Genomic DNA, 72,089 nt, shown 5'->3' on the forward strand with positions numbered 1-72,089 from the left:
CTTTGCAATAAAAATAAGTAAATAATAAATAGTGTCCATGGAGTTATGCTTTTGTCTAGCATTACAATTGTGATTTTTGAAAAAAAAATATTTTGAAAGAACTTACAGAATTGTAAATCATATTCTAAACTCATTTGACTTTTGAAAATGCTGTAGTAGTTTTGCATATGAGTGTTACATTAAAAAAAATTATGCTTTCCTCATCAATGTAAACCTTAAGTGTCTAGGGAAGACATTCAGCCAAGAACATAAAGCACAGCACGGAAAACATTACATTCCAAGACTTATCTGGATCGTTGCCTAGATTGCAAAAGATTTAAACTAGTTGTTAGTTATAATAATCCAGCAGTTTGTGGTGTTCTAGTAAGACTTTACAGAACTTTGCACCTTAGGGCAGAGGTAAGTAATTAACTTGTTGTATAGTGCTAACAAGGCATGTATTGACAATTGGTGTACAGAAGAAACTTGAGTAAATGAGTAGAGAAATCCCTAATGATTTAGTAAATGGGGAGGACGTGAACACTGCCTCAGAGCAATGAGGCCTGAAGAGGGAGAATGAAAAACTGAAGAGGGAGATGGAAAGCATGCCCTGTTGAGAGCCTGGGCAGTGGGACAGGCTGAGCCGGTACAGGCTAACTAACTTTCACCTAGATGTACAAAGCTTCTGGATTCATCTGTTTCTGTCAGCTGATTTGGGATTCCTGACAGGCCCTTATGGTGACTGTAAGAGAGGGAAGGTGTCCAAAACTAGAACTAAGGACAGAGAAATCTGCTTTCCTTTGCGCAGAGGGAAACTTAGTCTTCCACTATGAGAACCACCCAGGGCTTGGTGCTGATCTGAGGTGTCACCAAAGCCTGTGGAGGGCCTTGAACCTGCACAGGTTCCTGAGCTGCATCTGGTCCATATGGGAGATGCAATAGGAAATGGCTGACCCCGAAGTTCTTGGCCTTTGAGGACAGTCAAATCTCCAATGACCTCCTTAGCAAGTGGGACGTGGTGCTGGGAATACATTCTGACATCTTCATTTTTTGCATTTTTATCTAAATCAGTTAAAACAGACCACATAGCTAACATTTTTACCTACTAGTCAATTAAATAGATCACCCACATAGACATATACATGCAGGTAAAATACACGTTACAAAACAATACAGTTTTTGTAACACCTTTTTAAGAATCTCTTAAGTGTTTTAAACATACCAGTCATTTACAATTACATCTTGCTCTTAGTAACCTGACTTAACGAAACTTTCCGTTGGAATCTGTAGCTTACTGTTTAGGTTTCAACTTTATCAGCAATAAATGCAATAGGTCTGTTGGAACCTACAAGTTGAAGCACCCATGATTAGAACTGTACATCAAACACACATCTACACGTCACACAGCACTGTGCAACTCATGATAGGACTTTACACACACTTGTATTCTTTAGGCCTCTGGGCCATTCTCATTAAGATAACAATTGTGACTAATAAAGCAACAAGATCATTAGACCTGTGTGAGGTTTGGACATTTGTACTACTAGCAGTTTGCTACATTAACATTTCTCTTTTTTTATTATTAAAATTTATTTTATTTCCATTACAATGTCAGATATACAGAGAGGAGGATAGACACAGAGGAAGATCTTCCCTCCGATGATTCACTCCCCAAGTGAACTCAATGGCTGGTACTGTGCCGATCCACAGCCAAGAGCCAGGAAATTCTTCTAGGTCTCCCACATGGGTTCAGGGTCCCAAGGCTTTGACTGGTTTCCCAGGCTACAAGCAGAGAGCTAGATGGCAAGTGAAGCAGCTGCCAGCATTACAACCATTGTCCATATGGGATTCTGGTGACTTCAAAGTGAAGACTTTAGCTGACTGGCCAAGGCACCTGGCCCACATTAACCTTTCATTATTATAACCTAAGGTTGTACCACTTAACATTTTGACAGTATCTTTTAATATGATCCAAATAGCCTAATCAGTGGTCAGACCCAAAAAATTAGGGATAAATCCTTTAACATTCCCAGCAGGACTCCTTGGGAATACCAAAGTCCACAAATTTGAAGCTTCTGAGCTTTTAAATGACTTTCATGGATGCCAAGAAGCCTTAAAATATCTGGCTGGAATAGGCACAATATGGGTGGACTGATTATTGACACAGTGCTTTCTCAAATAATTCCAACTCAATGGAAGACTGGGAAAACAAAAAGATTATCTTAGTAGAACAAAAACGACACATGTGGCTTGTCACCAAGCCGAACAAACAAAAACACATGGAAGAGAGCTATCACATTGGTTCATCCCATACCTTGAAGCAACTCAAGAGTCAGAAATAAAACTTACTGGATCCAGCTAGCTAGAATATTTTAGTCACCAATACAAAGAAAATCACTTAAAAACAGATGTTTAGGGCCTGGCCTGGTTAAGGTCCTCGCCTTGCACGTCCGGGATCCCATATGGGCACCGGTTCTAATCCCAGCAGCCCTGCTTCCCATCCAGCTCCCTGCCTGTGGCCCGGGAAAGCAGTGAAGGATGGCCCAAAGCTTTGGGACCCTGCACCCGCGTAGAAGACCTGGAAGAGGCTCCAGGCTTTGGATTGGCTCAGCTCCAGACATTGCGGCCGCCTGGGGAGTGAATCATCGGATGGAAGATCTTCCTCTCTGTCTCTCCTCTCTGTATATCTGCCTTTCCAATTAAAAATAAAATAAAATCTTAAAAAAAAAAAGAAACACACTTTAAAAAAAAGAGAGAGATGCTTAAAAACTTGGCTTTGACAAAGGATCGGTTTCTAATTCCAGGTACCAAAGACATATATTTAGAAAATGCTTTATGTAATATGATCAATTATACCACACATCCTTTAAGAATTTGTTATTTCCTAGGCCTGCAGTGTTATCCTAGTGTTTAAATTCCTTGCCTCATACCTACTGGGATCCCACATAGGTAGGTGTTGGTTCTAATCTCAGCAGCCCCACTTTTCAGAAGCTCCCTGCTTATGGCTTGGGAAATCAGTTGAGGACAGCCCAAAGCCTTGGGACCCTACATCCTCGTGGGAGATCAGGAAGAGGCTCTGGGCTCCAAATTTCAGATTGGCTCTGATCCAGCCATAGGATCAGTAAATCAATGGACAAAAGATCTTCCTCTCTGTCCCTCCTCTTCTATATATATCTGACTTTGCAATATAAATAAATAAAAAATCCTCAGAAAAATTTTTCAAAAAAACCCAGAATTTGTTGTTTTCCTGAGGGACAAAATATCTTACAAATAATGCTTTTTGCAAATAAGAATATGAATAATTCATAATGCAAGAAGAATACAAGTCATCCCACAGCAAGACATAACTTTACAATTACAAGACATCATAAACATAGGCACTAGTATACATTAGCTATTTTAAAACTTTTGAATCAAAGACCTTTGTACCACGCAAATATCCATTCACTTTAATAGAACACACAAACTCATATGCAGAATTTGCTCCTCTTTATAGCACATCTCTAGGTATACACAGTGACATTAGGGCAACAAATTCAGAATAATTCTATAACCTCACAATGTAATTCGCATGAACTAAATTATCCCAAATGACAATCATACCATCCAAGTTCAGTCTCATTCTTTGAGAGTTTGAGATCATGTCGGAAGTCCCAAAGTCAGGATGCTTGGTTATGGCCTGGTGGTGTGGCCTGGTGGCTAAAGTCCTCATTTGAAAATTGCTAGGATCCCATATGAACACCAGTTCTAATCCCGGCAGCCCCGCTTCCCATCCAGCTCCCAGCTTGTGGCCTGGAAATCAATCGAGGATGGCCCAAAGCTCTGGGACCCTGCACCTTGTAGGAGACAGGAAGAGCTCCTGGCTCCAGATTGGCTCAGCACCATCCAATGTGGTCATTTAGGGACTGGATCATCACACAAAAGATCTTCCTCTCTGTCTCTCCTCCTCTCTGTATATTTGACTATACAATAAAAATAAATAAATCTAAAAAAAAAAAAGATAGTTGGTTCAGAAATTTGAAGAATTCAGAGGTCCACAGAAATTGATCAAAATAATATACACAATCAAGTGCATGTTCACAGTCACTATAGGCCAGATCTGATCAGAGTTAGGATAACATTAGAAACTGGTAGATAGCTAATTTCTAAAACCAAACAACAAAAACTGCAGAAAGCCTTGCAAGATACATGACAGCTCATTACTGAAGTCAGTTACAATAGCATGGGAAAACCTTGGTTCAGCACATGAACCCATCATTTATAACAGTGAGATACATCCTGAGAAAAAAAAGCATAGAATTACATATTCCTATAGCTAAGGCTCAGAGAAACCTGCAGCGCACAGGGAAAAATGTTCCCAGGCTAGGAAGGGTTAAAAAATTCAAGCCTCTACCCAGAGGGTGTACTGCTAATTCTCTCCATTCTTTATTTCACAAGCATGCCAGGCTGTAGAAAATGCAAATCTGGCACTTTCTCTTTAAACTTTGGTGCTCAGAAGAATCCCAGTGTCTTAGGTGGCACCCTGAGTCTTGTTCAGCAGCACCCCATCTTCTTGCCCATGCTAGTTCTGGGGCTCCGGCCTGGTCAAGACTATCCTAGTTTGGCACTGAGACATACTCGTCAGAATAGCATGTGCCAGGAGTGGCCATCAGAGAAGGTGGTGCTTGTTGACTGACTTGGGAAGCACTGGCTGTGGTACAGGGTGGCATGTCTGATTCAATGTTGCTTCCAGAGAGTGACAGCATTGAGGACTCAGAGGCTCCGGAAGAGAAGAGCTGGGGGCTGGACAGAGACAGGGTCAGGCACCTGGCAGTAGCACAGCCCTGATACTGGTTCTGCGCCTTAATCCACCTGTGGTGGACGATCACTTCCGGAGTGACTGCTGATTCTTCCTAAAGTACTTTCTGAATCTCAGTTGTGGTAGAACCTCACGAGTAATGACATGGCATGACTCAACACTATGGAATCACATCTGACAGGTTAGCTGCGATGGCAGAGGTTGAGAAGTCTCCAGGAAGGAGGAGGGGGAGGGCCTCCTCGCCCAGAGTGCACTTTTGCTTCCAGTGACTCCTTGGATGTGCCTTCCTTTCCTGCCTTCCTGATAAGCATCTGCACTCTAGTTGATAGATTAGGCAAGAACAAAACTCTACCCCAGATCGAAACAGCTTTGTTAACTTTCCTGGAACTCCCTGCCCATATGAGTGATATATTTAATTCACTAACCAATTCGGTCTGGTGACAAAGTCCTGAGTTTGAACTATTTCAATTAATCTGAGCGATGTAGCTTAAGTTCAAATTGAATCTGAGAATGATAACTAATGTTTCACAGAAGCTTAACCTGTTTGAACTAAGCTTCAAGTGTTGCTGTGCGAATGTTTAAAAACTGAATCCCTGGAAATAAACTTTTGTCAGAAGCTCATCACAGCACTGTGTTCCTCCGTTAGATCACACCCCTCCCCAGGCACCCACAACATGAATTCCAGCAGTAGGGGTTCCTTAGCTCAGCATGCTGTCTGCACCCATTTGTCCTGGCTTTCATGATCTCTTCTTTGGTGATATAGGCATCTCCTTTTACCCTAATACCAGTTTTCAAGTAACTACAACTTCCCTAGAATTCTCAACAGGAAGTATTGCCAGGTTTTCATCAGCTTCCTGGACATTAACTCGTGAATGCAGCTGGAGAAAGCTAACAGCCATCAGAATGAGGCTATAGCAGCTGATTCTACCTGCCAAAACTCGTTGAGGTCCCTGTGAACAGGAACTGTTTCATTTCTAATTATGTACTCTCAAAAGATTTCCTAAAGTGGGGCCTAACAGCAATGCAATGTTAATTTCATCCTTAGGGAGAAGCCCTCAGTGTCTCCCAGCCCTCCCTTTCTACCACCAGTTATTGAAGTCAATCAGAAGTAATGTATTGTATAAGACATTGTACTGTGCACCTTTCAAACTGATTGGAGGGTGAGAGCTTAAAAACCCCTGACTTCTGCCACGCAGTACAGTGGTTCCTGGATTGTAGCAGGAGCTGCGGTCGCCAAGCTTGGGCAATAGAGACTCCTCCTAACATCCTACACTTGGGTCTGGCATGATCTCTCTCGCACTCTGCAACAATGGAACATATCTGCACTATGTTGTGCTTCCACAAAGACTGCTCCAAAAACCACAAATGAAGATACACTCACGTCCCAAGCACAACCAGACCTGTGTTGATGGTTGGAAGATAAAGACCTATACTAAGGCTGCCAAATATCTGCACATCAGCTGCCAACCAGAGATCCTTCCCCACAGTTACACCATCTCCTTTCTCATGGTTGCATCTTCAGGACAAGGGGATGCGAAGTTGTAACAGTCAACAATTTCCTCATGCAGTCCCTGGGATGTCCAGGCTGGAAGCGTGACTCTTCCACAGCATGTCACATGGGGGCGCTCTGTTCATTCAGCTGGCTGAGCTCCAGGAGGCTGTCCCAAAACAGAGAGCTTGGGCCCTACATGGTCACCTGTTCTCCTGTTTCTGGTGACCCAGGTTGGAACTGGTGCTTTGGCAGGGAGCCAGCACTGAAAAACAATGGTGATAATTAACTTCTCTTAGGGGATCTGTTGCCTAATTAGGATTTGTAAGAATCTTTTCATGATGCACCTTAGAAGGAAACCAAATTATTCACAAATCTCTGTGATGTTGGAAGCATATGAAACAAAAATGTATACATGAATAACGTATATGTTTGAATAAATTCAGACAGCTGAAATAATATACCAAGTCTCCGTTCAGCAGCCCTACATCTTCCTGCCCTAATCGTCCTGCCTTATATTAATTATATAAACATAAAACATGAGTGTATAAATGCACAATGTATAATGTAAATTCACAATGTGAATTTAAAAATGTTGACAAGCACACATTTAGTCAAGTATGATGAATCTCCATATAACATCCAAAAAACAAGCACAACCAAAATTGTGTTGTTCTCAGTGCTGAGTGAATGGCTAGGCTAATTCTCAGCTCTAACTGATAAGTATGCCTGTGGCTCTGACAGAACCCAGTATTAGCTAACAGCACTGCTATAGAATCAGTCAACATCCAGCTGGGTCACCGGACCAGACACTGCCCTGCCCACATCTTACCATTGATGCTGAACAAGCAAGGCAGTGGCCCAATGATGGCCAGTCAAGTGAAAGGCCAGGGGCGGGGAGGGAGGGGGAGGAATCCAGGAGATCCCTGACACTGATGGAAGTAGAAGCTCAGACATCCTGTTCTGGATGTGGACTCCGTGAGAAATGATACAATGTGAGCATAGGGATCATTGTTGAAAAGGTTTCTGTTGCTACCAAATAGGACCCCTGAGACAACATACTGTGATTCTACAAAGGGACACCACTTTGCTTAGAATCAATCCTACAAAATAAGCAAGATTCATTTGAAGAGATCATGTCACAGACAAAAACCTAACTGTTTATTAGGAAGCTTATAATCAGTTACTTTGTAAATATAACTGTAAACAGCAGCTAAATGAATGATTCCTTCACTGTAGCTTCTGCCTCTTTCTGGCCCATGGCTGCCTCTGCCAGTGCCACTGATGCCACAGCTGTCTTATCATAGATGTCGGGAGCGATCCCGACCTACTGGTGGCCATGTCAATCACTCTATGTCCAGGCCCACTCAGCTGCAAGCCCTGTACCTCTAGCCTGCCCATTGCTCCAGGGCCAGATACCCTGACAGAGGTGCCAGTCCCACAGCACGGTCACCCTGTGTGCCACTCCAGACACAGCAATTGTGCCAATGTCCCTCATATCCCAATGTGCCTGCCTTCCAGCTGTTTCAGGGATAGCTGGTGCTGGCACAGCATGAGCCTCTAGCATGCCCCCTCACCCAAGCTCACTGCACTAGGGCCAGGTGTGTGCAAGCAGCTCTGCCCTGCCACACACACACACACACACACACACACACACACACACACACACAACCATTGACTCTCACTCCAGGACCATACTGGCTTGGCTTGGGACCTTTGCACCACTTCTCGGCCCACTCTGCCTTCCAGAAAGTTGATTCAGGGCCAGATCGATAGGACCAGAGCAACCCTTCCCACAGCAGATACACCCCGCTGACCTGCCTGGCTCTCCAGGCCAAGCTACCTTGGCTGCACCCCTCACCACCTTCACCCCTCACCCCCTGCCTTATGCCTTTAGCATGCCCACCCTGTTCACAGCTCTAGGGCCAAGCGTGCTGAGCCACAAACATGCTCACCAGATAGCCATTCACCCACCAGCAGCTCCTTGGTTGGGCAGGCTCAGCTGGTGTCCTTCAGGACCTCTGGCCTGCCGGCCCTACCACTATGCCTGCTACTCCACAGTCAGGCCACACGGGCTAGGCCAGTGTACTTGTGCTCCAGCCCTCACTCTGCCTGTACTTCAGGGCCAGACCTGTTTACCCAGGGCCTACAGTGCCTCTAGCACTCCAGCATGTCAGTTGCTGCAGGGACAGACCTGCTTAGCCTGTGAGCCCCAACTAGCCTGCCTGTCCCAAGCCCAACCGGTGACCCGAGGGCTGGCACAATCAGCCAGAACACTCCACCCATCGTGCACCTGTAGCATCCTTTCCCAATGGCCCCTAAATCCCACTTCAATCCCACCCCACGCACTCCTAGTGCAACTGGCATTAGTTCCAAAGCCTCAACAGCTAGGCCGATGCCCCTGCACCTCTATCCCTTCTGCTACACCCCCTTGCTCCAGGGCCAGGCACCCCGGCACACGCAGCATACCCAGCACATCCATCCCATCAGGTTCAGTCAGCCACCTGGCACTTGCAGTAGGCTGCTCACCCACCTGCCGCTCCAGATCAGGTGGCTTGCCCTGTGCCTGCCAATCATTAGCAAGCCAGGCATGCCTGATGCTGCAAGGATGGGTTTTTTCAGCTGGCACCACCTTGCCTACTGTGTACTACAGGGTGAGGGTGGCTCTCTGACACCCCCATCACACACACACACACACACACACACACACACACACACACACACACACATCCATATCCATTCCTGGCCTGCCTGCAAACCTCTCAAGGGCCAGGCAGGCTCAGCTGATGCTCCATGTGCCATTCCTGGAGACTTTCAGGGAAGTTCTAAAATAACAGATCCTTTTTTTTTTTTTTTAAGAGTATCTAGAGACTCTGATATGTGGGTCAAAGAACCTCTTTTTTTGTTGTTGTTTTTAAGATTTTATTTCTTTCTAGTGCAAAGTCAGATTACAGAGAAGAGAAGAAACAGAGAGGAAGATCTTCCAACCAATTATTCAGTCGTCCCCAAGTGACAACAATGGCCTGTGCTGTGCCAATAAGAAGCCAGGAGCCAGAAAATTCCTCCAGGTCTCCCACGGAGGTGCAGGGTCCCAAGGCTTTGGTCCTTGCTACATTGCTTTCCCAGACCACAAGCAGGGAGCTGGATGGGAAGTGGAGCTGCTAGGATTAGAACCAGCACCCATATGTGATCCCGGCACATTCAAAGCCGAGGACTTCAGCCACAAGGCCATTGCACAGAGCCCAAAACAACAGTTTCTATACAATCCCTCTGAGCCTTTACTAATTCTCCATCAGCGTCACAACCCCAACCTGCTAGTCATGTGGTGGTGAGTTCTAGGGTTTCAGGGCTATGAATTGCTGCCTAGGTACCTCCATGTTCCATCCACTGTGCTTCTGGGTTGTGAATCAATCCTTAACACTCCCAACAACAGAGTAACTTTTCATTTAAAGGTACGTGAGGGTACTGAGACCTGGTAGTTTTGGGAAGAGGGACTAGATCATCTTCATAGGTCAGACTGATATATCTGCCTCCTTTGAGACCTGTGTTATCACTGAACAATGCTGACCAACTTACACCAGTCCATGCAAAAGCTCTGGCTGGGGGCTTGTCTAGCAGAACCAGACCCTAGTACTTGACAGATTCATGGATCAGGAGACACATCACATTAAGGGTCATGACATTAACCAGCACATGAAAGAATCATTTCTGGGGGGTAGATTCTGTGCAGCATACGTGGGCAGAGGAGGCTGGACAGAACAGCAACCACCAGGATATGTGTAGGCTGGACAACGGAGCTTGTTGGGTTGAACTAGGCTTTAATGCCAACTGACACGTAGGAGAGCTGAATGAGATGTGGAACAGACTAAACTAGTCTGCTGTACATACTGGCAAGCATGGGAACTAGGGCAGGGGGCAGGTCAGGTGGGGTTTACTGTGGGTGACTTCAACAAGGCTGCAGTTCCCACTGGTTTATGGGAGGGCTGAGTGGGTGCTGGGCAGAATCACACAATTTTGAGGACCTCCTGCTTCTTCCCAGTGATTCTAAATACAGCAGCTTATTATGTGAAGGAAAATCTCATAGAACAGCAAGGGAAGGCACACACCGACTGGCAGTAATCAGGACAAGTTAATGCTACAGTATCAGTGCCCAGCCAGTGGGAACTGCTACTTAGCAATGTGATCAGATCTCAGTTAACACTACATGAAGAAAATAAAGTCAAACCAAGTCCTAGAGAAACACAAAATGAGAGCACAGAGAGGAAATGTTAGACTCCAATCCTTCTACCCTACCCATACTAAATACACCATTAGAATTTATTCACAATCTTGAACCTAAAAATATTGACTCATGTGGAAAAGACTTGACATAATTGACATAGAAGAAACAAAAAGCAAGAAAAATAGTGTCACTTGTGTCAAAAGCTAAAGCAGGGCCGAGCCCGGTGGCCTATTAGCTAAAGTCCTCACCTTGAACATGCCATGGTCACATAAGGGTGTCAGATCTCATCCTGGCAGCCCTGCTTCTCATCCAACTTCTTTCTTGTGTGCTGTAAAACCAGTCAAGGATGGCCCATAGCCTTGGGAACCTGCATCCTGGGGGACACCTAGAAGAGGCTCCTGGCTCCTGCTTCAAATTGGCATGGCTCAGGCCGCTGTGGTCACTTGGGGAGTGAATCATCAGACGGAAGATGGTCCTCTCTGTCTTTTCTCTATATATCTCTGACTTTACAAAGTAAATAAATCTTAAAAAAAAAAAAAAAAAAGAAAAGAAAAAAGGTGAGCGCTTAAAAAAAAAAAAAAAGAGCTAAAGCAGAGGTCAGTATTTTGGTGTAATATGTAAAGCTGCCAACTGGAACACCAGCATCCCATATGGAATCAGCTGTTCCACTTCCAGCCCAGCTCTCTGTGAATCTCCTGGGAAAAGCAACAGAAGATCAACCAAGTGCCTGGGCCCTGATCACCCACATGCAAGACCTGGAGGAAGCTGCAGGCTCCAGGACTCAGCTTGGTCCACCACTGGTTATTTTAGCCACCTATGTAGTGAGCTAGTGGGTAGAAGACCTCTGCAGCTTATTTTTTTTAAAGATTGATTTATTTTTATTGCAAAGTCAGATATATATAGAGAGAAAGCAGAAGAGACAGAAACATCTGCTGTCCGCTGATTCACTCCACAAGTGGCTGCAACTGCCGGCACTGGGCCGATCCGAAGTTAGGAGCCAGGGCTCTTCTGGGTCTCCCACATGGGTGCAGGGTCCCCAGGCCTTGGGTGGCTTGTGAGTACTTTCCCAGGCCACAAGCACAAGGCAGGATGGGAATCGGGGCTGCCGGGATTAGAAGCGGTGCCCATTTGGGATCCCAGGGCGCTCAAGGGGAGGACTTTAACTACTAGACCAAGGCGCCTGGCCCTTTCTTTTACTTGAACTCTCAATTGAACATAAAAAAAATAAAACATTAAAAAAAAGAAAGAAAATAAAAGAAAGACATTTTTAAGATCCATTTATCGTACCATATCACTTTAAAAAAATTCAATTTAAGAAATCACAAACATCAATTATCAAGCAGTACTAGCATTTAGTCACCTTTGGGAATGGAAGGATCAAAGAGACGAAGACTTAAATTGACAAACGATTTTTTCAAATAGCTTCTCTGCAAAGTCGCTGTGCCACCCCAGGCCTCTGCCAAGCACAACACCAGCACCACATGCTGCCCCTCAACCTTGCAGCAAAACTCTGAGGAAAACAAGGCTGTTTGTTCTAACTGCTGGAGTCTGTGCTGGTCTGGTGTGAGCAACAAGAAAACTGCCCCAAACCCTTAGGAGGAGCTTCACTGAGGACTGAGCTGTGGGCTGGAGACGCTGTTGCTCAACTCAAAAAATGTAGGACAACTAAATAAAAAAAATCATCACCACCAACAGAAAAGTTTAAAGGAAAAAGAAATCAGACCCAGTGTCATGGCCTAGTGGCTAAAGTCCTCTCATTGAACGCACCAGGATCCCATATGGGCGCTGGTTCTAATCCCGGCAGCTCCACTTCCCATCCAGCTCCCTGCTTGTGTCCTGAGACAGCAGTGTAAGACAGCTGAAAGCCTAGGATCTGGAGTAATTTCCTGGCTCCTGGCTTTGGATCGGTGCAGCTCCAGCTCATGTGCTCCCTTGGGGAGTGAATCAAAGGACAGAACATATTCCTCTCTGTCTCTCCTCCACTCTGTTTGCAATGAAACTAAGTGGATTTAAAAAATATATTTATAACTGAATATTTGAAAATACATATAAATTATTCTATTCTGTTTCATTTCTCCATTGTTCATTTCCCTGTTAGTATTTTTTGTTTTCATTTTGTTGCATATCTGTTTCTTATTAGTACACAGTAACTTCATGATATATAACGATCTCCTGCCCAGAAATCTTGCTTGATTCTCTCATGATTTTAAGTTTAGTATTCCACAAAATCGCTATTAGTGTATATTGATAGTTTTATTGCTTAAAACATGACCATTCTGCTACAATTTCCTTTCTGTGTTTAATTTTCTGATTACACATTCACAACAATGTATGACAAAGCGAAGAGGGCTTTTCCTGATTCAATCAAGCAAAAGAAAACCTGCAGTGACATATGTAATTCATATTATATTTCCTATGTTATGTTATGTGATGTGATGTTATGTATTTTTGTAACTTAGTTTCCACAATTTATGGTTTTTGGTTGCTGTTTTAAAACAAATTTTTAGGGGTGTTTTAAAAAATTTTGTTGGAAAGTCAGATATGGAAAGAGGATGAGAGACAGGAAGATCTTCCATCCTCTGATTCACTCCCCAAGCGATCACAAAGGCCAGTGCTGTGCCAGTCTGAAGCCAGGAGCTCAGAGCCTCCTCCAGGTCTCCCATAGGGGTATAGGGGTCCAAGGCTTTGGACTGTCCTCAACTGCTCTTCCAGTCCACAAGCAGGGAACTGCATGGGAAGTAGGGCTGCTGGGGTTAGAACTGGTGCCCAAATGCAATCCCGGCACATACAAGTCAAGGACTTGGGCCATTAGGCTATTACCCAGGCCCTTATTTTAATACCTTTTACTCCTAAGTATTTCAGAAAATCCGCTCATAATCTTGTGAATGATTACAAGTTTTATGAAGGATGATGTTTAAATACCAGAAATTGATTATTTGCAAGGCATTTCTTTCTTAGTGATTTTACTATTTTTTTATTTTGATATTTACTTATTTATATATTTGTTGGAAAGACAGATTTACAAAGAGAAGGAGAGACAGAAAAAAATCTTGCGTCTGCTGGTTCCCTTCACAAGTGGATACATCAGCCAGAACCGAGTAGATCTGATGTCAAAATCCTCAACCAGGTATTGTATGTGTATGTGGTCCCAAGGCTAGGTACCATCAGACTGCTTTCCCAGGCCACAGGCAGGGAGCTGGATGAGAAGTGGAGCTGCTGGGGATGAACAGGCACCAACACGGGATCCCAGCACATATACAAGCCAAGGACTTACCACTGAGCCATGATTCCAGACCCCTATTATCTGTTAATTTTGTTAATGGATTGCCACAATGGCTGGTTTTCACTAAATGTAACACAAACTTGAAACTACACATGGATTTCCACCTACTGTGCTGGTTTATGTGACATGTTTTGTATTTCTTCCTGTCTGTCTCCTCATGTCTCGAGCCCTATATGCCTGTACCTAGGCCTGGACTTGTATATCTCTGATCTTGTTCCAGGGATTATGCAGTTTCAACACCTCACATGAATGCGACCTATACTCAACCTCACAGTTTGTCATTATAGAAATCTATCATTTGGGCCTGGCACGGTAGCCTAGTGGCTGAAAGTCCTTGCTTTACATGAGCCAGGATCCCATTAAGCACTGATTTCCATCCTGGTGGCCCCACTTCCCATCCAGCTCCCTGCTTGTGGCCTGGGAAAGCAGTGGAGGATGGTCGAAAGCTTTGGAAATCTTACCAGCACTGGAAACCTGGAAGAAGTTCCTGGCTTCTGAGTTAGGATCAGCTCAGCTGTGGTGCTGCAGCCACTTGGATATTCCTTGTGCCTACAGCATAAGCCAGATGCCTGTACAGCGGTATTATTTACTCTGACCAATAATCAATAATCACACTGTGCTCCACCTACTTCTCACATCTCACTCCTTCCTTCACCCTCCTCTGTCTGAAGTTCCCTAGCTAGCTTTCCTCACTGAGAATCTGAGCAGCCACAACCACTTCTCCCCCTCCTCCTCCCTCTTCCTCTGCTTGAAACTGCAGTTTTCCCAAGGTTTAAGCATTTTCTTTTCTCTTTCATATACTTCACCCACCACTACCCCTAATCCAGAGGCATGCATACACAGGACAAGCTAAGTAACAGCTACCTACAAACAAAACAAAACAAAACACAATGTTACTTGCCAAACTTGTACAGTAACTTGCTATAACAGAGCCCTCCAAAGGCAATGAATATTCAACCAGAGATTTCTACAGATTAAATTTTGATTTAGGACCTGGCGTGTTGGCCTAGCAGCTAAAGTTCTCGCCTAGAATGCGCCGGGACCCTCTTGGGCATTAGTTCAAATCCAGGCAGCCCTGCTTCCCATCCAGCTACCTGCCTGTGGCCTGGGAAAGCAGTCAAGGATGTCCCAAAGCATTGGGACCCACCACCTTTTCCCCTACGCCCACTACTCTGGGGTGGAACCAGTCTGTCCCAGCCTCCTGCATGGCACTCTGCTTGAGATCCAGGGCCAGACCCACACACCGGCCTACACTGCCTCCAGCATTCCTGCCCTGTCACAGGCCTACTTGGAAGGAGACCCCTAACACTCAATCCACCTGGATCTCTGCTCCACAGGTGGCTTGAAGACAGACAGAATCAGTCAGCTCTGCCTGCTCACCCTGCACCTCTAGCGCCCATCAGGATGGCACCCCTGAATCAAGCCAGTGTAGATGGAGCCACATCCCCCTAGCCTGCCTGCTGAGTGTTCCAGAGCTTCAAGGAGGAGGTCGATGATCTCAATGCCTCTAACCCTCCCACTATGCCTGCTGCTCCAGGGTCAGTCACACTCTGCCTGCAATCCACCCCTACAAAACACACACACACACACACACACACACACACACACACACACACACACCAAGCCTTATGCTCTGCTTGCTGCAGCAGAACCAGGTAGGCTCTGCCAGCCATCCATCACCCCCAGCAGGCTGCTTTCCCACCTGCCACTCCACAAGCTTGCCCTGCACAGGCAGCTCATACACCACTGCTGAAAGGACCTGCTCTTTCACCAGCGGCTCCCGTGCCCCTAGCCTGCCTGCTGTCCATTTCGCTAACAACCCATCCTCCAAACCTCTCTTCCAGGCTTGCATGGAAGCCATTCCAGGTTTAGGTGGACTCAGCTGGTGCCTCACGCGCCCCTCTAGGCCTTCCTCCTCCACAGCCCCCTCCTGAGGTTCTAGGGCTAGGCCTCTTCAGTTTTGCTTCACAGGCCCCAGCACACACACCATCCACTCTAGGGCCATGCCATCCAAGCCACCTAGGTCAGTGCATCCTGCACAGCACCCTTAGCTTGCAGGCCACACAGCCCCGCACACTGTTTGCTCCAGGGTTAGGCAGCTTCAGCCAGTGTCGCACACCCTGCACCCCCACTCTGGGCCTGGACCCTATCAGACAGCATGCTATGCATCTGAGTCCTCTCACTGTGCCAGCTGTTCACTTGGACCACATCAGCTGAGACCCTGGACTGCCCAACATCCACTGTCTCTTCCAGGTCCATGCTGCCCTGATTTTCACAGCAAAACCAGGCCAAGGAAGGACACCATCAGCTGTAAGCTGCCTGCCAGGGCCATGTGTGCTTGAACAGCGACTCCACCCTGCCCACTGTCCACTCCTGTACATAGAGGACTTAGCTGGTACCCCATGTGTGCTAGGCATGCACACTGTCTATTCCAGGGACAAGGGGTCATGACGGCAAGCCGAGGACCAAAGACGATGACCAGCAGCTTGTTCTGGGCCAGGTCAGGCAAGCCGGTGTACTCTACACCTGCTGTCCTCCCACCATCTACTTCAGAGACAAGTTCTCCTGGCCAGTGTCCCTGCTCCCACAGCACTGTAATCATCAACCTCAGGGCCAAATTATGCTGGGGGAAGGTTGCACCTCCAACACACTCCCTGCATTGCCCCACTTGCCCATGCAGGGCCAGGCTTGGTGAGCCAGCGCCAGTGCACCTCTAGCCCAAGTGCACTGTCACACTGTCCACCATTCATGGCTGAGAGCCAGTCGGGCTCTGCCAGTTCCCTCAGCGCTGGGTCCCAACTGCGGTCCACCCTTCCCCTTCCCCTGCCAACCCCAGCCTGCATGCCCTGAGTCCCCTGCCCCACAACATACCCACCCTGTCACCTTATTTGTCCTTCCAGTGGCATGTTCCACATCCATAGCGCTTCTGCAAGCTCCTCCAGGCCAGGCCAGAGGGGTAGCCCTTACACTCAACTCTTGCCTGTCTACCCACAAGGACTTCCCACTGCCCCAAGGCAAGGTGGGATAGAGCTGCAAGGAATTTGAAACAAAATACCACAGCAACAACCTTGTTTCTTGTCTCACATGACACAATTTTCATGCAGACAACTTTAGTTCTCAAAGCAGGATTTATTTCATAAGAGGAAGGAGAACAATTTCTGCCCTAGTGGCAAGACAGGGCTCCAGGGGAGGAAAGACCCGAGAAAATGGTCAGAACAGTGTTTTATGTACCATCTGAGAGAGGGTTTCACATTGAGTTACCCCAAGGGCAGAGAGAAAGAAACTTATTTGCAATGGACAGTAAAGTCTACGAGTTCGCCAGAAACAAAAGAGTGAGACTAGTGGCTTCCTTCTCCCAATGTTGTAGGGTAGTCAACTATTTCAGGGTCACCAGCTTGAAAGACACACCCCACCCCACCATCTAGACTTTCCCTTCTGCCCACCTAGGATGCTCACCTATCATCACCTGGAACCTGAGAGGGGGAGGTATTGCATTGCTCTGTAACCACTCCCATTAAATCAGGTCTTTCCTCCCTTGGAGCCCCTCCTGCTGCTAGGGCAGGCTACCTTCTCTCTGCCTCTTAAATAAACTCTGCTTTGCTAACTAGAGTTGTCTACATAAATATTTTTTCACGAAAGAAGAAATAGGATGTTGCAGTGTTTCATGTTGATTTCCTTCCACAATAGCCTGCTTTGCCCTACAGCAGCAGGAAGGCTATGGGTGTTGGCAGGCTAGAAATGAGTGTTGGAGTCCAAGCCCTTCTGGCCCTGGAGGAGCTTCCAGGTAGGCCAGAGGTGTGGGATAAAACACTGGAGGGTCAGGTGAGGTGGCAGAGTTGGCATGTTTTGGGGCAGAGGACTTAGGGCGTGCAGGCTGGGACTGCAAGGACACTGGCAGAAGGGGCCTAGCCCTGGAGCGGCTGGCAAGCACACTGCCTGCTGAGGGAGTGGGATCACTGGCTGTCCTTTCCTCTCTCCTCCGTGCAATTAGGTCTGGCCCTAAAATGGAGGACTACAGTGCTTCAGATACAGGGACACTAGCCAGGATGTCTTGGCTATAAAACAGATGGCAGGCAGAGAGGGGACTCATAGTACACCTGCCTGTCCAGCTTGTCCCTGGAATTGTGGCCAGTGGGTGCCTTAGGCTCTGGCCTTACTGCCATGACCCATTGGCTCTGGAATGCACAGTGTGTGTACTGGGGGCACATGTGGATACCGACCAAGCAGCATGTGGGGCTGAGTGAACTGTGAGCAAGGGCTGAGGGGTGCACTGGCCTAGGTGGCTTACGTGATGTGGCCCTGGAGCAGATGGAGTGCATGCTCAGGGCTGTGAAGTGCTGTCTGAACAGGCCTGGCCCTAGATCAGCAGTAGGGGGCAATGGTGAGGCAGGGTTAGATGTGTGTGGAGCACCAGTTGAGCCCACCTGATCCTGGACTGGCTTGCAGGCAAGCTAGGAAAGAGGGGTGTGGTTAAGGGGAGCAGGGTTGTAAGTGTAGTACACATATGTCAAACTGGGAGCACGGGGATGCAGCTAAACATGCAGCAGTGGTCTATGGGCTGCTAGCAGAGCAAACATACCTTACCATGGGCTGGCAGGTGGGCAAACAGCCTGTTGAGGTGCCAGGTGACTGGCAGAGCCCACCTGGTTCTACAGCAGCAAGTGGAGCAGCAGGGCAGGTCTTGGGCAGAGTGGGCCTAGACCTGGAGCAGTGGGAAGCATAGAGATATAGGGGTCATCAGACTGGCCCTTTTGGCTTTGGAGAAGATGCCAAGCTGGCAAAGGGAGTGGGGCCACCATTCATGCTGGGCAGGCCCTGGAGTGGCCATCCTGGGACATGTCAGAGGTGCAAAAGAGGTGGCAAGCACTGGCTGATTCTACCTGCTCTTGAGATAGCTGCAGCAAGGAGGATCAGGTGGGCTAGAGGCAAGGTGTCTCTCTCCAAGCAAGCCTGTCCCTGCAGGAGGGGACAAGGCAGGAGTGCTAGGGGAAGTGTAGGTGCTGGGTCGGGGGAGTCTGGTGTTGGAATGCAGGCAGAGTGTAGTGCATGAAGGTTGGGGTCCATGAACTCTGGCCCAGGAGGCCTGGCTCCATCCAGGAAAACACGTCATTGTGTCGGGTGGGGTGTGGGTGAAGGGGAAGCAGAGACCAGCCCAGACTAACGAGCGTGGCAGCGGCTGGTGGGCAAGAGGCTGTCTGAAGAACTAGGTGGCCGAATTGGCCTGCCCATAGGCTGTGTGCCAGGCAGGTATGTTACAGGCACACTGGGGATTAGGCAGGGGTTGGACGCAACCTAACTGCCTGGCCCTGACCAGCAGGTTGGTGGGGTATACCTGCTGTGGTGCGGGATGATGTGGCAAAGACGACCTAGACCTAGAGCAGCCTGCGGGGTGACAGGGTGGCCTGAGAAGTGTCGCAGGGGATGCTGGCAGAGCTGTCTTGGAGCAAGTGAGGGCAGCTGTGAGCACATGGGGCGCTGCCTGAGATCACCTGGCCCTGGTGCAGTGGGCTTGTGGGAGGTGGCATGCTAGAGACTCACTGTGGGCCAGCATAGCCCAGCTGGGCCTGGAAGGGTTGGCATGTAGGTAAGGGTTGCTGGGGACGCCAGCAGAACCTCAAGAGCCTGGAGTGGCATGCGGGGCAAGTTGGCTACAGATGCAACTCACAGCGGATCAGCCATGAAGTGAACAAACTAGAAATCAAAGTACCAGGACATGACAGAGAATGAGCTCTGGGACGCAGCCCAGAGCTTCACAGGGAGACCCGCACTCAGCAGCTTCCCCACGTTCCCAGGCTTTTGCCCCCTTTAAGAAGCTATCTAGGAGGCCCATGTCAGTATTCTAACAGCTAAAATCCTCCCCTTGCATGGGCCAGGATCCCATGTAGGTGCCGGTTTTCATCATGACGATGACCCTGATTCCCAATCAACTACCTACATCTGGCCAGAAAAAGCAGTAAAGGACACCTGAAAACCTTGGGAACCTGCATCCATGTCGGAGACCCAGAAGAGGATCTAGGCTCCGAGCTTTAGATCGGTGCAGCTCAGGCCTTTGCAGTCACTTGGGGACTGAATCAATGAACAGAAGATCTTCCTCTCTGTCTCTCCTCTCTGTGTATCTGCTTTCCAAATAAAAATAAAATGAAATTTTAAAAAGGACACTTATCCCAGACATTGAGCACAAGTGATACTAACTTTTTATTAAACAAGTCAAATACACTCACAACTTTTTGTACCCTTTAGCCACCAGAATTAGACCACTGCAAACATTCCCTAAAATAACTTATGAAAACAGTCACAAACACACTCACAAACTGATAAGTGCTCTAGGCCACCAAAATTTTACCTTCACAAAGATTCATTGTTGGTGCAAATTACCCTTTGACTAAACCAACTTGTGGATGCAAAATGAAACTGCTGTGTATCCCAAGCTCATGACCCTAGGATGTACCTGGGCCTTTGCCAAGGTTTTAATCCCTAGGTAGCCAAGGCTGAGAGAACCTAGAGTGTATTAATCATTTCTTTAGATGATATTAATACATCATCAAGGAATGGATCACTGGATGGGTAAAGAAAATATTAATGCTCCAAAGGGTTAGCTATATAAACTGGATGAAACACCAAGAATGCCCTCAGGTTTTAGGGCATCAGCTGCCACTCTGAATGATAACCCCCACACAATCTATTGCTATCTTTCAGGTGGAATGAGTGAGAAAGAGGATAAGACAGCCACACTTTTTTGTTACAAGTGTTTTGAAACTCAGCAAAACAAAGAGTGTACTGAGGACTATGAAAATGTATGAATGGGGGAACAAAAGTTGAAGAATGTCTAACAGATAATTTAGTCTTTTTCTTACTTAAAGGCAGACTTTTTCATCCACTCTCCCACTTCCAATATGCCTACAACAGCCACAGCACCAAAAATAAGTCAAATAATTTGCACACTGGTACCCAAACCACTGTCTGCTGCCTCCCAGCCTGGACAGTGGCTGCACACAGCATATCCACAGAAAGGAAACCCAGGCATTCTGATGGAGACACAGGAGTCCCAATGTCATCTGAACCACTGTCACACACACCCACACAGGGCAGGGATGCCTTCCTGTGCTGTGTCAGGTGGCCATTCACTGCTTTTCCACCACACCTATTGTTCACAGCAAACAGTTCTTCTAAACAGCTAATGCTTATTTTGTGAGATAGAAATTAAAAAACAAAAAAAAAGACAACTTACTGAATTGTATCTTGGAGGAAATAGTGACTCCTGTTGTGATTTTCAGGGCACAGAGCAGCACTTGGCATTGAGGCAAGAGTTCTGGACATTCAGAGATTTATTCCCTGCCTTAATGCTCTCTGCTCAACCTGAATTATTCCCTCTACAACTCATGGGGACATTTAATCCCAATTGGGAGAACTTAAGGGAATGGGTGACAACATACCAGAAGCCATCAGGATAAATCAGTAGTGCTGCCTTCACAGCTCCTTCCTCAGGTTCTTCTAGAGAAGCCCCTTTGCGTGAGTCCCCGTGCACTCCCTTGGCTTGTCTACAAGGTCGCTGTGCCACCCCAGGCCTCTGCCAAGCACAACGCCAGCACCACATGCTGCCCCTCAACCTTGCAGCAAAACTCTGAGGAAAACAAGGCTGTTTGTTCTAACTGCTGGAGTCTGTGCTGGTCTGGTGTGAGCAACAAGAAAACTGCCCCAGACCCTTAGGAGGAGCTTCACTGAGGACTGAGCTGAGGGCTGGAGACGCTGTGTCTGAATGTATTAAATTGGGGGAAAAAAAGGAAAAAAGAAGGAAGTCAGGAAGGAAAAACGGGAAGAGAAAGAGAGACTGAGAGAGAAAAGAAGAGAAGAGAAAGAAGTGGAAAGAAAAGAATACAAAAGAAAAGAAGGAAACAGAAAGAAAGAAATACAAAGAAAAGCATAGCAAAGAGAAAAGAACAAAAAAGGAAATCGTGCCCTACATGAAGGTCGAACTGTCCCTGGGCACTCCCCCTCCTCACTGCACAATGGGTTCCACTGTGAGTCCTAGTGTTCAAGGTCAGTGCTGCAGAGTGAGGACCCCAAGGTCCCCTCCTGGCCCCCGCCCGCCCCGGGGCCTCAGCAGATGCTCTCACACACTCACCCTTCCCAGCTTCTCACCAGTCGGGTGTCCTGCACAGGCTCCTGCGGGGAGGGAGCTCACAGGGCAGCACTGGCTCAGCCACCTGCGCCTCTCCACCAGCACGACCAGCAACGCGCCTATGGCGGCGCCCACAACAACCTCCTGCCTGCTGCCACAGGGCTTCCTGGGCGCGCCTGATTGGACCGCTCCCACAGACCTGAGCATGTCACAATGCGCAGCCAATCAGAATCACAAAGGGTCAGAAGGCAGTGAGGTAGGATTCTGGAGGGAGGGGGAGTGAGGGGCGGGGCTTCACCTCAGGCAGGAAGTGGCCTCCTCTCTTGCAGCTTGAGCCTTCCAACAGCAGGGGCCGCTGTCGCCTCTCACATCAGTCCACCTCCTGGCCTCCTTCCCTCTCTGCTTCAGGTTCAAGCCTGGATACTGATAAGTACAAGTGTCTGCAGATACACCTCACTGAATGCTCATCACATTCTGGAACTTTCTTATTTATATAGGCGTTTTTTTTTCATTTGTTCATCTGAATTTTTGAAATTCATAACTGAGGGTCTGGCGGTACTGTGTAGTGGTTAAGGTCCGTGCCTTGCATGCATGAGGTTCACATATAGGTTATGGTTCTAGCACCGCTGGCCCTGCTTCCCACTCTTCTCCCTGCCTGTTGCCTGGGAAAGCAGTCAAGGGCGGCCCAAAGCCTTGGGAACCTGCACCTGCGTAGGAGACCCGGAAGGCTCCTGGCTTCGGATTGGCTCAGCTCCAGTTGTTGCAGCCATTTTTGGAGTGAATCATTGGACATAAGATCTTCCACTCTATCTTTCCTCTTTGTATATCCACCTTTCCAATAAAAATGAATAAACCTTTTTAAAAATGCAGAACTGAAGAATATTAGAAACTATAATATCTTCAATCTCATAACTCCTAGTTATGTTCATTTCCTGCTCTGTATTTTTTTTCATAATGTTTCATCTTTTTTTTTTAAGATTTATTTGTTTTTTTTTTTATAAAGTCAGATATACAGAGAGGAGGAGAGACAGAGAGAAGATCTTCTGTTCGATGATTCACTCTCCAAAGTGGCCACAATGGCTGGAGCTGTGCCAGTCTGAAGCCAGGAGCCCAGAGCCTTTCCTAGTCTCCACGTGCATATCGGGTCTCAAGGCTTTGGGCCATCCTCAGCAGCTACACAACCACAAGCAGAGTGATGGATGAGAAGCAGGGTTGCTGGGATGAGAATTGGTGCTCATATGGAATCCCAGTGTGTACACGGCAAGGACCTAGGGCCACTAGGCTACTACCCTGGCCCCTGTTTTAAACCATCTTATTCCTAAGTATTTCAGAAAATCCTCTCATGATCTCATGGAAGATTACAAGTTTTATGAATAATTATGTTAATATTCCTGAAATTGATTATTTATATGGCATTTCTTTCTTAATGACTTTCACGACTTTAATTTGGGACTTATTTATTGGAAAGACAGATTTACATAGAAATGCAGAGACAGAGAGAAAAGGCATGAATCTGCTCGTTCCCTTCACAAGTGGACACAATAGCCAGAAACGAGTTGTTCTGAAGCCAGGAGCCTCATCCAGGTATTCCATGTGTGTGCAGGCTCCCAAGGCTTTGGGCCATCATCTACTGCCTTCCCAGGCCACAGCAGGGAGCTAGATGGGAATTGGAGCAGATGGGACATGAACTGGTGCACATATAGGATCCCAGCATATGCAAGTAAAGGATTTAGCCACTGAGCCATCGTTCAAGACCCGTATTTTTTGATAATTTTGTTAATGCATTGCCACAAAGGCTGGTTTTCAGTATACGCAAGGAAACGCAAACTTGAGACTATAAATGGATCCCCACCTACTGTGCTGGTTTATGTGATATGTTGTGTATTTCTTCCTGTGTTTTAGAAACTTATACCAGCCTTGTCTGCCTCCTCATGTCTTGAGCCCTGTATGCCTGTAGCTAGGCCTGGATTTGTATATCTCTGATCTTGTTTCTGGGGCTATAGGTTATCTGCTTTTCAACACCTCACATGAGTGCAACCTATGTTCATCCTTGTATTTTGTCATTATAGAAATCTAACATTTATGCTTGGTACAGTAGCCTAGAGGCCTGACACTAGCAAGGATCACATTTGAGCAATTTTTCTTGTCCTGGTGGCCCTATTTCCCACACAGCTCCCTGTTTGTGGCCCTGGAAATCTGTGGAAGATGGTACAAAGCCTTGGGAATCTTACCAGCACTGGAAACCTGGAAGAAATTCCAGACCCCTAGTTTAGGATCAGCTCAGCTCTGGCCATTGCAGCCACTTGGATATTCCTTGTGCCTACAGCATAAGCCAGTTGCCTGTAAAGCAATATTATGCAATCTGATCAATAATCAATGTTTCCCTCCATCATCTTACCTGTCTAAATCACACTGTGCTCCACCTACTTCTCACATCTCACTCCTTCCTTCACCCTCCTCTGTCTGAAGTTCCCTAGCTAGCTTTCCTCACTGAGAATCTGAGTGACCACAACCACTTCTCTCCCTCCTCCTCCCTCTTCCTCTGCTTGAAACTGCAGTTTTTCCAAAGTTTAAGCATTTTCTTTTCTCTTTTGTATACTTCACCCACCACTACCCCTAATCCAGAGGAATGCAGTACAGGACAAGCTAAGTAACATCTACTTAGAAACCAAACCAATCCAAACAATTACTTGCCAAGCTTGTTCAGTATCTTGCTATAACAGAGCCCTCCTGTGATGCTCATTTATCATCACCTGGAACCTGAGAGGGGTGGAATTGCATAGTTTTGTAACCCCTCCCCTCACAATGCCTCATAAAGGGTCATGATATGGAGGGGCTCGATCTTATGGCCCTGTGCTTCCCTCACTCTTGCACTCCAACCCTGGGCCTCCCTAGTACCTGCTTGCTTTCTGGCTTCCCATGGAAAAAATCCAAAAACAGGTAGTCCTTGAGCATGGCCTCTGTATGTCTGTATTCCTCACCCTTTTTTCACCACCCAAGATGTATAATAAGTGGCAATGTGAGATGAAATTCCACTATTAAAATTTCATTTTGATCCCATCTTTACACTACTTTCTAATCACTAAAGGCATGAAACAGTCACATCAAGCAAAAAGGCAGTCCAACACACACACACACACACACACACACACACACACACACACACACACACACACAGCTGTTCTGAAGCAACATCCAGACAGCAAAGACCAAAAGTTCAAACAACAGGTGAAGTTCACACTGCATTTGGTAGTAAGAGAACAACTTTTGGGGGGCAGACCCTGGAGGTGCTCCTGGCTCCTGGCCTTGGATCAGCTCAGCTCTGCTGTTGCTGTTGCTGGGGAGAGAGCCAGGGGACGAAAAGATTTTTCTTTCCATCTCTCCTTATCTCTGTAATTCTGACTTTACAACACAAACAAATCTTCAAAATAACAACCACCTGTGATGTCACTGGGACTCTCCTCTAACACACACACACTCCATTATTCTGTCTGCTCTATATCTATTTATCTACATATATATATATATCTACATATATATAAATATATATATACTAAATGTGTATATATATACACATATAGATATATATCTACATATATTTATCTATGTATATCTACATATATATATATATATATACACATTTAGTAGAAAGTTTGCCTGAAAGAAAGCACAATGATCCAAAGTGCTTGACTGGAATGGGAGAACAGTTTCTTTTATTTCTTCCCTCCTGCAGATGTGCACATCAGAAAAATCCAGACTGGACAGCACCAAGTGGCCCATCAGGCTCTGTGTTGGCCCATCTCGCACTGGCACAGCACTACCCACCACTACTGGAGGTTTTATGGGAAGTTCTAAAATAATAGCTTCTTCTTTTTTTTTTTTTAACAGTGTCTTGAGACTGTGATATGTAGGTCAAAGCCTAGTGGTTAGATTCCCCATCTTGCATGTGCTAGGATCCCAATGCGCACTGGTTCATGTTCTCACTGCTCCACCTCACTTCCAACATTCTGCTTGTGACCAGGGAAACCAGTTGAGGACTCAAAGCCTTGGGACCCTGCACCCACATGGAAGGCCTGGAAGAATTTCCTGACTCCTGGCTCCTGGACTTGGATTAGCTCATCTCCAGCCATTTTTGCCACTTAGGAGTGAACCAGCAGATGAAAGATGTTTCGCTTTGTCTCTCCTTCTCTAAGTCTGCCTTTACAGTAAAAATAAATAAATCTTATGAACAAAAACCAACAAATGTACAGAAATAAATTAAATGAAATTAAGGGCAATCATAACACTAATTTAAAACCATATGCTCCTCAGATGTGGTTGTTGCCTTTGGGGCAGATTACTGTGCCCTTCCAACTGCTAAGGACAGAAATGTGTCTCCCAATATTTTGTATCATGAAGGGTAGACCACAAATGTGACTCTATTGTAAGACAGCACTTTTGAGAAGCTAGTTAGCTGGGTCTGCCTGGTATCCTAGTCGCTAAAGTCTTTGCCTTGCATGGGCTGTGATCCCTTGTGAGTGCCAGATATTGTCATGGTTTTTCGACTTCCCTTCCAGCTCCCAGTTTGTGGCCTGGGAAAGCAGTAGAGGATGGTCCTGTGCTTTGGGACCCTGCACCTGCAAGGGAGACCTGGAAGAAGCTCTGAGCTCCTGCCTTTGGATTGGTTCACGTTTGGCCGCTGCAACCTCTTGGGGGTGTGACCCAGCCACTAAAACATCTTTCACTCTGCTCTTCTCTCTGGAAATCTGTCTTGCCGATTAAAAAAAAAAAATCAAGAAAAAAAAAAAAGAAGTTAATTAGCAGCAAGTAATACCCTGTGAAATCCTGTTGCAAACTGACTTGGTTTCCTTTAGAAAAAATGCATAGGAACAAAGAAACACAATGTGAGGGTATAGAAAGATGGAGGCTGTGAGTTCGTCATGGTGAGACACCTCAGAAGAAGCCAAGCCTATTATCATCTTGCTTTTAAATCTTTGATCATTAGAATCATAAGATGGGTGTCTGGCATCCTCCACCTCTGAAATGGCACTAAGGCAGTGTGTTTATGTGTATTTGGTCGATCAGGCTTGCAGAGTGACAGGGGATGGCAAAGGTGGGGGTATTCAAGGCTCTAGGGGATCATGCCCATGCAGGCAAAACAATCCTAGGGATTTTCTCATGTGTTTGGTGCCAGGAGCTGTGGAGGAGGGGAGGAGAGAGCCCTTGCTTAGCATGCTGGCATAGTCTGCTAGTGGACTGGGTTTGAAGAACTATGAGTGGGGCTGGATCTTGGTGGTGAGACAAGGTCTCAGGCCAGCCGACATTCCAGGAGCTTGGGACACTACTGGGTGGGCAGTACTCCAGGCCAACATACCATCCCAGTGCTAGACTGGGCTTCAGAAGACTAGCCTGTGGAAATCATGCACTCCCAGGTGCAGGGACTGTGGATTGCTCAGGGAAGGGGATATGCGTGGGAGGCAGGACCACTGAAGGAGTATGTTGCAGGTGAGGAATGAATTCTGAGGGACTTCTACTGACAAAACAACTGTACTTGCAGGTAAATGTCCAATGGTTCACTCCCCAAGCGGCCACAATGGTTGGAGCTAAGCCATTCTGAAACCAGGAGCCAGGAGCATAAGATTTGTGGTTCAATTTCTATAGCAGGAAATTCTCCCAAGGAAAACAGGAGGAAGACAGTATATTCTGGAGCGTGGCCTACCAACTGCATATACCCAGTAATAGTTCTGCTTGCCCACTCTCTTACACAACTGGAGCTGATCAAGCATTACAACCCTAAAAGCCTGCAGTCCCTGAGTGTCACGCAGTGCATTGCATTCAAAATATCTCTACTAGACTCTGTGAACTTTGATTCTAAGCATACTTGCCAAGAGCTAGATATAGTTATTTAAGCTTGTCTAAGAGGAAATATAAAATGCTATGGGAACAGATTAAAAGTTTCATGATTTTCTTCTACTAGAACAGTGACTTATACACAAACCCCTGATGTTGAAGAAGGATGAATAGGGGAAATATCTGCTGATTCAGAGCAGGGGCAGATGACAGAAGGCAAAGGAAGTAAATAACCAGGGACAGTGAAAGAGACGTTTGCAGGGGGAAATCTGCCAGAAGAAAGACAGGGCATGCCAAGCAGCATGGAAAGTGCAACCACACAGCAACAAGTGGGTACACAGCTCCTGAAGCCAAGCTGGAAGAGATCCCAGCTTCACGATAACCAAGGGAGCAGCTGACACCCCACTGAGGCATAGAAGCATGGTTTAAAGGTTATAATCATCAGATTTGCAAGTAACACAGTCGTCCCACCTTCAGAATTTACTCAAATGAAATGCAATCAGCATACAACAGTTTTTCATACGTTCATGTTCACAAAGCTCAACTGACCACAGTTAAAAGACAGAATTAATTCAGATGTCCATCAATGGAAGACCACATTAAAAGAATGTGGTGTATTTACATGATTGAATTTTGCTCAGCTAAAAGAATGAACTCCTGTCTTTCGAAACAAAATGATGCAATTGGGAACCACTATGCTTAGTGAAATAAGCCAGTTTGAAAAAGACAAATTCTCTATGATAAGTGGTAACTAATAAAAAGTACAAAAATATAAAAGTGAGGGGCCCAGCACAGTGACTAAATTGGTTAAGAATCTGCCTTGCAAGCAGCAGGATCCCATATAAGTTGTTGGTTTGTGTCCACGCTGCTCCATTTCCCATCCAGCTCCCTGTTTGTGACCCAGGAAGACAGTGGAAGATGGCCCAAGGCCTTAGGACCCTGCACCCTTATGGGAGAGCCAGAGGAATTTCCTGGATCCTGGCTTCAGAATGGCTCAGCTTCAACCACTGAGACTACAGCAGATGGAAGATCTCTCTGTCTCTCCCTCTCTCTCTGTAAATCTGCTTTGCCCAACAAAAGCAAATAAATCTTTTTCAAAATGGAGAAGTAAGATGACCATTAAAAATTCCTGCTTACAGCCTTTATCTATACACCTTAAGAACATTAAGTTTTTGTCTTGGTTTTGTTTTCTGTTTTCAAGTTGTTGAGAGTATTAAACCTCTGAGAAGTGAACTCAAAGTATACCATTATAAAAATATAGGAAAGCAATAAGACAGAGCAAGGATGAAGAACACAGTGAGGGAGAACAGAGAACACAAGGAGGGAGGACGGAGAACACAGGGAGGGAGGATGGAGAACACAGGGATGGAGGACGGAGAACACAGGGAGGATGGAGAACACAGGGAGGGAGGATGGAGAACACAGGGAGGGAGGACGGGGAACACAGGGAGGATGGAGAACACAGGGAGGATGGAGAACACAGGGAGGATGGAGAACACAGGGAGGATGGAGAACACAGGGAGGATGGAGAACACAGGGAGGATGGAGAACACAGGGAGGATGGAGAACACAGGGAGGATGGAGAACACAGGGAGGATGGAGAGCACAGGGAGGATGGAGAACACAGGGGAGGATGGGACAGGGAGGATGGAGACACAGGGAGGGAGCACAGGGAGGATGGAGAACAGGGAGGATGGGAACACAGGGAGGGAGGTCATGGAGAAAGTATCCTGACACTTCTGTGCTGTGAAATCTGCAGCACTTGTTCTGTTTATATCAATTAAATAATTTTTAAAAACCACAAAACGAGAAAAGCAACTCTTTCAAGAAATGCCTAAAAACAAATGTAGGAAATACAAGAAAGAAAAAGACAACATAACTCCTTAAAAGAAACATGTCAATATTAGAATGTGAACATTTAGAGACTGATGAAATGCATAATTATAATTTAAAAAAAAAACTGAAAAGAATCCTGGGGAAAAGCCCAGTCTCTTCAACAAATGCTGTTGGGACAACTGGAGGCAGCTTGCAGAATAAAGAAGCAAGACCCACACTGTCACACTGTACAAAAATCAGCTCTAAATGGATCAAGGACAGAAATCTGCACTCAGAAACCATCAAGCGATTTAAGCAAAATATAGGAAGCACTTTCTGAGAAACAAGAAAATGGAAAGAATTCTTAGAAAAGACACCAAAGATCTGGCATGGCAGCCTAGAGGCTGAAGTCCTTGTGTTGCATGCACCTAGATCCCATATGGGCGCTGGTTCCAATTCCAACAGTCCTGCTTCCCATCCAGCTCCCTGCTTGTGCCTGGGAACACAGTGGAGGACAGCCCAAAGCCTTGAGATCCTACCCGCGTGGAAGTCCCAGAAGAGGCTCCTTGCTCCTGGCTTCATATTGGTTCACCTCCAAACATTGTGGCCGCTTGAGGAGTGAATCAATGGATGGAAGATCTTTTTCTCTGTCTCTTCTACTCTCTGTATATCTGACTTTACAATAAAATACATACTTTTTTTTATATATAGAAAAGATGCCAAAAGCACAGGGAGTCAAAGCCAAAATGAACAGATCATACTCTGTCAAACTAAAAAGCTTCTGTACACCAAAGGAAACAAAAAAGTGAAGCAGCAACTAACAGAATGGGAGAAAATTTTTGCACACTACACAATTGATAGGGGACTAATATCCAGGTTTTACAAAGAGCTTCTAAACAAAAAACCTGTTAAAAATGGACAAAGGATGGGCCCGGCGTAATAGCATAGCAGTTAAAGTCCTGGCCTCGCATGTGCCAGGATCCCATATGGACACGGGTTCTAATCCCGGAAGCCCTGCATCCCATCCAGCTCCCTGCTTGTTGCCTGGGAAAGCAATGGGGGACAGCCCAAATCCTTGGGACCCTGCACCCACGTGGGACACCGGGAAGAGTTCCTGGCTCCTGGCTTCAGATTGGCTTAGCTCCAAACGTTGTGGCCACTTGGGGAATGAATCATTGGACAGAAGATCTTCCTCTCTGTCTCTCCTCCTCTGTACACCACCTTTCCAGTAAAAATAAATAAGTCTTTTTTAAGAAAATGGACAAAGGAAATGAACAGACATTTTTCAAAACAATAGATTCAAATGGCTAACAGACATAGGAAGAGATGCTCAGGCTCCCTAACCATGAGTGAGATAACAAATTAAAGCCATGTTGAGGTGCCACCTAGCTCCAGTGAGACAGGCCTACATTCAGAACTCAACTAACAACACCTGCTGGTGTGGATGTGGGGAAAAAGGTACTCTCCTTCACTACTGGTGAGAGTGTAGGCTAGTACAGCTGCTGTGGAGATCAGTATGGGGAGTGGCATCATTTTAGTGAAGAGACTTTTCTATTTTCCTTTTGTCATCCATGCATTAGTTATTCAGTGGCACATTTTTTTTTCCCACTCCAAGGTGCTGTAATTTTGTTGTTGTTCTAATTCATATCAGTTGTTGATCTTATTTCGTGGTTTCTTATTTAAGGGAATGTAGAGTGATAGAGTAATAGAGACTACCGTATCCAGATGTGGGGATATAATGCAATATGCATCCCTGCTTCCAAATCAAAGATGGACTCCCAATGAAACTGTTGGAAATGTGTAGACAATGGGATGCTGGACTGTCTGACATTGTCTGTACCAGCAATGTCAGGGAACACTTAAATAAGAGACTGATGCAATCAAGACTCTTTGTGAAGGACTACACTATTGTAGTAACATGAGGAAAATCAGTCGGGAAGTGAGATATTGAGGGGCAGATTCCAGTCTCTATGAAATTGTGCGGTAAAATTTCAAAATAAAATTTTAGCAAAAAAATCTTTTAAAAAAATGCATGTTGACAATAGGATGTTGGACTATCTGACATTATCCATTACTACAATGTTAGAATAAACTTAAATAGGAGAATGTTGGACTTAGGACTTTTTGAACAACTACACTAAACCAATATAGGGAAAATCAGTGAGGGGAAGGGATTTGATGAAAGGGGAAAGGAAATCCCAGAGCTTATGGAACTGTATTATTAAATAAATAAATAAAGAGTTCTACTAAAAGTTAAAGGGAGGATATCCTCCTAGGTCAGCATCCAAAACCAAACCAAAAAAGACAGAGCTAGAAAGAGGGAGAAAAGGAACTACACACCAGTATGTCTTCTGAACACAGATACAAAGGACAAAGATCCTCAACAAAATAGCTAATCAAATAGCTAATAACATCACAGGCCTACACAGTAGCCTAGAGGATAAACTCCTCCTCTTGCACACATCAGGATCCCATATGGGCGCTGGTTCTAATCCTGCAGACCCACTTCCCATCCAGCTCCCTGATTGTTGCCTGGGAAACCAGTGGAAGATGGTCCAAATGCTTGAGACCCTGTACACACATGGGGGACTTGGAATAGGCTCCGGGCTCCTGGCTTCGGATCGGCTCAGCTCCAGCCATTGGGGCTGCATGGGGAGTTAATCAATAGACAGAAGATCTTTCTCTCTGTCTCTCCTCCTCTTTATATATCTGAATTTCCAATAAAAATGAAATAAACCTTTAAAAATAAATAATAAATAAAATCCAACATCAAATCAGAAAGGTCATTCATCTGGACCAAGGGATGGTTCAACATAGCAAATTAATCAATGTGATACATAGTATTGACAAATGGAAGAATAAACAGCATGTGATTATCTCATCCGATGCAGACAAAGCATATTACAAAATACAACATCCTTTCATTATTATAACTTCATGTAAACTAAGTATGAGAAGAACACTTTCTCCACAAAAGACAAAATAGAAAAATCCAAAGCCACTACCATACTGAATGGGAAGATGCTGGCAACAAATCCAGAAGTTCTGGAACCAATCAAGGATGCCTACTTTCACATCACTGCTATTCACGAGTTCTGGAGGTTGTAGATAGAGCCAATTGGCAAGAATAACACTCAAGAATGTTTATGCATTTCCTTGGGATACTGAAAAGAACACAAAAAAGACATGTAGATTGAACTCCACAGAGCAAGCACTTAACAGATGAACCCACAGAGCCATTTGCACACCTAAAAGTTGAATGCTGGAAGGAGGGAGGCCTTCTGCTGGCATAAAATCATGAAGCAAACCGAGTGAGCCTCTAACAGCCAGTTAGCCTGGCAGACACACTGGGATGGGAATGGTTTCCAAAGCAAAAGTCCTAACTCCATCCAACCATTTTTTTTTCTCCAACCGCACCCTTTCCCACCTGAATGTTGCCAAGAAAGTGGTATAAAAACAGGTGTATTCACTAGATTGACACAAATTTAAAAGCCTGTCAAGCAAAAATCTCTGATAATAACAGAAAGCCACTGGAATTTTCATTCACAGTTGGTGGGAATATAAAACTGTATGGCTATGTTGTGAAATAGTCTGGCTGTTGTTAAATAAAATAGATTTACAAGGTAAGCCACCACTTCTGCTCTATTACCCAAGATGAATAAATAAATATGTCCTCACATAGACTTGTATATACTTCTAGAAAGCTGAGTCATGTTGTCCTGTTGTTTGTATGGTGAACTGAATCAAAATGTCAAAATGATTTAAAAATAAATAATTGCATCAGGAAGATTAAAGGCATATAATCTAGTGCTTAAGGAAGTGGTTAGAATTCTGGATCCCAGTAGGAATGTCTAGGTTTGACACTCTTCTTTGGCCCCTGACATCAGCTTCCCATTGATGACACCCTGAGAGGAAGTAAACAATAACTCATATAATCAAATCTCTCCCACACACATGGGGGACCTGGATTGAGTTCCCAGTTTCCAGGTTTGGCATGGCCCAGACCCAGACATTTTGGGCACTTGGGGTGTGAATCCGTAGATGGGAGTGCTTGCTCTCTCTTGCTTCCTCCTACTATTTTTTCAAGCAATGCAAGATCACAGATCCAGTCTCTATCTGATTCTCAAATTTTCTTTTTAATACTAGATCTCAAAAATCAGACAAGAAGTCAACTTAATGAAAGGTTAATGTTAAACATGCCCAGGCCAATTCAATTCTAAGAGATGAGACATTCACCAGATAAAGAACAGGCTTATTACTATTTTTTTTTTTGGAAAATGAAACAGTACAACACCATAATAGCTTCATATACAACATTTGCAATGTAGTAACTATATACCCTTAGAGAGAGCAAGCAATGGTTCAATACTTGGGAGCCTGACAACCATGTGGTAGACCTGCTTGGGTTCTAAGACTCCTGGAGCAGCTCTGAGCATTCCAAGAACTAAGGCAGTAAATAATAGAAGATCTCTCTCTCATTCTCTCTCACTCCTCTCTGCTTACACACACACAGACATACACACAGACACATACACACATGTCCTAAACACAGCAAATAAAAGGAAATAAATTTTTTTTAAATTTACAAAATATATGAAGATCTATGAAACCCACTCAAAAGACAAAAGGGTAGAAGCAGGTATTCAGTACAGCAGTTTAGGTGTTAGCTCTGATGGTCACATCCCGTATCAGATTGCTCAATTCAATTCTTGCATTGCTTTCATTGTCAAAGTCCTACTAATAAGCACTTAGCGAAAAACAGGCAATGTGGTAAGAACTTGTGTACCTGCCACTTACCTGGGAGAGCTGCACTAAGTTCCTGGCTTCCTGACTCTGCCTGACCCTGTCTTGGCTGCAGGAGGAACTCTGAGGGGGAGAAACAGTGGGTGCAAGATCTCTCCCTCTTGCTCTCTCTGCCTTTCAAAAACATACATTTTTTTTTTTAATTACAGGTTGTAGTATACTGTCAAAAAATAATTTCAAAAATGACATAACCATGCAAAGAAACATGCTGGTCACACAGATAATAGAATTAGCACAAAAAACCTCTTAACCTATTATTGACAACATCGAAGAAATTTTAGGAAAACAGAAAAAGTGAAGAGAAGGATGACAGTAGAAGATACATAAAAACTTCAACTTCAAAACATCAACCAAAAGGTACAGTCCCAGGCTGTGAAAACTGTATCAAATATTTATCAGGTGGAACTTTATAGCATAATAGAAAATAAAAAAAAAAAACGATAAGTGAACTTGAAGTTAGGCTTATACCATCCAAAGTAAAGCAGAGAAACAAGAAAACATTGAAATAAAGAAACATAGTATGAGGTACTTCTTACTAACCAAGAAGTCTTCGACATGAGTAGTTGGACTCACATGAGAAGAGGAAGGAGCAGTAGTAAAATATTTGAAGAAATCATCAGTTGAGAAAAATCAGTGAAAAAATTTGACAGACTCAATCGCTGGACTCAAAGCAGAATACATGAACAGAAAATTTCTCCTAGACATCTATCATCACGTCACTCAACACCAATGACTAAAATCTTAAAAACAGTCAGACAAGGCAAGGCAGGGGAGAAATAAGATAACACACACAAAGCAGCAGGGGCCAATGCGACTATACTGCTCTAAGTTCCACACATTACAAATCAAGTGGTAATTCAAGATAAACTGTGATGTTTAAGATATACATTAAGTTTCCTGAGCAGACATAAAAAGTTTTATTTAAACAAAGAGTAAATAAACCAAAATACTAAAATGTGCATAAAAATTAACCAAAAAAGAGAAAAGGAACAAAGGGGCAAAGAATATATATGTATAAAATAAAGCAACCAGGAAGATGATAAATTAACTAACATATTAGTTAGTTAGCATTCTATTTGAACTAAATGACATGGAGTTTAATTAAATAAGTAAACTAAACACCAATTAAAAGACAGATTGCCAGGCTAGTAAGCAAGCTAGATGAAACTATATGCTATTCAAGGACATACACAGTAAATATATGGTTACGAATACTTTGAAATATATTAATATTGCAACGAGGAAACCCAGCAACTTTCCACCCAGATCAAGTACACTCTAAGAATTGTCTCAAAGACAAAATAACTGCTGTTGCATTGCTGGTACGTTAATGATGGACTAGTCCCGTTCGCCTAATGCTCCCTCCTATAGCCAAAATACTCAGTGCGTAAAAACATGATTTCCTTGGGTCACTGTGCAAAAAGAAACACAAAGAAAGGGTATTAACCCCATACCTCCACTCAGGGCTAAAGTTATTTTTAAGCACAGAGAAGAGTTAACTAACAAGCATGAAATCAAGAAAGGTTTATCTTTAAGTTTTGATGGTAAGGTTGGCCTTAGTCTAGGATTTGAATATACTTAGCAAGTCACTGATCAACCTGCAATCAAAACTTACAATAAACAAAGACATACAACTCCCTAAGAAAAGCCAGATGACTGTGAAAAGTCTTGTCAAGTATATATATTGCAACTGGATATAGAGAAATATGCAAAATCCATAAATAGGTTGAAAGACACAAACCATATAGTTGCCTTAACTATTGCATTACTTTAATGTACACAATAAAGATATGTTAAAATCTGATTATATTTGTTCCTTTTATTTTATCTATCAAGGTAGAAATACAAGACAACATGTTTAAAATGCCACAGAACACATGTACTGGGGCAACAGCCTGGCCCATGCCTACACTTGCTATTTTTATTCCAAGTAGGCAAAAGATACAAATATTCATTAATAAATTTGAAGTAGTTTTAAAATGAAAAAATACAAGCATACCATTTTCAAGTCCCATAAGACAATTGTTTTGATGGATGGGGAATTTATTCTCAGAACATTTATGAAGTCTGAAAGAAAATCTAGCTCTTTTCAGCATGAATATCTCTGTTTCAGTTACGTGTTCTCACAGGTACAGTTACCTCTTCCTGCTGAGGTTCTATAGCTGTTTCTTCTTCTCCTTCTTGAGTGTTTAACCCAAATGTTTCTTCCAAACTAGAAACAAGCTGCAAAAAAATCAAAACAAATTAAACACTTTTCATAATTTAAAATTGATTCTATTGTTCCAGGACTTTGTTCATATTAGACTTGCACATATTAAGACACTATTTAGACTTGACATAGGAAAAAACTTCATATTTTTCATCTTATATCTCATCTTACATCATCATAGGGCAACTAAGACATTCCTGGACCCTGCTCCCCAGAAAAAAATCCTCTTCATGAGTCTACCATTTCTGTGTAGATACCTACCTAAGAAGGCAAGATTCTGATCAAGAATGGTTCATGGATTAGGTAGGTATTCCTCAATTTATATATTCTTGTTTTCCTCCTCTAAAGGGAGTCATAAAAATAGAAGTATGAACACCAAAAGTAATACATTTTTTACATGAAGTTTTGTTGTTGTTTATTGGAAAGGCAGGGAAAGATCCTCATTCCACTAGTTCACTCCCAAGTGGCCATAACAGCCAGAGCTGAGCTCATTTGATCCAAAGCCAGAAACCTCCTCTGGGCCTCTGACATGGGTGCAGGTTCCCAAACCCTTAGGCCATCCTGCACTGCCCTCCCAGGATACAGGCAGGAAATGAATAGGGAAATGCAGCAGCCAGCACAAGAACCAGCGCCCATATGGGATCCAAGCATGTGCAAAGCAAGATTCAGCCACTGATCCATTGTGCTGGGCCCTAAAAGTAATGTATTTTAAAGGAATATTTTTTAGCATAACCCAAGAAATGTGAACAAACTTGTGGTTTGGATGTTTGATGTTACATTTCACATTCATGCTTTTCATTGCTCTTGTGTGATAACTGATGTATTTGCAGTTCAGTTTCAGGTGACTGTGTAATTAAAACACAAAGAAAGAGCATTTGTTTTTCTCACTGCAAGCTGAAGTTGTATGAAATGGAAAAGCGGCTTTTGTTTTTGTTTTTAGAAAGTCAGATTTACAGAGAGGAGACAGAGAGAGAAAAGATTTTTTATCCACTGGATCACTCCTCAAGTGGCCACAATGGCCAGAGCTGAGCCAATCTGAAGCCAGGAGCCAGGAGCCTCCTCCAGGTCTCCCATGTAGGTGCAGGGTCCCAAGGCTTTGGGCCATCCTTGACTGCCTCCCCAAGCCACAATCAGGGAGCTTGAATGGAAGTGGAGCATCCAGAACACAAACCAGTACCTGTATGCGATCCGGGTGCTTGCAAGGCAAGTACTTTATCCACTAGGCCACCGTGCCAGGCCCTGAAAGGTTTACCTTTGAAAGATCTGCTTGCAAGGCTGCCCTTCATGTGATATCTGAGAAGCTGAATTGCTGAAGGGTTATACTCATCCACTGACAGGAGTAGCTTACCATCCCTGACTGCCTGTACTATGTAGTTTGTGCTCAATACTTGCTGTCCTGTTGGAGTTCTGGAACTTTGGTCAAGCAAGACAGAGTATACCATGACCCATCTCTACCAAAATCCTGGGCATGAGTTCCTAACGATTTTCTTTAGTAGACATTCCCCTTGTGTTAACATAATTCATTTCTAGAGAAGTTAAACATTCATCACTCCGAAGGGAGAAGACTGGCAAGCCTGGAATTGCCTTCCTCCAGATTTCCCTCCACGTGCCATCAGTTACAAATCTCAAACACGGGTATTTAGTATACGCTGATACCCAACACAGGGATCAGTAATTGTCTCACCATGCCCAGACGTTTGGTGATCATCTTAATCTTTTCGTCCTTCCCCAGTAGTTCTTGTGTCTTACTCGAGGGAATAGGCAAAGCGTATCGTAAAAGGGATTCTCCTGCTGGTGGAGATCTTAAGACCATGGGTTCAGCTTTGTCACACGCTAGTTTTCTATTACGTCGCTCTTTCAGTCTATGTGACAAGGGTGACTTAAGCAGCCCTTTTTGATACATCAGTTGCGGAACATTTGCCCAGGTAGAACTTGCGGACATTATGTGCTTGGACGGCTTCATTTCCCTGTGGACTTAGCTTCCAAGTTGCACATGAAAAATCGAAGTCCTCCCTGCAAATAAAACATAAGAGAAAAAACAAAATTTGACTAATAAAGATATTTTAATCAATTCATGCACTACACTTGCTTTTATTTTTCTGAGGCAGCGTTCTGAGCAGCTTGCACAGAGTACATCCACCAACCTCTGGAATCCACAATTAAAAATTATAATTAGGTACATCAGAGGTAAAATCCTTAGGTAAAATAAAGAATATAGTTAACAAAGTATTCAATTTACATCAAAAAGTCACTTAATTCCAAATAGCAAAAAATAAAATGCTATTGTTTTTAAGATGATAATGCACATAATTATCACCATCAAATATGTGTGTAAAGTGAAATCAGAATGACAAGCTGACTATTACAAATCTACTAAATTCTGAATTCGTAGTTCTAAAACAGGCTACATTTGAGCCAGTTGAATCTGGCTACAATTCCTGCTTCTTTTCTATGTCATTTGCTCTCCATATGGAAAAAAAATGTTTTTTTTTTTTAAAGCTAAAGCATGTATGGCATTTCATTACGTGAATGAGGAAACAGATGAAGATGTCTGATTTAAAATGATAGAAGGGTGGGGCATTGTGATGCAGCAGGTCAAGTTAATATAAGGGACACACACTGCTCTTATTTCAGCAGCACCAGCACCTCTGCTTCTGACTGAACTTCCTGCAAATGCATCTTGAGAAGCAGGTAATGATGGCTCAGGTGACTGTGCCCCTAGTGCTGACGTGGGAGATCCAGATGGAGAGCCGGCATTCTAGTTTCCGCCTGGCTCAGCCCTGGCTACTGCAGGAGCCTGCAGAGTGAATCAGTGGTTTTTAGAGTCCTCTCCAGCCTTTCAGGTAGACTAAAAAACAAACAAAACAAAACTTTTCTTAATTGATGGAAAGATGACTAATTAACAATGTCAACTCTGTAGAAGTTACAAAATGGAGAAGGCAAACATTCCTAACAAGTCACAAATTTTGTGTTGAGAAAACCCTCAGCAAAAATGAAATGTGTATGGGGCAATTGGGGAAAAGGCAGTGTCAACAGTGCAAGAGTGTACTTTTAATTCTGATTAAAATTCTGCTTATTTGAAAGGCACAGTTGAGGGAGGAGAAAGGGGACAGGGAGGGAGAGAGGGAGAGAGAGAAAGAGAGAGAATGAATGGTCTATCTGCTTGTTCACACTGCAAATGGTTATACTGAGTAAGGCTGGGTGAGGTTAAAGCCAGGCACTTCAGCTCGGTCTCCCACACGGGTGACCAGCCACTTAGACTGTCTTCTGCTGCTTTCTCGGGGAATATTCATAGAGAGCTGGACTGGAAATGGAACAACCAGGACTCACCTGGGCACCCATATAGAATAAGGTGACATAGGTAACAGCTTTACCTGCAAGCCACAATGCCAACCCTTCATCCTCATCTTTTCCACATAATCCCAAAAGTACATGCCCTTTACACCACGATTCCTATGGAAAAATGGCCGGGTCTTGGAACACGACAGGGTACATCCAAGGCAACCTCATGTGCAGGCCACACTCAAGTTCTACAGGACTAAAGATTGTGAAAACCATTAAAAGGAACACAAATGTAGACCCAGATGTATAAATTACAAAATCTACACATGGCTTGGGTCCTGGGGTCTACCTACTAGGTGGATTTGGGGTTCGTGAGCCCCAGGGTTGGGGGATCCAGCAGGGCTTGGGTAGCCTGGCCCAGGTCCTTGGGCCCACCTGCAAGAACTTAGTGAAAAAGGTGGAGCAGTGGACACAGACTCTCCTGATGTAAAAGGAGAATTGGCAGCTCATTTGGTGCCAATGCAGAAGAACTTTGAACCCCAAACAATGACAGCAGTGAACGGAGACTCGAGGCTGACCATGTCAGCAATGAATATTGGCAGGGTGGCAGCATCCTTGGACTGGTGAAATCAACAGCATTTCAGAACTATCCAAACCACTTGGGCAGAACCCTCTCAACATGCACACATCTGGACCCTGAGTTGATACAAGGTGGCAGTTCCTCATCCCTGGGTACTGGGCCATTTGGAAAGTTGCATGTGGCTTTCCTCTCTCTCTCCCCTTCCCCTAAAGAAGAAACAGCAAACTTGGAAACAATGAGTTCACTCAATTTTCCCTAAACCTGAATCCTTCTAAATCATATCAACAATATAACCATTATAAAAAATAAAGTAATTATAAAAGTTGACATTAAACATCATCACGTGAAGTTAACAAATCAAACAGTACAGAATGAATTGCACGTGGGCACAGGATAATGTACTGTCCAAACTGAAACACAGAAAGACACTAAAACAATGAACGGAATAGGAGGTTTTGTTTATACATCAAGCAATCTAAGTGTATCTGGAGTGTCCAGCAAAGGACAGCAGTGAAGCATTCGAATAAATAATGAGTTTTTCCAAATTTGCTGAAAAACATATATTCTCAGCTCCTTGGCCTTAAAGAATACACAGAAAACTAATAAATACACATATTAACAGGGTTGATCCAACAACAAAGCAAAATCCATGGCTTGCAGATTTTGACATAAATGGATAAGCCTCTTCGGAGAGTTACAGAAAGGTTTAAGAGGACTATAAGACAAGGTAATTGCCCCCCTTGCCCTCCTAGCCACCCCAGGAGCTGGGCTCTAGCACTATCCACCAGCCAGGTGCATCACCACTGCCACCCTTCACGCCTTAACCTGACAGCAAGTCAAGTCCTTCAGTGGGGACACAAAACAGCACAGGATGAGTCAGAAAACGCCCACAACACTCTCCAAATTTTCCACCAGGGGCGGCAGAGTCATCACTGAGAGAAAAGTATACCCCAGGTGGGAGCTGAGCCATCTCTCAAGGGGGAACCCTCTAGGCAAGCGATGGCTCATCAGGTCAGAGACAAGCTGTCCCAGAGGGGGAAGCCTCACCCTGAGCCCTGAGGGAGTCCCTGATTCCCCCAAGGGGAAGCCTCACCCTGAGCCCTGAGGGGGACGCCTCACTCCGCCTTGCGCCTTCCTGAGGGGGAATCTCACACCAAGCCTTCTTGAGGGAGTGCCTGACTCCTCCTTGGTGGGGAGTCTCAGCCTCACCCCAAGCCTTCCCTAGGGATTCTGTCACTCCTGGGAGGGGGTGAGCACCCTATCCGAGGGGGAAGCCTCACCCTACACCTCGGGGTGTCCCTCTCCAGGTGGCCAGGAGCTGGGGACTGTTCGGTGCGCTCGAGTCGAAGGTGAAAACCTGCTTACCTGATGTTGGAAGTCCTGCATCTGCTGGGCTTCAAAACAGACGCCTGCCCTCCGCATACAGCTAGCCAGCCCTCTACCAACACATTATTGCTGAAAACGGGCGCCCAGGTCCCGGAAGACCTCGGGGAGCGCTCCCACACAGGTGGTCGCTTCCGGGGGCGTCACAGACGGAGATGACGTCACAGACATCACAGACGCGGCAGCTTCCGACGTCAAATGCAGCGAATCTGTTTTCTGTATCATAAATATAATTCCAAAAAGATAATTATATTGATCTGAATAAAACAGGGAGCCCGTGTTTTGGAGGAAGACTAAAGAACTATTCCTCCTGTACGAGAATACCCTCTAAAGTGAAACAACATGGAGAATTATTTTATGCAAAAGCAAAATTAGTTTCATGCTGCAGGCAGTGTTTGTGCATTGTTGTTTCACAGTTCACATCAGTTTTTAATTAATTTATATAAAGTGAATACATCCATATGTTTCACAATAAACTTAGAGAAGCATAGTGAAACCTCCCACTAACTCCTCTCCTGTCCTACACTTTCATTTCATTTTACAGTAGTCAGGCAGACACAGAGAGAGATCCTGACTGCTGGTTTACTCACCAGATGCACATGAAACCCTAGGGTTGGGCCAATCCAAGCTCTCCCATAATTTACATTAGCATGAAGCTGCATCTGGATTATCGCCGCAAGGACTTGAACCAGGCACTCAGCTATGGAAGGTAGGCATCCTACACTGCATCTTAACTGCTGTGTTAATGCCCATTCCTATTTTAGTTTCTCAGTGTGGTATTAGAGGTCATAGATTTGATATCTCTCTTTTCCAATATTGTTGTTACCATTTGTAAATGCTGTAACTTCTCCCTTGCATGCTTACTTTTGATGGGATTCCATAAGGTCTGATATAGTATATTTTCATTTGGTCTAAAATGTTTGCAGCACTTTATTTCGATTTTTGTTTGAATCTTTGGCTACTTAGATTTCTGTTGGGTGTACAAATTTTTACATTCTACCCATTGAGCTGAAATTAAATTTTTGTGTGATTTGGTAATCTTACCTTGCATATTTTGAAATTTCTTAAGATTACGGAGACAGCACAGAATGTTGTCCTTGTGGCATTTTCTTGGTGCACCTAAGAATAATATACCAGTGGTTGAAGCATTTATATTTATAATATACTTTATAAATATAATATATAATATACTTTATAAAATGCATGCTCCTGACTGGTCATTTTTTTCATTTAAAATATTGCCTATTCTGAAATTTACAGTTTTTTTTATCAGTAGTGACATGTTTCCTAGTCTTTCAATTGATTACTTTATTTATCTTTCAAGAACTCTTTGCAAACAGTTTATGATCATCTTTTTGAAAGGATTATAACCACATCTGGCTTTTCATTTGAGGGCACTTATATCATTTGCATTTAATGAAATCTCTGAAATGATTAAATTTGAGTCTACTAGGTTTTTCTTTTTAAGCTTCATTTATTTACTTGAAAGGTGGAGTTACAGAGAGAGAAAGAGAGTGAGGGAGAGATCTTCCATTCTTTGGTGCAAACCAAAGCCACGAACTTGGAATTGTGCTCAGGCCTCCCACGTGGGTAACAGGGGACCCAAGTGGTTGGAATTATTTTCCATTTCCTTCCTAGGCACAACACCAGGGAAATGAATTGGAATTGAAGCATCTGGCATGTGAACCAATGCTTACATGGAATGCCAGCATTCCAAGGTGACAAGACATGATAATCCATGCTCCCTGCTACCATTATTTTCTTGACATAAAAAGAAACACACAATGTACTTAATTATTTCTGGTCATGTTGTTTTAACTCTTAGCAGTTAACAATAAAATAAAATTTCAACTCATCCATGTTCTATCCAAAAATAGGGCATAGCGTTTGGCCTTCAGCTGTCTGCTCCTTGGTTAAAAACTCTCATAACGGATAATGGTCTCAATCTTACTACCTTTAGAGAAAATCAGCTGGTTTTGTTTTATGCAGAAGGCTTTGCTATGCTGTTAATTTTCAAGGAAACTTTTTCACAACTGAGACATATTACCAATTCAGGTTGAGTTGCGGGCCCGGCACAACAGCTTGTTTGAATAATCATTTTTCAAGCACTGAGATCCCATATGAGTGCTGGTTTGTATCCCAGTTACTCCTCTTCTCATCCAGCTCCCCATATGTAGCCTGGGAAAGCAGAGGAGGATGGCCTAAAGCCTTAGGCCTCTGCACTCACTTAGGAGTCCCAGAAGCAGGTCCTGGCTTGTGGCTCCTGGCTCCTGGCTCAAGATTGGCTCAGCTCCAGCCATTATAGCCACCTGGGGAGTGATCCAGAGGATGGAAGATCTTGCCCTGACTCTCCTTCTCTCTGTACATTTGCCTTTCCAATAAAAATAAATAAATATTTTTTAAAAAGAATTTTGAGTTGTGTGTTAGTAAATTGCTCATTTTATGGTTATCGGACAATGTTATTTTGATGAAATTGAGCCCATAGAAATTTAGAAAGTTTTCATTGTCTCTGTGAAAGCATGAGAAAATTTCTCACATGCCTCTGCTAATATTATCTGCACTGGCTTCAACCACAGAACCCAAGTATGACTCTGCAGTAACAGACTGAGGAAATGCATCTAGAGAACGATCATGAATATCATCTAATGACAAAAAAACATGTCATTTTTTTTGTTCACCAAGTAGCCTCACTTGAAGATTAAAAAAAGAAATCTTAAGAAAACTTAAGAAAATTTCTTAAGAAAACTAACTAAAACTGAAAAGGAATAGAATATCAAACCAGCACGTACTCCAAAATCAATGGAGTTATTTACAAAAGCAAATCTGATCATTTGTTTAGCCATATCAATTAAATCGGAGTTATAGTAGATAAGGATCAGGCAGGGAAGCCTTTCAATGCACCTCAGTGACTCCTTTACAATAAAATATTTTTGCATGTTTTAGTGTTTAACATGTAAATTGTCATAAAGAAATTTCATAGGTTAAGGGGGAAAAATGCAGGTAAAAGAATGAACCTAGGCGGAGCGAAGATGGCCGACGTAGGAGGAAGGCTGTGAGGGAGAGTCTAGTGAGAGAGGGATAGAAAGCTACAGAAGCAGCAAAGAGGAACAGCAGGGAACCGCAGGGAGAGGTCCGTGAAGCTCCCTGGGACAGTGTGGAGCCAAAAAGATCCACACAACTCGGAAGAACAACGAGAACGGAGCAGGGCAAAGGCAGAGAAACCGACATCCCACTCCAGACCTGCTGAGTCACTTTTGAAAACGGCCTGACGGGAGACGCGGCCAGCTCGGAGGCGGGGAGATCAGGGGGATCGTCACCGGCGGGAGGCCTTCGGCAGCGGTGGAGGCAGACTGCAGCGGCCGGACCTTTGAATACACCAACGCAATGGGAAAAACCACCAGAAAGAGTTGTGCTCCAGATGAAAGAGCCAGCACCCCACCAAACAAGGGCCAAAAGCCATTATCAATATCGACGATACGAGATGAAGACATGGAAGTGTTACCAACAAAGGAATTGATGAAAATAATGCTAAAATCTCTCAGAGACGTGGACACAAAGCTGGAAGACTTCCAGAACCGTATAATCACCGAAATACAACAAATCAAAACCAAACTGGATGCCCAAGATAATAAGATTGAAAGCCTCATCAACAGAATAAATGCGGCAGAGGAAAGGATCTCTGAAACAGAAGACACACAAAATGAAAGTGCCCAGCGAATTAAACAGCTGGAGACAAACCTCAGCAAAACTAATAAAATGATGCAAGAGATGAAGGATTACCTTAGAAAATTGAATATTCGGATCATCGGCCTCCCCGAGGGAGTAGAAAGAGAATCTGGGATGCAAGCAGTGCTCGATGAAATTATACAGGAAAACTTCCAAAACACTTGGAACACGAATCCACCCCGCATACAGGATGGACAGAGAACTCCCAACAGACATGATCCAAAGAGATCTTCACCCAGACACACGGTGCTCAAGTTCTACTCCAATGAAGACAAAGAAGGAATCCTGAGACAAGTACGAAGTAGAGAAAAGATCACATACAGGGGAAAACCCATCAGAATCACTGCTGACTTCTCCGAAGAGACCCTACAAGCAAGGAGAGAATGGACAAAGATCTTCCAAGTCCTGAAACAAAACAACTGTCAACCAAAAATAATCTACCCAGCAAAGATCTCATTTGTATATGAGAACGAAATCAGATACTTCAATAGCAAAGAAAAACTAGAAGAATATGTCTACACAAAACCAGCTCTGCAAAGTCTCCTTAGAAATGCGCTAGTCCCGGACAAAAAGGAGGCAAATCACAAACAAAGTTGGCAAATAAGAAGGTCTCCAAACTAAAGGCCGCACCAACAAGACAATTACATAGGCAACAACACACACACAACACAATCACATGGCAGGGCAAAATTGCAACCTCTCAATTTTAACTCTCAACACAAATGGTCTAAATTCACCAATCAAAAGACAGAGATTAATAGAATGGATCATCAAACAAGACCCAACCATCTGTTGCCTACAAGAAACGCATCTAACCAGAAAGGATGCAAAGAAACTGAAAGTGAAGGGATGGAAAAAGATATTTCACGCCAATAGACGAGAAAAAAAAGCTGGGGTAGCTATCCTAATTTCAGACGAGATAGATTTCATTCTAACCAACATCAAAAGAGACAGGGAAGGCCATTTTATACTGGTGAAAGGAATGATCCATCAAGAAGCAATCACCATCATTAATGTTTATGCACCGAATCTTAATGCACCTACTTATGTAAAGCAATTACTTACAGACTTAAGGGAAGACATAGACACCCGCACAATTCTTGTAGGCGATCTCAACACACCTCTAACAACAATGGACCGGTCTACGAAACAAAAACTCAACAAAGAAACAACAGAGCTCACACAAACAATAGAACAACTGGACTTAGTAGACATATATAGAACTTTTTATCCTAAGGCCACAGACTATACCTTCTTCTCAGCGGTGCATGGCACCTTCTCCAGAATCGACCACATGATAGGACATAAAGCGAATCTAAACAACTTCCAAAACATTAGTATCATACCATGTACCCTCTCAGACCACCATGGGATGAAACTGGAAATCAACAACTCAAAACTCCCCAGGAAGTATAGGCACTCTTGGAAATTGAACAATATGCTATTAAACGAACAATGGGTCAGAGAAGAAATTAAAGATGAGATCAAAAAATTTATGGAAACCAATGAAAACTCTGATACAACATTCCAAAACTTGTGGGACACCGCCAAAGCAGTGCTACGAGGTAGATTCATCGCAATCGGAGCCCATGTCAAGGCCCAAGAAAGACGCCAAATACAGGAACTAACCTCACACCTCCAGGATCTGGAAAAACAGCAGCAGAAGAGTCCCACACACAATAGGAAACAAGAAATCATCAAAACAAGGGAGGAGATAAACCAAATAGAAATCAAAAAAACTATACATAAAATCAACAAATCAAAAAGTTGGTTTTTTGAGAAAATAAACAAAATAGACACTCCACTGGCCCGATTGACCAAAAAAAAACAAGAGAAAGTGAGAATCAATAGCATTAAAGATGAAAAAGGCAACATAACAACAGACACTGCAATCATTAAGAAAATAATTAGAAATTACTACAAAGAACTGTACTCCCACAAATTTGAGGACCACCAAGAAATAGAAAAGTTCTTGGACTCCCACCACTTACCAAAACTCAGTCCGGAGGCAACTGCAGAATTAAATAAACCCATAACCGAGGCAGAGATTGAAACAGTCATCAAAGATCTCCCAACGAAAAAAAGCCCAGGCCCAGACGGCTTCACTACAGAATTCTACAAAACATTCCGAACAGAACTAACCCCAATCCTCTACAAGCTCTTCAAAACAATAGAGGAGGAAGCAACCCTCCCAAACTCATTCTATGAAGCTAACATCACCTTAATCCCAAAACCGGACAGAGAACCATCAGAGAAGGAAAACTACAGACCTATTTCTCTGATGAACATTGATGCTAAAATTCTCAACAAAATCCTAGCCAATAGAATTCAAAAAATCATCAGACAGATCATTCATCCGGATCAAGTAGGATTCATCCCTGGAATGCAGGGATGGTTCAACATTCGGAAATCCATAAATGTTATAAACCACATCCAAAAACTGCAAAACAAGAACCACATAATAGTTTCAATAGATGCAGAAAAAGCTTTCGACAAAATCCAACACCTCTTCATGCTAAAAACTCTAGCCAAAGTAGGCATAGATGGGAAAATCCACAACATAATCAAAGCAATTTATGAAAAACCCAATGCCAGTATCATACTGAATGGAGAAAAGCTAGAACCCTTCCCACTGCGATCTGGAACAAGACAAGGGTGCCCGCTATCACCACTGCTATTCAACATAGTCCTAGAGGTACTTGCAGAGGCCGTAAGACAAGAAAAAGAAATCAAAGGCATACGTATAGGAAACGAAGAAGTCAAGCTTTCACTATATGCAGATGACATAATCCTGTACATAGAAAAACCAGGAGACTCAATACAGAAACTGCTAGAACTTATACGAGAGTTTGGCAGAGTGGCGGGGTACAAAATTAACGAACGAAAATCAACAGCCATAGTGTACGCAAATAACACCAAGATGGAAGAAGATCTAACCAACAGGATACCATTCAAAATAGCAGAGAGAAGTATGAAGTATTTGGGAATAAATTTAACCAAAAGCGTAGGAGACCTATTCGAAGAAAACTACAAACTATTTAAAAAGGAAATTGAACAAAACCTCAAAAGATGGAATAACATCCCGTGCTCCTGGATAGGCAAAATCAATATCATTAAAATGTCTATACTACCACAAGCAATATACATTTTCAACGCAATTCCAATCAAATTGCCCAAAACATTCTTCACGGAACTGGATACAATGATTCAAGAGTTCATCTGGAAACACAAAAAACCACGAATAGCTAGAACCATCCTGAAAAATAAGAAGTTAGCAGGGGGAATCACAATCCCGGACCTCTGGACATACTATAGAGCAGTGGTTATCAAAACAGCCTGGTACTGGCACAAAGACAGAAAGGAAGATCAATGGAATAGAATAGAAGCACCAAAAGGGAACCCACACAAATACAGCCAATTAATCTTTGACAAAAAGACCAATGACAACTCAAGCAAGTGGGAAGGCCTCTTTAGTAAATGTTGTTGGGACAACTGGCTGATAGCCTGTAGAAACAAAAAGATAGACCCACATCTATCACCATACACTAAGATCCAATCTACATGGATAAAAGACCTAAACCTACATCCAGAAACCTTCAAACTCTTGCAGGAAAATGTAGGAAATACCCTGCAAGACCTAGGAGTAGGTTCCGACTTTCTAAGAAGGACACCAAAAGCAATAGCAGTTGAGAACAGAATAAACAAATGGGACCTCATCAAACTAAGAAGCTTCTGTACAGCAAGGGAAACAATCAACAAAGTAAAAAAGCAACCCACAGATTGGGAGAAGATCTTTGCACACGATATAGGCGATAGGGGGCTAATTTCCAGGATATACAAAGAACTTCAAAACAACCAAAAAACCAAAACAAACAAACCACTCAAGAAATGGGCACGGGAAATGGGCAAACATTTCACAAAGGAACAAGTCCAAATGGCAAACAAACATATGAAAAAATGTTCCAGCTCCCTAGCAATAAGGGAAATCCAAATTAAAACATCGATGAGGTACCACCTAACACCAGTAAGATTGGCCCACATAAACAAGAACACCAACGACGCTTGCTGGCGAGGATGCGGGGAAAAGGGAACCCTACTCCACTGCTGGTGGAGCTGCAAATTGGTACAGCCTTTATGGAAATCAGTCTGGAGAACACTCAAACAACTCAAAATCTGCATACCATATGACCCAGCAATAGCACTCCTAGGAATATATCCAAAACACCTGTTTTACGACAAACCAACATGCATCCCTATGTTCATTGCAGCACAATCAGTAATTGCAAAAACATGGAAGCAACCGAAATGCCCATCAGCAGAAGATTGGATAAGAAAGCTTTGGTTCATCTACTCCATGGAATACTACTCAGCTATTAAAAAAAACAAAATGCAGTTCTTTGTGGCTAAATGGGCCCAACTGGAAACTATAATGCTAAGGGAAATGAGTGAATCCCAAAAGATTAGATACCACATGTTTGCCTTGATTTAACCTGTAATTTTTTGTTTGGTTGTTGGTTATTTTTTGAACCGGTCATTGATACTGTCTCAACCCAGATGTTTCGAAGAATGGAACTTGCATTATTTTTAACATATTGTCTACCCATTACTATGTCAATTAATTCCATAATGTTGTATATTGATACTGAGGCCTTGTTGGGGCTTTTAACTGACCGGATCTTTACTCTGTTAGACCTATCTTCAGACCATAGAAGGTCTCCCCAAGAGGCCACTGAACTTATCTGGACAATAAGACGCTGAACTTTATGCTAGGCATGTGTTTGCAAGCAATGAATCTCAACTGAACTTGAACTATGGTTATGCAACAAGGTGGAGGAATCCACCATGGGGGGAGGGTTATGGGAGGGGTGGGGGGAATCCCCAGCGCCTATAAAACTGTACTACATAATACAGTGTAAGCAACAATAAAATAAAAAAAAAATAAATAAAATAAAAAAAAAAGAATATCAACAAAAAAAAAAAAAGAAACAGGGCTGCCGGGATGAGATCTGGCGCCCATATGGGACCATGGCATGTTCAATGTAAGGACTAGCCACTGGGCTAGGCTCTGCTTTAGCTTTGATACTGGTGATGATATTTTTCTTGCTTTTTATTTCTCATATGCTAATTATCTCAGGTGTTTTCCATATGGTTCAATATTCTTAGGTTAAAAATTGTGGATAAATTCTGATGGTTTGTGAAGTATTGTTAAGGTAGAAGGGTTGAGTCTAAGATTTGTTCCATGTGCATTTATTTATTTTGTGTTTCTCTAGGACTTGGTAGATTTTATTGTTTTCATGTAGTGTTAACTGAGATCTCTGATCACATTGCTAAGTAGCAGTTCCCACTGGCTGGGCACTGATACTGTAGCATTAACTTGTCCTGATTACTGCCAGTCGGTGTGTACCTTCCCTTGCTGTTCTATGAGAATTTCTTTCACATAATATGCTGCTGTATTTAGAATCACTGGGAAGAATCAAGTGGTCCTCAAAATTGTGTGTGAAAAGCTGCAGTAAACAGCCATGCCACTTCTTGTTTTTAAATTTCTTTTCTCGGGCCTGGCACCGTGGCTAAAGTCCTTGCCTTGAACGCACCAGGATCCCATATGTTCTCAGGTTCTAGTCCCAGTAGTCCCACTTCCAGTCCAGCTCCCTGCTTGCAGCCTGGGAAAGCAGTCAAGGACAGTCCAAAGTCTTGGGACTCTGCACCCACGTGGGAGACCTGGAATAAGTTCCTGGCTCCTGACTTCAGTTGGAAACAATGCAGGCCATTGTGGTCACTTGGGAAGTGAATCACTGGACGGAAGATCTTCTCTGTCTCTCCTAATCTTTGTATATCTGATGTTGCAATAAAAATAAATGAATCTTTAAAAAATGTTTTTCTCTTATTTCTAATATAATTTTTATTAATTTATTTCATTTGTACAAGTCATAGAGACAGAGTGATCTACCATCTGGTTAACTCTTTAAAGTCCTGTAAGATTGTGACAAGGTCAGGTCAAAAATTGGAGCCAGGAACTAAATCCGTGTCCATGACAGCAGGTTCAATGACTCACGTACTTGAGAAATTCCCTGCCTGCTTCCAGGGAGTGCGTTAGCAGCGAGATGGAATTTGTTGTGGAGCAATAACACAAACACAGGAAGTCCAGTGTAGGGTGAGCGTCTCCTAAGCAGTTTCTCATCCACTCTATTAGATGCCCACATCTTCTCATTTAGTTTTTTAATTTTTTTTTTAGTTTTTTTCTTAAGAATCGGCTTTTAATTTACAAGAGGTCTAAGTGTACAGGATTCTCCTTTCAAAAAAATCTTTATACGCAATAAATACAGTACAAAAAAATTATCTTACACAACTAGTTCTGTCTCTGGGATTTTAAACCGTGGCATGGGCAGTTGCAGGCAGAGGAAGACTGGTTGTGCAGGTGCACCTGTGTTTTGGGGGCTGGGAATACCCCAGTTTCTGGTGGCTGCACTCAGATCCCAGCAGAGGGGTGAGGGGCGGCTGTGCGGGTCGTGGGGAAGACACAGGGGGAGGTGGGAGCACCCTGCTTAATCTCCACCAAGCTCTGGTTTCCTCTAGGGCTGCTGTGTGGTCAGGGCCGACCCTCCCTGCTGTGGGTGGCCTCCTGCAGGCCCCTGGCTAGTGTGAGCTGTGGTGAGCATGGGCACTGGGGGCTGTGGGGAGGGAGGGAAGGAGGGACTGTCACCCTCTGTCCCCTCCCCAGGTGCACACCCCACTCCCACATCTCCACCAGGTGGCCCTCGGTGACTGCAATTACTTAATCATTGCATGGGCAGTTCTGGCCGCCCACTGTTCAATGTCCGTGTGGCCCAGGCCACCTTTGAAGCTGGAGGGTGGGTAGGCTTCGGGCCGGCACAGGGGTGCGGGGAGGTGGCAGGTGCTGGCACACTGTGTGGCTGGCCCGGCACCTGCTGCAGGTTCAGGATGCTGTGGATGGCACTTCGCAAGTGCTCACTGAGAGTGTCATCCTGCAGACTATGGCGCGAGAAGCTGGCCTGCTTCATGTCTGCGGACTAGGACTTGCGCCACTTTGCGTGTGGCATTGTGGGGGCCTCCCAGCCGGCATCCCTACCCTGGGCATGGGCGGCTTCATGGGCTGTCCCCTTAAGTAACTGCTTTACAGTTTGTCCTCCACTGCGGCTAGCTAGCGGATGAGACCACTTGTGGCCTTGTCCACCTTGGCGGGGAGGGGTGTGGTGCTGATGGCCGCATGCTCTTGGTAGCTCTGGCATAGTGGCAGGCGCGGCCCGGGTGGTGCAGGCCCAGGGCCTTGTAAGTGGTGGGTGTGGCCGGTGGTGGCATGTGGTTCATGATGCCGTTCATCTGGCTGGCCGGGTTGGTGGTGGCGGGGGTGGGCGCTTCAGGGGTTCTGCATTCTGGGGTGCAGGGGACGGCTGGTGCACAGGGTCTAGCGCCGTGTTGTGCACCACCTTGCTGAGCCTGGTCTCCTGTTTGATCTTGAGCTTGAGACTGATGTGGCTTCCCACCTTGTAGGTCTTCATTGGCGGGCGGGTGCAAGAAGGCGTGGGGCTGTCCTCATTGGCGTCCAGGGAAGAGCAGCGGACCATGAAGAGGAGGACAGGGAGGAGGACGCACGAGCCCAGGACATGGAAGGCGATCCACCAGCCCCACCATGCCAGATCACAAGCTTGGTGGGCAGGTGCGATGGCCTGGGTGCATTTCAATAACTGGGTGGAGACCGTCTCAAATTCCTCCTCCACCTTGTAGTCACTGGGGGAGGGGAGGGTGCCCTGGTACACGTGGTAGGGCAGCAGGCAGTGCAGGGCATCCTGCAGTTAGGGGAAGGCTGTCTTGCAGTCGGGATGCAGCACAGAGCCTTGGTGTTTGTGCAAATGCTCCAGGAGACAGGCCTCCTTGCTGGGTTGCAGTGCAGGGGCCTTTAGCTGTAGTTAAGGTACAGGGCCCTTGATCACACTCAGGGCTGGGAGGCTGCTGGCAAATGGGGAGATGTACCTGTGCATGATGGAGGTCCACAGGCAGCAGTGTGCTGGCTACAGGGGGTGCTGGTGGGGTGGGCTGCATGGTGAGCACGGGGGAGGCCTCCCCAGTGGTAGTGGTGGAGGAGGAAGCTGTCACAGCAGGGGGAAGAGCTACTGGCTGCACCAGCCCATGGGGATGTTGAGCATGGCCAAGGCTCTGGGAGGCAGGGTGATGCCCTGCGGGACTGTGGTGTTGGTGGTGGGGCCCGTGCCTGCAGGCTGGCTTTGTGCAGGTAGGCTGCCCGCCACCAGTGACAGGCATCTGGAAGAGCATGGGCTGGCCCACCTGGATGGGTGCAGTGGAGAGGATGTGTGTGGCAGTGCTGTGTGCACCTGAGGGCGGGCCAGCACAGGGCCAGGCTCATCGGGTTCGCCACGTTCTGGGTTGTGAGGATGGGGTTGGTGATGAGCTGTCTGTGTGTGTGAGGGGATGCAGCAGCCAGGATCTGGCCTCCCACATTGGCTGGCAGGGAGGAGAGTGGTTGTGGGAGCTGGACGGTGGGGACGCCAGGCAGTAGGAACTGGTTCTGGCCAGGCAGCTTGTGCTGGGCAGGGATGACGATACTGCTGCCCTGGCTCAGCAGGTGCACGCTCATGGGCTTGCTCAGGATGCCTGATGACCTCGGTGGCACCGCCCCAGTTGCAGTGGCCGGTGGCTGCCTGAAGACGCTGGTCTGCAGGGTGGGCAGGTGCAGGAAAACCTGACAACACCACGTTCTGGCCCGCCTTGCCAGCTGCCATGAAGGTCAGGTTCTGTGGTGCCTTGGGCTGTGGTGGGAGGGAGCCCGGCTCGCCCTGGCTGGTGAGTGTGGCACTGCTGGGTGCAAAGGATTTAGGCATTGGTTGGTACAGCTTGGGGAACACCACCCTTGCTGGCTTGTGCTGGATGGGCATGGGCGTATGGCGTAGGATCATGTTGGATCTTCCATCAAATGATTCACTCCCCAAGTGACCACAATGGCCAGTACTGTGCCAATCTGATGCTGGGAGCCAGGAGCTCTCACGGGCCTCCTACTTGGGTGCAGGGTCCCAAAGCTTTGTGCCATCCTGACTTCTTTCCCAGGCTACAAGCAAGGAGCTGGATGGGAAGTGGGCTGCCTGGATGAGAACCGGCTACCATATGGGATCCCAGAGCGCTCAATGAGAGGACTTTGCCAGCTAGGCCATGGGGCTGGGCCCTAATCTCAGCATTCTAAGCCTAATGAATTCGCTGCAGAATCCACTGACTGACATAGCCCATCTTAGAGTCTCCATTTGCCCAGTTTTTCACTGCCAACATATGGCTGAGGTATTTGATTGATGTGTTCTGTCCTCTGTTGTGGTGCCAGGTATCGTCTGCAGGTTCCCATAGACTGCCATGTGCTCCATGTGTACCTGGTTATGCTTTCCATTGCTCTGTCTGAGCCTCCTAGGTGGCTCAGCTCTGGCACTTGCACTCCATGGCAGACCCTGGAACCTGCACTTCCCTCCATGGGTAGAGTTCTGAGTCTAGCAGTTGGAGAGGGGAAATGCCCAAAGAAACTTTGAAGTGATCCTGGACTAGATTCTTGTGTGTACTTGCAGGTACAGGGCCCGATACAGTCCATCGCCCCAATCAGCTGTGGTTGTAATTACTATGTTGGGTCTGTTTTCAGCCCTGTCTTCCTCTGGAACCAATGGGTGTTGCAGTTCAGCCTGATTCTGCGCAGCACCCACTTGATCCTCACATAAACCAATGGGAACTGCAACCTATTGCGGCCAGCCACAGTAACCCCCACCAGGCCTGTCCCTTGCCCTAGTTCCCATGCTTGCCAATTTGTGCAGCCAACTAGTTCAGTCTGTCCCATATCCCGTTCAGCTCTCATGCACGTCAAAGGCATTGAAGCCTAGTTTAACCTAACCGGCTCCACTATTCAGCTCACACACATTCTGTTTGTAGCCATTCTGTCCAACTACCCCTCCCCCAGTGCTGGTTTTAATGCTCTGCAGTGGAAGTGGTAAGCCAAGAGGGAGGTGCCCACTGTTTCCCTCCTAGATCACTCAAAACTCCCAGGTCATGCACTTTTCACATGATTCTGTAGTTTAACTTGACAGATTAGCCACCGGTGCCAGCATCTGCTATCTGATGCTGTTGTAAAACCCATCCAATCCTCACCTATTCTGCTTTATGTTTGCCCAGGAGGGACAGCCAATTAAACCTGACTATTCCCTGATCTGGCTTGCCTGAGGCCCACAGGTGTTATAGCCCTGCCTGGTCTGTCCCCATCCAACTCATGCTGTCCAGTGAGCAACATGTTCCAGCAGGGTGCCCTCCATATTCTCCTTACAAGCTTTACCCCCTTCCTCTCTGGTTCCTATGAGTGCTGTGACCCAATCTGGATGGCCCGCCTCACCTTGGCATTTGCTAGTGCGTGCTCTAGCCTACCTGGCCCAGCTCACCCCCAATTCCAGCTGGTGAGGGATACAGCCCAGCGTGTACCCTATCCCAGCTGTAATGTGTACTGATATGTGTTGTGACCATAACTGTCCTGACCAGTACTATTTTGTTGCTCAGATTCATCAGTGGCTGACGGAAACTGGTTCAGCCTGGCCCATCCCTGAACTATGTAGAATATATGTCCTGTAGGAGGGACAGTCAGTCAAGCCTGATTCTTCCCTGATCTGGCTTGCATGAGGCCCACAGGTGTTGTAGCCCTGCCTGGTATTAACTCATGCTGTGCAGTGAATGAGGTGTTCCAGCAGGGGTGCCCTCTGCATTCCCGCTACCAGCTAGTGGGTGCTGTAGCCTACCTGGCCAGGCCAACTCTCAATTCCTGCTTTAATGTGTACTGGCATGTGTTGCAACCATAACTGGTTCAACCCACACTGTTCTGTTGCTCAGATTCATCAGCAGTGATGTGAACTGGTTCAGCCTGGTCCACCCCTGACCTGTGCCAAGTGTCTGTTGGCAGGCACCTTTCCGTGGCCTGCTCTGGGCTGTTTGTTTTGTGCTTATTGTGCTTACCTGCTGGGTTGTGTCCTGACAGAGGAGTTGCCCAGATTGCTCCATGAGAACCTCTCTCAATGCCAGATTTTGCATGTACTGGTAGGTCCATGAGCCAGTCCTATTCAGTCCACTTCCTGTCCTATCAGGAAACAGTGGTCTTTCCTAACTGGCCTTTAACCCATTCTGGTTATTGTTGGATGTTTCAGCGCAGCCAAGGCTCATCCATACCCAAACACAGCTCACACATGGCTCAGTAGGGGCAGAGACCAAGCTTAGTCCATCCCACAGCTACCCTGGTTCTCCAGAACATCAGATGGTGTTGGAGTCTGGCCTGGCTTGGGGCATCCAGTCCCAGTCCACACTTGTGCCAAGGGAGAGTGCAGCTGTATCCAGACCAGAATGCATTTCCCACTACAGCCCCTGTGTTCCTCAGTGGGAACCCCAAGTCAGCTACGGTGGACCCTTATCTCCCCAACCAGGCCTGTTCCAAGCCATAAATTGTGTGCATGCCAGTATTTGCTCTGACACAGTTTGGCTCAGCCTCTCACCTGTCTTGGCCTTTGCCTTTGATGCTGTGGCCTAGCACCCCTGGCTCATGCAGATCAGTAGGTGTAAGAGCCTAGCTCAGCATGACTTGTGCTTCATTTTGATTTCTATTTTTGCTTGTGAGCTAAGGTTTACTCGGCCCTGCATGGTCTACCATGTTCCATTACCAACCCACACATTAGCCAGCCATTGGAGCTACTTTGCCCAGCTTGTCCGACCCCCATGCCTAGACCATGTGTTCACCAGCAGGAACTATGACACACCAGGAGAGTTTCGAAGTTCCTCCACTTGACCCACTCCCAGACCTGGTTCTCATACATACGATTGATTGTTAGGCCATTTTTCATTTGGCCTTGCATGAGCTGGTAAACCTTGTATCCCAGCACATCCCACACCCTATTTGGAATGCACATTTGGGTGCTGCTGCCTTGACCTACCCTGACTGTTGTGGGTTCCTTTACCCATGAGTGATGGCAGGTGGCATGGCCACACCTAGCTTAGCCCATCGCCACCCCAACTCTTGAGCTAACCAGTGGGACTAGTATTTCCACGGGTTTGAGGTACACTTCCGCCACAGAATCTACTCCTGGAAATGGTTCTCTCATGTGCTGGTTAATGTCATGGCCTTGCCTATTGTGACCTGTCTCCTGATTCATGAATCTGTCAGGTTCTAGGATCTGCTTCTGCTAGACAAGACCATAGCCTTAGCTTTTGCATGGACTGGTGTAAGGTGGTCAGCATTGTTCAGTGATCACAAGTTCTACACAGGTCTCAAAGGAGGCGGATATATCAGTCTGACCTATGAAGATGATCTAGTCCCTCTTCCGGAAACTACCAGGTCTCAGTACCCTTGCTTACCTTCAAGTGAAAAGTTACTCTGTTGTTGGGAGTCTTCAAGATTAATTCACATCCCAGAAGCACAGTGGGCTGAACATGGAGGTACATTGGCAGGCATTCATAGTCCTAAAACCACAGACCTCGCCACTGGGTGGGCATTGGATTGTGGTTGTGAGGCTGTTGGAGGATTAGTAAAGGCTCAGAGGGATTGTATAAAAGTTGTTATTTTGGGCTCTGTGCAGTGGCCTATTAGCTAGGGTCCTCTGCTTCAATGCACCAGGATCCCATATGGGTACAGGTTTTAATCCCAGCAGCTCACTTCCCAGCCAGCTCCCTGCCTGTCGCCTGGGAAAGCAGTCAAGGATGGCCCAAAGCCTTGGGAACCCAGTACCTGCTTGAGATACCTGGAGGAAGTTCCTGGCTCCTGGCTTTGGATCGGCTCAGCACAGGCCGTTGTGGTCATTTCGGGAGTGAATCTTTGGACGGAAGATCTTCCTCTGTGTCTCTCCTCCTCTCTGTATATCTGACTTTGCAATAAAAGTAAATAAAAGCTTTAAAAAAGGGGAGTGGGTTCTTTGACCGACATCAGATTCTCAAGACACCATTAAACAAACAAACAAACAAAGGAAGAAGCTGTTATTTTAAACTTTCCTGATAGTCTCCAGTCATGGTGGGTAGTGCTGTGCCAGTGCAAGAAGGGCCAACACAGAGCCTAATGGGCCACTTGGTGCTGTCCAGTCTGCATCTTTGTGACGTTCACATCTACAAAAGGGAAGAAATACAAGTAACTTTTCTCCCATTCCAGTCAAGTCCTTTGGATCAATGTGCTTTTTATTTGTCAAACCTTTTAGTAAATATAAATATAGACATAGATATAGATATAGAAATAAATATAGTTATAGAGCAGAAAGAATGATGAGTGTGTGTTTGTATGTGTGTGTTTTAGGGAAGAATCCCTGGTGGTGGTTGTTTTAAACATTTGTTTTTGTTGGAAATTCAGATTACAGAGAGAAAGAGAGATAGAAAGAAAAATCTTTCATCCATTGGTTCTGTTTCGCACATGGCTGCAACAGTCAGAGCTGAGCTGATCCAAGGCCAGGAGCCAGGAGCACCTCCAGGGTCTCCCACCCAGCAGTTGTTCTCTTACCACTAAATGTACTGTGAACTTCACCTTGTTGTTTGAACTCTTGGTCTTTGCAGTCTGGATGTTGCTTCAGAACAGCTCTGTGTGTGTGTTTGGGGGTGCCTTTTTGCTTGGTTTGACTGTTTTCATCCCTTCAGTGATCAGAAAGTAGTGAATAGTTGGGATTAAAATGAAATTTTAATAGTGGAATTTCATCTCACGTTGCCAATTACTGATTATTTACCATGGGCAAATTACTGATCTTTTTTTTTCTTTTTTTTTTTTTTCCTGGAAATGCAAGCTTTATTTCAAAGCAACCTGAAAACAGTCATTGGAGGATATTGACAAACTCCCAGGAGGGAGGGCACAATGGCATTTCCATTTGGCAAGGCCAGAGCCTGACCTCACAAACTCAGCTGAAACTTCTTAAAGTGCAACAAAAATGTGGCCTTGAAGATGCCCATCATGTCTGTTATCCAAACATACTTTTGTTTCAGGAAAGATGACATCTGAGCCAATCTCTTGAGGGTTCTGCTTGATTATGAAAATCAGTGTTTACATTGAAAACATAATTAAGTTACTAACCTTCATATTTTTGCAATAGGGATTTCATTCAGATTCTGAGTAGTTGAATTGGTAAAGATCTTGCGTGCATTTTGTAAGAGAGGGATTATATCGGTTTCTTTTCACAGTAACCAACTGGATCATTTTTGGCTTTTGAAGTACTGACTAGGCTGCATCTGTAATGGTAGCTAGATAAATGAAATTTCTATGTAACTCATGCTGGTACTGGACGCAGTCGTGGGCTTGACCCTTGTTCTGGTCCTCCACGATGCAGTGGATGAGCTTATCATTCTCCTCCAGGAGCGGCTGGGTTGTCTCCTGATTGATTCCAGCACTGCCCCGCAGCCAATCAGGAATGAAGGCCACTGACATGCCAGGGAGCCCGGCAGGCACTCTGCTACTCATCTTTCTTAAATCTCAGTTTGTTACATATTTATATGAGAGGAGGACAGAGACAATACAACAGAGTTCCTCCTCCTGCTGGTTCACTGTTCAAATGACTGGCATGCCAGAGCTGGCCAGAGCTGAAAGTCAGGAACTCAATGTGGATGTGTGGCCCAGCAGCTAACTTTCTGAACACTGGGTCTGCCTCCCCAGAGTGCGTGATAGCAACCAGCTAGATTCAGAGCATGCAACCAATCATAAACACTCCAAAATGGGATGTGGACATCTTTATTGGTCTCTTATAGGAAAAAAAAAAAAAAGTGTGCCCCAAGTTGTATTTCTTTGATGTAAAATAAGTAGTTTTGACCTCTTGCAGTTGCTGTGAGTATTAAAAATGAAATAGTTTACATAACACCACCCAGAATTTGGCACATATACGAGGGGGAAACGTTAGATATGAGCAGCTGCAACTGCAGGAATCACTGATGGCCAATTCTGTCCACTGTCCTTCATCACAGTCCCTGCTTCTCTGTTGTATTTGGAGGTGCTGTCCTGTATATTGATTTCCCATATGTTACACTCAAAACTCATCTCCAGGATTTACCAATGTCATATTGCCTGGCAGAGCGAACATACCTTTTCATTACTAATTCACTTATTTGTTTTAAATGAGTAAAGTAAGCAATTTAAGAGACTAGCAAAGGCTGTGCTCCTGTCCTGAAGCACTAGCAATGTTTGTGGGGTGCAAGTGAGATCACGCCAAACAACCCCAGGGTGTTTTAAGGAGGCCTGGTCCTACAGCCACCAGGAGGCAGGCTGGGGATATCGGTGGGCACTGCCACAGCTGGTGTGGTCTTTAAGCAACAAGCATGGCAGCGGGGCATGCTTAATGAAAGGGGAGGCTGTCCTAGGCTGCCTGCCCTGGAACAAGCAGAGGGCTGTTGTGTGCATGAAAGCACTGGAGGAGTATGTGAGGAGTTAGACTGAACAGTAGGCAGTCAGGATCTCCTGGTGCCTGGTAAAATTCTCCTTCAGAGTGTTTTCTTTTAAATGTTAGGCATCTAAAATCATAACCTTCGGTTTCTATATGGCTCTGATAGTGGGTTCTTTCTCATGGCAGAAAGAAGTATAGTTGAAAATTTGGTTCTCATAAATATATGCTATACAATGTGTCTTGAATCAAGGTAATTCATTTCTTGTGTTTCTAATGATTGAAAGTTTAAGAGCAAGGTGGTAATATATTTGGTTTCTGCTGAGGTCATTCCCTGGCCAACTCACAGCCTCCATCTTCCTGTACCCTTATGTGGTGTTTCCTCTGTCCATGTGCATCCTTTTCTAAAGGAACCTAAGGCATTTTGGAACATTCACAGTTACCATAGTTTCTGGTAATTGCCTTCTTTAAAAAACATATTTGAAGAAAATTCAAGATTTGATCAAGGCAGGGAGACTTAATGTTATTTGAAGTTAGAACCCACCCCCAACCCCCCTGCATCATACCAGGTCAAGTGTGAACTGCACTCCAGGCAATTATAACTGAGAACACAGACCTCCACCTCCTGCTGACTGCCACCAGATGACAGCTCTGCTTTTTCTGTGCTCAGTTGCCTGTTGTGAGATCCTGAATGGTATGGTTTCTGGGCCTGCCAGGGTGATGAGGTGCTTTATTGAGCATGAGGACACCTAGATCCCATCTTCACCATATGCATTGTCCACTGTGGGTGAATCTCTATAGAAGCAGCACATTTGCAGTGACTTTGGATTGGAAGTATTAAAGGTATTAGGGAGAAGTCCAGAGAGGACTGATTTCCTTGTCTTTTTTGAAATAGATATTCTGTTAAAATGTATTTTTATTTGAAAGGCAACATTACAGAGAGGGAGCAGAGACAGAGATGGTTCTTTTATCTGGTGGTTCCCTCCCTAACTGTCTTCACTAGCTGAAGTTAGCTGGTGCTAGTTAAGAGCTTGGAGTTTATCCTAGCCCTCCAACAGAAACACAGGTGCTCAAGGACTTGGCCCATCCTTACTTCTTTCCTAGCCATTAGCAGGGAGCTGGATTGTAACTGGAGCAGCCCAAGCTGAACCAACACCCATATGGGATGACAGCACTGATGGTGGATGCTTAGCTACAGGATGCTGATGCCATCTGGTTGTATGTTTTTGTTTTAGAGGCCAGGATGGAACGTATGGAGAGAGTACTCTCAGAAGCTGGTTCCCTACCCAGATTCTTTTACATTATTAGATTAAGTTAAAACTGGGAGCTAATGAGGCATGTGTTACAGCACAGCAAGTTTATCAAGTGATATGGATACCCATGTTATCCTTCAAGACTTAGGAACTTACATTTGGAACAATTACTAGAAAACTTTATAGATTACATATAATATTCAATTTTCACATATAGTTATAGACAAAACTACTTTGAATGTAGAAATGTTGAAGTACTTAATACCATTCAGTTACTTTTCTGAAGCATACATTTTAGTGACACTATGGTTTTTCTGTGGTATTTTGTAATTTTAACAATAGTAGTTGAAAAAGTAGTGCTTTGCAGTAACATTATGATTTTTAAAAATTTGTTAAAACTATTCATTGGAAAGACAGATTTCCAGTAGCAGAGACAGAAAGATCTTCCATCTGCTACCTCACCCCTCAGGTCACCATATTGGCCGGAGCTGAGCCAAAGTGGAAGCCAGGAGCCAGGAGCTTCTTGTGAATTCTTCTTGTGAGCTTCTTCCCATATGGATGCAGGCTTCAAGGTATTGTTCTGTCCTTGACTGCTTTCCCAGGCCACAAGCAGGGTGCTTGATGGGAAATATAGCAGCCAGGATATAAACCAGCATCCATATGGGATCCCTGCATGTGAAGGGAGGAATTTAGTCACTAGGCTACAGTGCCAGTCCCAGCAACATTATTATTAAATAAATAGTAATTGTTTGCATTGACCTACTGATTACTTGGGTTTAATCACTGCCGGTTACTGAAATTATTGTTACTGTTTCAAGGATGCATTTTGGCACTTGTAAGGCACTATTCTTGCCCAGGGAAGCTGATGGCTTTTATTTTTCAGCCACTGTGTCTGCCTCCAAGTTGACATTGCTTAGCATAGTAGGAACCACTGAAGAGGCTAGGAACAATCAAGACCAATGCCTAACTCCCTGTCTCCACCTTCTCTTGCAGGTGTAGCCCTGCAGCCTGCTACATGCTTCCCAGGCTGGAGAACACCAACACACCTTCCGTAAGTTGTTTGTTTACTTCTCAGCTTGCTTTACATGGTATTTGAGGAGCATGAGGAGTTTTTAAACTAAAATGAAGAAAAAAAATGTGAGAGAAAGAAGGTAAAATTTTGATTACTAAAGATTGGAACTGTAAAAGCTGATTGAAATTTCCTCTCCAGGTTTTCTGTATTATATATATTTTTTAGTGATTTGTTTAGTTTTTAAAAAAGATTTATGTGTTTTTATTGCAAAGTCAGATATACAAATAGGAGGAGAGACAGGAGGAAGATCTTCCATCCAATGATTCACTCCCCAAGTGACTGAAATGGCCCGTGCTATGCCAAAGTGGAGCCAGTAGCCCAGACACTCTTCTGGGTCTCCCACATGGGTGCAGGGTCCCAAGGCTTTGGGTCATGCTCGACTGGTTTCCCAGGCCATAATCAAGGGGCTGGATGGAAAGTGGAGCTGCCTGGATAAGAACTGGCACCCATATGGAATCCTGGCATGTTCAAGGTGAGGACATAAGCCGCTAATGACTGCACTTTGCACTGTCTGAGAGATATTAACAGTAAGTTAACAGCGGTATTAAAATGAAAAAAAAAAAACACTGTAAGAGTGTGTCAGTATGGTAGGATGAATGCATGCAATTACAATGAACCTGATTCAATCCAGCCTGCTACTAACAAGCATGTGGTGATGGTATAAGTACTTGCATATGTCCCACCCACATGTGAGATGCATGAGGGAGACCTGGAGTCAGTCTGACACATCCACAGCTAGGAAAGGCATTCAGAAAAAAAAATGCATAAAACATCTGTTTTTCTGTCAATCTTGCTGTCAAGTGAATAGTGACATGTAAAAGCAGTGCAGTATCTTTCCATCTAGGTTCAAGGTTAGTTTTCCAGCAGTGGTATTTACATTATACAAAAAACTAGAGAACATTGTTGTATGTCAGGTATGGGATGAGCAGAAGTTTCAGTGGGAAAAGCAACCTGACTTTTGATTATCAGATCTATTTAAATAATTGTTGTGGCATGTTTTGTGATAGCATGTTACACTGCTGCATGCAATGCCAGCATTCTATATAAGGACCAGTTAAGTCCCTGATGTTCACCTTCTGATCTACTTCCCTGCTAATGTGCTTGGGAGATAGAATAAAATGTCCCATTCCTTGGACACCTGCAGCACTGTGGAGGATCAGAATGGAGTTCAGGCTGCTGGTTTTGTCCCGGGCCTTGCTGTCTCTTGTGGCCACATGAGGAGTAAACAAGTGGTAGGAAGATATTTCTGGCTGGCTTTGACTCTTGCCTTGTGATTATCACTTCTAAGCAAGTAAATTGTTTTTTTAAAGAATTAAAAAAAAAACACTATTTTACTGTGTAGATTGGGGACAGTTTACTTTTTTTTAAATTAAGTGTTTTTATTTTTGGTGATTGTTGCATAGTTAGTTGGTTATGGTGACAAAGGTCAAGGCTACAGGAAGTTAGGTGAGATCACCATTTCCACATTCTCTTTGTTTCCTTCCTGTTTCTGTGGATAGGAAGGAGATAAACGGAGAAGCCACACCCAGCCTGCCAACCATCCCATGATCCCTGGTGTGGGGCATGCTCTGAGGGTCCTGCTCATGAGGTTTTGATAGTTTAGCAGTTCTGAATTACTGCTGATCTCGCCATTCCAAGCACTATGAAATCTCTCCATAATCCACTGATTGATATAATTTTTCTTAGAGTCTGTGTCCACGTATTCACCTCCAACGCTTGTCTGGGGTAAGTTGATCAGCTTGTTCTGTTCCTTGTGCAAGGCCGGTTGAAGCTACTTCCCAGTTCTCCCCTATCAGTACAGGGAATCAAGCACTTGGAACATCCTCTGCATTGCCACATGCACTAGAAGGGAGATGGATCAGAAATAAAGAGGCTGGGCCTGGCATGATAACCTAGTGGGTAAAGTCCTTTTTTTGCATATGTTGGGATTTTGTATGGATGCTGGTTCTAATCCCGGCAGCCCCACTTCTCATCCAGCTCCCTGATTGTGGCATGGGAAAGCAGTGGAGGATGGCCCATACACATGGGACCCTGCACCTGTGTGGGAGAGCTGGAAGAAGCTCTGGGCTCCTGGCTTTAAATCTGCTCACATCCGGCCATTATGGCCATTTGGGGCATGAAACAGCAGATGGAAGATCATTCTCTCTGTCGCTCCTCCTTCATATATATATATACCATGCTTTTCAATAAAAGTAAAAAAAAAAAAAAGGTTATATAAAAAAAAGGAAAATATGCAGTAGCAAGGACATAAGGTGGCATCTACTTGGGGAGTTCATCCTACTAGTATTGGCAGAACCCACTTTGTCCTGACAGCCCTGATCCACTCTACTACTGTGATATCAATTGTAATATGTCCCTCTTCATTTTGATGTTATATACTTGAGCCTGCTTTTTGAATAATCTAGTAAAAAGGTTTATTGATTTTGTTTTTTTTTTTTTTAAGGACAATGTTTCATTTATCTTCAGTATTGCTGAATATAGTTTTTATTCATTTTCTCATTAATCTTTAATTTGAATTTTCTGTTTCTACTCCTAGACTTGGCTTCTTATTTTTGTGAGACTTGGAGATCAGTGCTTAGGATGCTATTTGACATTTTAGTTGTTATAGTTCAGTTGTTGACCATGTAAAGTAAAAACTTCTGATTTCTATATATTTCTGATGATGGTCAGTTCCTTCTTATTGGCAATAGGCAGCATAGTTACAAATAAGAATGTGCTTTGGTTGCCACACAAGTATACTATAGAATGTGTGTCTTGAATTGTAGTGATTCATTTGTTATGGTACTTTTTTAAAATTTTATTTTGATGATGTTTACACAGTTGAGAAGGGAGCATGCATGCCCATGTGGATACTGACTAAGCTAGGAAGGATCGAGAATTAGGGGAAAGTGGATGAGACCATTTTTTCTATATTTTCTTCTTATATCTGGGGGATGTTGGAGAGGAGAAAAGCCATTCCCAGAATCTGCACATTAGAATCCTGGGATATGGAATGACCATCTTATTTTCCAGGGTCCCCAATATGGAGCATACTCTGAGGGTTCTGTTCAAGTGGTTTCCATAAGAAATCCTTCCATGGTCCATTGGTTGACATTCCAACTAGTTTCCATTCAGCCACATCTTCACAGTCAACACTTGCCTGGGGTAGTTGTCCATTCTTTTTTACCCTCCTTCATCTGCAGGCTCCAACAGACTGCCATATCCCCTATGTGAATCTGAGCATGTTCATTCAGCAAATGAGGAGGCCCAGTTCTGATACATGAACTCCAAAGTCAATGCACAGTTTCCACATTTGTCCATGTTTTTGGAGTTCTGTGTCCATTGGATCAGTGGTCGGTATCCCTGAAGAAACTATCTGAGGTGATCATAGACTTACATGTGTACTTGCCAGTATGGGCTCAGCTCTGTCACCCATATCAGCCTATACACACACTGGTGGTTGCAGTTGCTGGGTAAGTTTTGTCTCCAGTCCCATCTCTTATGCAAACCAGTGGATGCTGTGGTGGAGCCCAACCATGCCCATCCCACATTCAGCTCTCATGTACCCCAGTTGAGAACTACATCCCAATCAATGTGACACCCTATAACCTATACTAGGTCTGTCCCTGCCATGGTTCCTTTGATTGCTGTTTTGAGCAGCAGACTGCTCTTTGCTGCAGCCTGGACCAGTGTGTCCTGTTCCCAATCCCAGTATTCATGAGTGTCCGAGGGGTCCATGGTCTCAGCTTTTGAGCCAGCCTTCAGAAATTGAAGTTCCATAGGTTGAGCCCTCACATTACCCACAGGATCGCCGCCCCCCCAGACCTGGTTCTTATGCATGCCTGTCAGTATCATGACTTGGCTTAACATTTTCTGCCCCTTCTATGAAACTCATTGGCAGTAGTATAATCCTTGCTTGCCAGACAGGTCCCCAGCCCTACCCTAAGTGTGCACTGGCGGGTGGTGGTAGTCCATGTTAACCATCCCAGCTCAGGTCTCCCATGTGGGCATTTGTACTTCTCTGACACAGAAATTTCCTCAGTTCTGCCTTCCAAGCCACTATGTGTTAGCCCCCTCATTTACCTGCAAGTAAAGTGGCTTTTTTCAGCAGAAGTCCTTCAGAAGTCATTGCTCAGCTGCAGCATACTGCTTCAGTGGTCCTGCCTCACACATGTCTCCTTACCACTTCTCTTGAGCAAGCCACAGTTCCTACTTCTGGGAGTCAAGCAGCCCAGCCTAGCTGCTTGAATGCAGCTGCAGGCATCCTGGCCTGGGCTGAGAGCGTAAATGTGACCTTGGACCCAGTGTCAGCTCTTGGCTCGTGGCGGAAAGTGCATATCCCAGCCTGGCTACTTAAAGGCAGCTTGAGCCTTTCTGGCCTGGACTAGGTGTCAAACAGGACCCTGGAACACACTGGCCAACTGTGGCTGAGGTGCGGAGTACAGCATGGTCTGATTGCTTAAAGAAATCTTGAGCCATTCTGGTCTTGGCATGTGCACCAAAGGAACTTGAGTCCCACTGGCTGCATTTTGCTGGTTGAGGGAAAGGACAGAACAGGGTCTGGCTGCTTGAAGGCAGCTTGAGCCATCCTTGCCTGGGTTGTTTTAGTGAAGGACATTGCAATGGATATAAAGTGGTATATCATTGTGGTTGCCATTGTAATTCACTTAATGATCAATCATGCTGAAAGTCTTTCTGTGCTAATTAATTAACCCTTTGCTTATCTTCTTTGTAGAAATATTTTTAGTTCTTTGTCCATTTTGGTATCTGTTTTTATTGCTTTTGAGTCTCAGGATTTTCCTGCCAACATGTGCAGGACCACCAAGGGGATGAGGTGTCAGTGTTCTTGGGCTGCAAGAACCACCGGGGACAGTCTGAGGGAGCATGTCCATTTATTGTAAAGTGACCACACCTCACATGCACTAGGAAAGGAGACAGCAGAAGGGCAGTCCTGGACAGCCCTCCCACACAACAATGACAGTGTAATTGACTAGAAGGCATGTCTAACCCTTTAGAACTCCAATCAAGTCACAGGTCAAGTACTGCACAAACAACTCTAAGCCATGCCTCAGGTCATAGGCAGGTAGGCTGTTAGTCATGCCCACCAGGTAGCATTTGAGTTGACAATCATACTTGTACTGTAATACATGCTGATTTAATTTGTGACTGATGCACAAATTAAATAAGGATTGTCCTGTAACTCTACCATGAGTTGACCTTAATAACGTTTTCAGTGTTGCAACTAAGTTTACTGTGGAGTAATAATTCTTAAAAGCAGTCCACACTGAATGTGCTGTAGTGTGTGCAGAGGAGTGAAATCTTGATGACTACAAATCAACCTATAATTCCATTGTTAAGGTACAATTTGTTAAATGTGTTTTTTCATTTATTTTGATTGGAAATTGAGATTTACAGAGAGAAGGAGAGACAGATCTTCCAACCCGTGGTTTAATCCCAAAGTGGCCGCAATGGCCGGAGCTGCCAGAGCTGAGCCGATCTGAAGCCAGGAACTTCTTCCAGGTTTCCCACTCAGATGCAGGATCCCATGGCTTTGGGCCTCCTTTGGCTGTGTCCCAAGGCCACAAGCAGGGAGCTAGATGGGAAATGACCAACCAGGGTATGAACCAGTTCCATAGGAAGAAGAAATAGAAATTTTGGAAACAATGGTCACATCAATTTTTCCCTAAGCCTTGAACCCTCCCACCCTGATCATCTATGTAAATAACACCCACAATAAAGAAAGAAAATTCATATATATATACATATATATATATATATATATATGTTTTGAAAAAGCAGATATACAGAAAGAAGGGGATACAAAAATTCTCCATCTGCTCATACTCCCAAAGAGTCACAAAGGAAGGAGCTGGCCTGATCAGAAGCTTGGAGGTTCTTCTGGACCCCCCCACACAGGTTCAGGGTCCCAAGGCTTTGGGCTGTCCTTTACCACATTCACACAACACAGGCAAGGTGCTGCCTAGGAAGCGGATTAGCCAGGACACACACTGGCACCTGTATGGCATCCCGGTACATGCAAGGTGAGGGCTTTCACTTCTAGGCTATAGTGCCAGGCCCCTTTCCCAATTTCTCTATCTCTAGTTTTTAAATAAATCTAGTTTCTAAAGCAGGGAAACAAAAAAAATTCCAAATCTAAATGTAAGTCATATTTTATTAGGTAACATTAGGTGTTTTTTTTTTTTTTTTTCCTAGAGAGATTGCACTTGTAGTATGAGCTTTTTGGATTATTAGGGTTTCTATATCACTCTTTTTAAAATGATTTATCTTTCTTGCAATGTCAGTTTTACAGAGAGGAGGGGAAACAGTGAGGAAGATCTGTACGATGATTCATTCCCCAAGTGACCACAGTGGCCTGAGCTGCGCCCATCTTAAACCAGGAGCCAGGAACTATCACCAGGTCTCCCACGTGGGTTCAGGTTACAAAAGCTTTGGTCCATCCCTGACTGTTTTCTTAGTCCACAAGCAGGGAGCTGGATGGGAAGTGGAGATGCCAGAATTAGAATTGGCATTGTATGTTATCCCAGAACATTCAAGGCAAGGTGTCTAGGCCAGCACATCTGGCCCTCTATCACTCTTAATCGTTTGTCAAATATTAGGACACAGGAAGTTTCATGTGTTGTTCAAATTGGCAACTTTTATCTTTCAAGCTTCATATGACTCTAACAGCATATACATCCTCTGTTCGGTAAAGAGATGATCAAAGGACCTCAGTAGATAGTTCTCATAATGTAGCCATTTGGGAAATCAATATTACAAAGAGATGTCTCAACCCTGTCAGAATGGCTATTATTATTTGGAAGAAAGGGTAATAAATACTGGTGAGGAAGTGAAAAAATGGAACTTCTATACGTTGCTGATGGAGTTATAGATTAAGTCAACACGTGAAAAATAGTATCAAATTTCTTATAGGTTTAAAAATAAGATTGCTGGGCTCAGAACAGTGATCTAGCAACTAAATTCCTTGCCTTGAGTGTGCTGGGATCCCATATGGGCACCAGTTCTAATCCCAACAGCCCTGCTTTCCATCCAGCTCCCTGCCAGTGGCCTGGAAAAGTAGCCTTGGGACCCCGCACCGGCATGGGAGACCAGGAAGAACTCGTGGTTCTTGGCTTTGGATCAGCATAGCACTAGCCATTGAGGCCACTTGGGCAGTGATTCATTGGATGGAAGACCTTCCTCTCTGTTACTATCTCTGTATATCTGACTTGGCAATAAAAATAAATAAACATTTTAAAAAAGCTTAAATAAAATAAAAAAGGTTAAATTTCAATAAGATTGCTCTAAGTTTGCAATTTCACTACTTGTTGTATTTTCTGAGTTGTGAACACATTGTATGAAAGAGATACCATCTTTTTTATAGCAGCACTATTCATAATGCAGAAGATGTGGAATGAGTTGAGGTGTCCATCATTAGATAATTGAATAAGCAAAATGTAGTATATGTGTACTACATTCAGCTGTGAAAACAAAATTCTGTGTATGACACCAAATAAGTGTAACTAGAGGACAAGATGTTAAGTGAAATGTCCTAAATACAGGGCCTAGTGGCATGGCCTAGCAGCTAAAGTCCTCACATTGAACACGCCAGGATCCCATATGGGCTCTGGTTCTAATTCCGGCAGCTCTTCTTCCTATCCAGCTCCTGAGAAAGCATTTGGGGATGGCCCAAAGCCTTGGGACCCTGCACCCATGTGGGAGACCCAGAAGAGTATCTGGGCAACTGCATTCACTTTGTAGCAGAGGCCATTTCAGTCACTTGGGGAGTGAATCATTGGATGGAAGATCTTCCTCTCTGTCTCTCCACTTCTGTATATCTGGATTTGTAATAAAAATAAGTAACTCTTTTTTAATAAAAAATATCCTAAATACAGACATACAAATATGATATTCTCTTATGTAGAGTAGCTTAAAGAATCACAAGCAGCAACAATAAACGTGGGCAAGAAACAATGGTATATATCAGTATTGATGCAAACATGATTTGTTGCTTTTGATTTATATCTTTGTCACTCAGTGAATGATGATAGCCTACTGTAGCTTAAATGATATGTGTTTTTAAATTGTATGATTGAAACATATCTTTTCATTTCATTATATTTGTACTGTTTACTTATTAAATTGGTCATTTTACTATTCTTTGAATCACTGAAAAATTCAGATCTTGAGTACAATGTGAATTTAAAACATGTTATTTCAGATGCTTAATAGAGTAACAGGAGAAAAGGGAAGATTCAAAAGAAGTATCATACTGTTAAATGTATGTATATCTGCTACATTAGCTGTTTTTATGTTAAAATTAGTAAATAAACTACTGGAAAAAAAGGCAAACCAGTAAATTGGTAAATGCTTAAGGGCTTCCAGAACATTAATAAAAAAAATTAGGTTTGTTATAGCATGGCATTTGTCTTTTTTTTTAAAGACAGTTTGTTTTTTTAAGATTTTATTTATTTTTTATTACAAAGTCAGATATACAGAGAGCAGGAGAGACAGAGAGGAAGATCTTCTATCCAATGATTCACTCCCCAAGTGAGCCACAACTGCCAGTGTTAATGGCGATCTGAAGCCGGGAACCAGGGACCTCTTCCAGGTCTCCCACGTGGGTGCAGGGTTCCAAGCCTTTGGGCCGTACTCGACTGCTTTCCCAGGCCACAGGCAGGGAGCTGGATGGGAAATGGAGCTGCCAGGATTAGAACCAGCACCTATATGGGATCCCAACGTGTTCAAGGCTAGGACTTTAGCCGCTAGGCCACCCGCCAGGCCCCATTTGTCTTATATGTATATTTTCTGTTCAGCTGCCAGGCTTTCACTGGCTAATATGAACTAATTGTCAGAAGAAGTTAGTTCTGTATGAGAATATCATTTGTTTCCCTCCTAAGCTGTAG

General features: G+C 44.5%; 1 pseudogene; it reads right to left on the bottom strand.

Moving 5' to 3' along the window:
- Nucleotides 1-33,385: 33,385 nt before the first annotated feature.
- Nucleotides 33,386-54,447, bottom strand: LOC121148446 (annotated as a pseudogene).
- Between the last annotated feature and the right edge of the window lie 17,642 nt (nt 54,448-72,089).

Source organism: Ochotona curzoniae, unplaced genomic scaffold (genome assembly GCF_017591425.1).
Source record: "Ochotona curzoniae isolate NIBS_2020 unplaced genomic scaffold, NIBS_Ocur_1.0 contig_149, whole genome shotgun sequence".
Lineage (NCBI taxonomy): Eukaryota > Metazoa > Chordata > Mammalia > Lagomorpha > Ochotonidae > Ochotona > Ochotona curzoniae.